Genomic DNA, 72,089 nt, shown 5'->3' with positions numbered 1-72,089 from the left:
TTTCAGTGTCACAAGATCCTTCAGAAACCATTGTAATAGGCTAATATGCTTGGCAATCAAGAAAAATATCTTAATATTTTCAAAGAAGAAAACAGCTACTCAATATTATTGTGAAATTTAAAATTCCCTTTAAAGATTCTCTGATAAACAGGAAACACAAAAGAACAGCATTTATCTGAAACAGAATTTCATTAGCATTAATAATTTCTTTAAAGTAATTTTGTTTAATTTACGGCATTTTAGTTGAATACAAGTATTAGTTCATTTCACAAAAATACTAGTAAATACTAGACTTTAAGTTTAAGACAGCAGTTTAAGTCCAACTTTGTTACCTTCACTTCCAAAGTAGCACCAAAAGCCATGCGAAACTCTCCGTTGTAGTCTTTGTTAAAGACTCTCTGAAAGGTCTGCTTGAACAGAGAGGTGTTGAACGAATCGCCCATAACAATGTGGCCCCTAAAAATAGGAAACACTTTTAGCTATATAGTACATTTTAATACAATGCTGTGTCATTAAATCAAAAATACAATCTGCTGATACCAAGGAAATCAAACGACATGCAAGATATATCAATCAATTCTCACCCCGTGAGGTTAGATAGACATTTCATCTCTAGAAGTCCCGTCTGATCCAGCGCACAGGCATAAATATCAACACTGTGTCCGTTTACTGCAGCACGGTTTGCAAGGGCTTCGTAATACTAAATAGAGATCGAGAGGAATTTTTATTTAGCAAAATCATAAACATATCATCAGATCCTTGAAATAGAACTATAATCACCTTAGTGGCCTTCTTCAGATGCCGTGCGTTGTCTTTCTGGATGTCATGCCAGGAGCGGATGGGGGTCTTCAGCTCATCTCCCACCACCATGCCAGGTCCCTGTGTTGGGGGACCACCAGTGAACAGCATCACACGGGCTCCTGTGTTTGGGAAAGTCCCCTAGTAGAAGAAAAGCAGATAGAGAGTGAATCAAATGCAAACTTGTATTCAATATTTTCAAAAATGAATAAGTGGAATCATTGTCGATTTAAAGAACTATACAGAAAATGTCCTGTATATTATCGACTTTTTAGCATCTTTCAAAAGGAATTAATGCATGGTAATGTTTAATCAGACATGCTAGACTTATTATCAAACAACGGAGTTGAGTGCAGCAAGTAGTCTGACTCTTATCTCCAGGGTTATGTAAGAATGAGCGAGTTTAGAACTTGTACAACTGTTCCGATATGATGTGACAGCTGAAGTGGACTTTGAATCTCACAGTCAGTGTTGCTGACACGTCGCCAACTCAAACTCGCAACTAGAGCAAAGTTATAACGAAAGCAAAAAATAAAAATAAAAATCTCTGCTGGAAATCTCTCCCGCAGTGTATGGAATGTAGGCTGACAGAAGATATGCAATAGAGGAATCTGTTGCGCTTCTTAAAGGGATAGTTCACCCAAGAATTGTAATTCGGTCATCATTTACTTACTTATTTACTTATTTTAAACCTTTAAGAGTTTCTTTCTTCTATTAAAACCCAAAAGAAGATATTTTGAAGAAAGCTAAAAACCTGTAACCATTGACTTCCACAGTATTTGTTTATCCTACTATGTATGTTAATAGTTACCAGCTTACTTCAAATATCTTCCTTTGTGTTTAACAGAAAAAAGAAACTGATATTAAAAACATTTGAGAGTGAGTAAATGGCGAGTACATTTTCATTTTGGGGTGAACTATCCCTTTAAGCTTTACCCATATATGTCTGCCTTTTTCGCATTCTCTCTCTTTCTTTGATTATATACAGATAAATAAATAATATAAATAAACAAGCGGCTTTTCATACCTCTAATAGTCCGACAGCAATGGAAAGTGCGATGCCTGTGGAACGCAGAGGTCTCTTCCCTTGAGGAACAGGCCAGGGGTCTCTCTGGAGCTCCCCGAGAAGATCGGTCAGGTTCATATCCACCATTTGCACAGGCTGGAGAAATCTAAAACAGGTGGAAAAAATAAAAAATAAATAAATAAAAACATGAGCACAAATTTCCTTGACTCATTTTGCTGGTTAATTATGTTTATATACTGTCTAACTAGTACACAACTCTATAACTGATTTCGACTGTAGTTTAGTAATAATGTGCACCTTTTTGTAAAGCTGCTTTGGAATGATAACTATTGTAAAAAAGGGCTATACAAATAAACTTGAACTTGAAGAGTCTGTACACTTAACAAGATGAAAAACATCTCATACCAGATGCTCAGGCAGACACTACAGATCTTTCCGCACTAAAACGTTTTTCCTCAGGCCATACCCAACCTACATAGTTAGCAAATCTACCTGTTTTCATATGGTCATAAATATACCGGACCTTTACTGTTTATGGTTTTTGTAACCAATAAAGCCACTTAATTGTAAATACTTCTATATTAATATTGTTTTATTTCTTATTTGTACATTATAATAAGTTTTTATATACGTTATAAAACCTCAAAGATGCACATAAACCATCTAGACCAGGGACTATCAATCGGGCCTCAGCGATGCTGCAGGTGGATTAAAATCAACTTAATTATTGTACTATAATTATTTGATTTCATTATTAAATATGTTTTATATAAAATGATTGGTGTAATGGCTTTTCCCGTATTCTGTTATTGATTACTTCAGATTCACTGTAAAATATAGACTTTCAACCTCTGCACGTCAACTAGGACAACATGCTCAGCCGTATAAAGCAAACTAACGCAAATGTAAAGGTAACAATCATTAGAGTTATAACCAGTTCTCGCATGCCTGTCAAAAATACCTGAAGAATTCAGAAGCTTTAAATCTGTGTGTTTTAAAAAATAAACACAATATATATAATTATGTATTATTATTATTATTATTATCTTATTTTACAGCAATTTATAAAAAGAATATAAGCAAAATAAATGTTTTGCAAATAAATAAAAGGTTTAAAATAAGCATTTTCTCAAGACAATCAGTTTAAGAAGACAAGGGCCTTCAAATAATTTTCGTGAGAAGGAGGTAGCCCCCGAAGTGAATAAGGTTGAGAACCCCTGATCTAGATGTGTATATATTGCTTTATAATTTAAATATTTTACTTTATTTTCCACTTTAAATGTCCTTTTGAGGTACTTTTTTTTTTAGCTACCGAAAAAACACAAAAAAATCCTTGTGTGTTTGCGCACACTTGGTGAATATAGCTCTTTCTGATACCTGCAGGAAGCGGCAGCATCATGAGGAGCCAGTGGTTTGCCTTGCTGTCCAGAGGTGGCTGGTTTCATCAGTCCCAGCATCTCCTGCAAACAGATCACGCATCTGATGAATGTCACTGGAGACTCGGATTCTATGCATTCACTTATTGCTTTTCGTGTGGGTAATGAACAGTAATTTAAACTCAGCTGACCTGTATTTGTTTGGGTGCAAGCTCTTTTGTGCCACGGAACACGTAGCTCTTGGCGATGCCTTCGCAGCTGAGCTCGTGGACCTGAATCATGCGGCCGAATGTGATGAGACCCACCAGGGCATTGGGCGGAAGGAGACTCAGAGACATCTGCAGCGATTCCTTCAGAGCCTGGAGATCTTCCTCCTCCAGACATGTGTCCACCAAATACAGGAAGATCAGAGGGGTTGGAGGTCCACGCTGAAGAGAAACACATCAGGTTACTTAAAAGAAAAGATTAAGAAACACTTTACAACAGGGATCACCAAACTTGGTCCTGGAGTGCCGGTATCCTGCAGATTTTAGCTCCAACCCTAATCAAACATACCTGAACAGCTAATCAAGGTCTTATATGCGGAATTGAAAAACTCAGGCAGGTGCGTTGAAGCAAGTTGGAGCTAAACCCTGCTGGGATTGGTGACCCCTGCTTTACAATAAAGCTCCATTAGTTAATGTGTTTAACCCTACTGTCGTGTTCACGTCTTACCCCTTACTTTAGTGTTCCCGGTCAAAAAATTGACCGGCCTGTTTTAACTGCTCTTATTTTAACACAAAAAACATTATTCTCCACCAATTTTAATTCAACATCCGTAAGCTGTGATCTGTCTTTAGCTGTGAAGTGTCTTAAAGTAGTGTTTAACATGAATTTACAGAATTAGACTGCTTTGAAAATTCAAATAGGCACTGAAAATGTATTACAAAATGAACAATAGATGACAGAAATCGAAATACTTTGTGTCATTACCAATGGACAGCTTGTTAAAATAAACATCACAGGGTCTGACCAAAGAAATTAAAATTTTAATCTAATTAAATGATTTATCAACCAGCAAAGCACAAACAGAATGCTATCCTTTCCTGTGTACTGAGTGCTCGACCTTTCATTCAGTCCTTCAATTGCACTAAATTAGTGTACCAATGTAGGCTATAGTGAATGAGGGTAGAGACGGTAATTAAGGACACAGCACTAGCACTAGTTATACTTTGGCTCCAATAATCCAATAAATTAATTTATGCTAAGCTAAGCTAAAAGTGCTCGGTCTGATGGGTGAATATTGTCTGGATACCAAGTCATTTCCTATGGTGGTCACATTTGCACCACAAGTATAACAAGCACCACAAGTGTAACAAGGTTTATTTAAGCACACATAAGTCAATGAAGGAGATCGTCACTTGAATATGTTCAGGTGCATAGTGTGGAGGATATCATAAGGGCTTGAGGCAATCAGATTCAAAGCACAATGTTTATGAGTGTTTTAAGTTGTAAATCGGGCAGATTTGACCTGAACACAACAGCAAGGTTAATAACATTAAGTGTGAATAATCTTGTAAAGCATTTATTCATCATGGTTCAATATTTACTAATGCATCATTAAAATCCAAAGTTGTGCTTGTTAACATTGATTAATGCAAATTTAACATGAGTCAACATGAACTAACACTAATTAATGTTTTTTAACTTAAATGACGTTAACTGAAGCTCAATGAATACTGTAATACATTCACTTTCCTTTGGCATAGTCCCTTTATTCAACAGGGGTGGCCACAGTGGAATGAACCGCCAACTTAACCAGCCTTCTTGCTGTGAGTAAATATTGCTACCCACTGAACCACTATGTCCCTGCTATAATACATGTATTACTAGTTGTTTGTTCATGTCAATATATACATAAACTAACATTTACTAATGAACCATTATTTTAAAGTGTTTAAATTGTTTAAAACTTTGGGGTCAAAATACATGCTGTTCTTTTGAACTTTCCAATAAAATACAACTAAATATATAAAATACTTGGGAATGAGTCATTATCAAAACACACTGATAGTACAGCCACAGAAAATGTCAACGTGGCTTTTGTACATAGCTATCTGTGAGCTAAAGGAGTTCAAGTTTGTACAGTACTGTATGTCTATGTACTGTACAGAGTACACAGACAGGGTGAGTGTAAAATTACCTGCACTATGTACTCAATGGTGGAGAACTGAGGCATGAGTTCTGCAGGCTGGTTCACTTCTGAAATGCCTGCGTATGATGGAGGAAACTGAGAAGAAACAGATTATTACTTTCTTATAATATTTATCATTTACTTATAATTAGGCATGGGATGATAACCGTAAACGTTTCATGGTTTACCACAGTTTGGAAAAATCAAGGTTTTAAAACCGCTAAAATCTTCTGCTATACCATTCCTAAGGTAAATGCAAGTTTTTTTTATGTGTTGCTAAGAAATTTGTGTTTTTGATCTTAATGAAGACAGCAGAAGTCAATGATTTATTTTGATTGATGAGCCTGGCATGTTTACTGTTCCAAAATAGTATAAATGTTTTTTTAAATAAATTATATTGTGTTCAATGGGGACAAGTAGTTGTTAATCGCAATACTGTAAAGCCGTGGTATTTTTACCCAAGGTTATCATACCGTCAGAAACTTATACCGACCCATGCCTACATATAAAAAGTAGTAAACCACAAACTAAAATGAGCGTATTAAGTAAAGCACACTCACAGAGTTCCTTTGGAAGCAGAAGTTGCAGGCCCAAATTTTAGCTCTGAAGTCCACTTGACTACAAAAAGGATATTAAAGTGTTAAAGATGCAAATCGTGTCCGTCACCAAGTCTTTATTTAGCACAAGGAAGACAATAGTCAAAAGTACCAGCAGTTAAAAGTTCACTAAACTGATACGATCACCTTACACAATGACAATGTGGGTAAATATTTCTTTACAGGCTAAAAAAAAACTCTAGAACAATCTAATTAGTATATCTGTGGACCCCATATACACTGGAACTATTATACACCAAAATACAACCGATCCAGGCAAAATCTGGTTCATTCAAAACAGAATGCTGGAATCAATTCAATTCATCTTTATTTCTATAACACTTCAACAATGCAGATTGTGTCAAAACAACTTAGCATAGAAGTTCTAGTAAACAGAAACTGTGTCAGCCCAGCTTTCAGAGTTGAATTTTAGTTTAGTTCATTTCAGTGTGGTTTAATTTTCACCTCTGAAAGTCTGAAGATCCAAAGATGTCATAATCTAATGTCATCATGCTATTATTTACCTATACTGACTACTATCTGAACGAACAAACAGAACGCAAAGCTGCTTCAAAAATTGTTTCTGCACTTACCAAAGTGGGTTGAGCACAGCTTTGCAGTTGGCCCGGGTGCACAGCACTGGCTCATACTGGACCGGTGGCAGGTCAGGTCTCTCTTTCAAAGGGGTGTAAAGGCATGAAACAGGAACCACTAGCCGTGTGGCCTCCAGTCGGCTGGAAGGCCAGAGGTTCCAACTGCAGCGTATCCCGTCTCGATCTTCATTCTGTTGGATGAACTCTTGGTAGGTCGCCATGACAGCGCGAACAACTGCGAGACGACCAGAAAGAGCGAAATGAGTAAACAGTGAACAGCAAAGTCTTTTTAACCCTAAACCACACCTAATGGGTTGTCTCTCCAAAACTGGACAGGTAGGATAGCAGAGTTTGAAATCAAAGCCAAATACTTGTGTGACAAGTACAATTTCGCCCATGTGAGCAATGTAAACGGAAATGCATTTTTTTCTTTGTGATATTTGTTCTGACAGAAGGAGATTTGTTTCACGCAGATGTCTTCTGTGAACAAAGACACTTGACAAGAGTGGATGCCAAGCCCGAAAACGTCAATTAGCACTTGCTGATGAGAGATATGCGTAAACAAGAAGCAAAATCACATGCTATTTTTGAGCTACTATGTTGGGACACAGACACACCTGTCCTAATATACCCAAGTCACACGGTTTGCTGACTAACACAAATCACTTCAAAGAATTAAAAGAGACTTTAACCTCTGATAACCCTGAGGGATCCCTGGAAATGTCTGTCCTAAACACTGAATGATAGTATTGACTGATTAGTTACACAATGACAGATTTTCCAGACGGACATGGACTCAATTTGGGTACAGTTAGTTTTATAGTCGCACATTCGTTCTTTTTTGGACCCGTGACAAGCTACTTTGAATATTAGGGCTGAAATTGTATGCAAGTACGACTTCATAACATAATTAGCACTGTTTAATTGACTGTGAACAATGCAGTACTTTGATATTCATGTGCTGCTAATACAAATATCCTATTTAGCATTTTCAAAGAATACTTTTCTGAAATTATATTTGGTAGGTGAAAGTCCAAATGTGCGAATATTAAACCAAATTCACCTCGGTATTGACTCACTGATACAAATGACATGTTGTGCATATTAAAGTCACAAAATAACCCAAAATATATTTGAATAAATATTAATAGAGTGACTTTATACATAAAAACTGATCAGGAAGTTCAGTTAATTGAAGTAAAGTTGGTTTTATTTTCGCACATTCTGACCTCCTTAATAATATACTTTCAGAAATGTGTTATTTGCGAATTCTAAATAGTGAAATCATATTAGCAGACGATGACAATCAAAGTACAACATTGTTCAGAAACAAATAGTGCTAATGTGGATTTGAAGTCATATTTGCATGCTAATTCCGAACATTAAAAAGTACCATGGTAAACATTAACGTTATAGGGAGAATGTCAAAAGTTGTCACTGAACGAAAGTGCTAATATAAAACTTCACCTCAGTGTTCGGTTATTAACATCGAAATGATCATTTTAAATGCGGTATGTGGATACTCAAACACTAGTATTATCATAAATTTCACTATATTTTTGCCAACATAAAAAACATCCGTGACGTCACGCATATTTCTATATTTTAGTATTCAAGCTCGCGCTAGATGCCTTCACATCCTTAGTACACCACATACAAATGGAAACAGAATGTAAAGACTAATATAAATAAATATAAAGAATATCTTAAACGTGTGTATCAAAATATATATCTAAACACCGAGTAACCCGTTAACACACACTAGCATCCTTGACTTCCGCTGACCTAATCCTGGGTTTTCGATTTCAGGCTAACCTAGCGGAGCCCCAGTTACTTCCCTAGACAAAGCGATAGACGTACCTTTTTAATCGATGAGGCTTTTGATCCGAACTGTAATAAATGATATATAATAATCACACCACCATGGAAAAGTGAAAATGACTTCGTCGAGCAGGATTCGCCCCCGGCCGGTTCCTGAAGCTCACAAGTGTGACGTGTTACTACAACACTCGGAGCGCCGCGATTGGACGCCTACGTCTGGCGTCACGAGAACGTTCCTCCGCAGGGTTGAATTTCTGTGCGTGCATGCGTAGGTTTCCAATCTTGCAGCGTTTGATGCAAATGTGTTCTGCGTAAACACCTGTAAGCTCGAATTTTTCACATACTTTCAGGCAAAGAGCAAAACAATGTTTTGAATAGCAACAGTTGTTTGTTAAATAGCAACGTATTTTATTACTGATTATTATATTATATTATATTATATTATATTATATTATATTATATTATATTATATTATATTATTCATTCCTTCATTTTCTTTTCGGCTTAGTCCCTTTATTAATGGGTCGCCACAGTGGCACGAACCGACAACTTATCCAGCATATGTTTTACGCAGTGAATGCCCTTCCTGCCGCAACCCATCATATTATATTATATTATATTATATTATATTATATTATATTATATTATATTATATTATATTATATTATATTATATTATATTATATTATATTAAATTATCAGGCTGGAGTTTGCATGTTCTCCCTGCCTTAGGAGAGGGTTTCCTCTGGGTGCTCCGGTTTCCCCCACAGTCCAAAGACATGCGGTACAGGTGAATTGGGCGGGCTAAATTGTCCGTAGTGTATGAGTGTGTGTGTGAATGTGTGTGTGGATGTTTCCCAGAGATGGGTTGCGGCTGAAAGGGTAAAAACTTGCTGGATAAGTTGGCGGTTCATTCTGCTGTGACAACCCCGGATTAATAAATGGACTAAGCCGAGAAGAAAATGAATGAATGAATGAATATTATCAGGCCTAATTATATTATAACAAATAATATTATAATGTATTAATGTAAATAATAAAAACATACCTGTACAGTTGACTAACAAGTTAAAATGACTTTTGTTTATAAATACTGTATATAAATACTGCAAACCAATTTTTTAAACAATTTATGACTTTAAATGTTAAGTTTTACAGATCATTGTAGCCTATACACTTTGTACAGCTGCATTTTGTTTTGTATTTTGTAATTTATGGTTTCATCCAGGATCAAAAATGAGTAATTATCCTACTCTAAAATCTAGAAAAAGAAGAAGAAAAAAATGATTTAGCCCACATCAAAATATAGCTAATGAGAGCTGTAGACTTGTTACCAATTCATAACTCCTTAATTTTAGCACACACCCACATGGTTCTTTAAAAGACTATGGTAATTTGTAGTAAATAGTGCTTTTGAACTTATATTAGTATTTTTTTCGTTTGTAGAAGGCTAGTATCAGGCTTCTAAACTTCTAAAAAATGACTATGGTAATTTGTAGTAAATTACCATAGTGTTTTTGAACCATAGAAAAGTTTATTATACTGCATATATTAGTATTTAAGCAGTTGTTATTTGTGGAATGTAAGTATCTTATGCTTCTAAATATCTAAAAATTACTATGATAAATAAATAGTCTACTATTAGAATCATAGAAACGTGTATCTGCATATATAAGCATTTAAGCCTCTTTTTTCATTTGTAGAATGCTATCATAATAGTAAATAGCTAGTATAGTGTTTTTGAACAACAGAAAAGTTTAATATACTGCATATATTAGTATTTTTTTTCTTTTGTAGGAGGCTAGTATCATATATAAACTTCTAAAAAACGACTATGGTAATTTGTAGTCAATATATTGCTTTTAAACCATAGAAAAGTTTATTATACTGTATATATAATAGAAAGTTTATTATACCATATATATATATATATATATATATATATATATATATACACACACACACACACACACACACACACTAGATATATAGCTAGTATCATATGTTTTTAAAATGACAACGGTAATTTGTAGTAAATAGCCTACTATAGTGTTTTAAACCATATAAATGTTTATTAAATATATTAGTATTTAAGCAGTTTAATAGGCTAGTGTTATATGCTTCTATGAATGACTATGGCAATTTGTAGTAAGTAGCTACTATAGTGTTTTTGAACAATAGAAAAGTTTATTATACTGTATATATTAGCATTTAAGAATTTTTTCCCCATTAGTAGAACACTAGTATCATATGCTTCTGAAAAATGACAATGGCAATTGGTAGTAAAAAGCTATAGTGTTTTTGAACCATATAAATGTTTATTAAACTGCATATATCAGTATTTAAGAAAATTTTTTTTCATTTGCAGAAGGCGAATATCACATGCTTCTAATATGATAATTTGTAGGAAATAGCTATAGTGTTCTAACCAATAGAAGAGTTTATTATACTGCATATATCAATATTTAGGAGGATCTTTTTTCATTTGTAGAATGCTATCATGCTTCTTAACTTCTAAAAATTGACTAATTTGTAGTAAATATAGTGCTTTTAAACCATAGAAAAGTTTATTATACTGCATATATCAGTAATGTTTTTTTCTTTAGAAATAGTAAATGATAGTAAATCATTAGTAGAGAGCTTATATCTATGCTTCTAATAAACTTGTATTGTAATTGGTAGTAAATAGATTATTATAGTGTTTTTGAACCAAAAACGTTTATTATACTGCCTATATTAGTTAGCGTTTTTTTTTATTTGTAGAATGTTAGTATCTTATGGTTCTAAACATCAAAAAATGACTATGATAATTCTATGGACTCTATGGACGTCTGTTTGAATAGGGTTGGAGCTAAACTATGCAGGGCACTGGCACTCCAGGATCAAGTTTGCCCACACCTGGGCTAGTATCACATACTTCTAAACTTCTATAAATGACTATGGTAATTTGTAGTAAATAGCCTATTATAGTGTTTTTGAACCATAGAAAAGTTCATTACACTGCATATATTAGTATTTAAGCCTCTTTTTTCATTTGTAGAAGGCTAGTATCATATACTACTAAACTTCTAATAATGACTATAGTAATTTGTAGTAAATAGCGTTGTGTTTTTGAAATAGAATAGTTTATTAAACTGCATATAAAGAGACTAAGCCGAAAAGAAAATGAATGAATGAATGAATGAATGAATGAATGAATGAATATTAGCCTACCTAGTATTTAGACATTTTTTTCTGGTGTAGAAGACTGTGTTAACGAGTCAATAGATGGCGCTAGATACAAACTTAAATGGAACTTGAACAACAGCATCACCTCTCGGCCACTCGCGCACACAAACATGCACGACACACACAAACGGAGATAGAGAGAGAGAGAGAGAGAGAGAGAGAGAGAGAGAGAGAGAGAGAGAGAGAGAGAGAGAGAGAGAGAGAGAATGAATTTACCCATTCGCTGCAGTCACGCTCATTTCTCCGGAGCTCGGGCTGAGGATGCTGCCGTCTCTCCTCCATATCCACGAGGATGCAGGAGCGCGCAGAGGCGGACGGGGGCGAGCGCACCGGGCCGCCTAAACCCACCCACATCTCACCGGCGATCATACACCGTCACTTTTCCAAACTTACAAGAACTATGCACGGGAGCCGGTGCTGAACAAATTGGGCGGACTCGCTCTATATGCCGGCCTTCCTTCTGCTCATCAGCTGTTGCTGCTTTGGGAAAAGTCGAGGCGACTCCCACTGTAAGGGCATCGGATACGAGCATCTCTACACGATGCGTCCTCAGTCTCCCTGACTCCTCCTGACACTGCCTGCCTGCCTCATTAATATTTGATCTGGTACCACAGCAGCAGAAGCAGCAGCAGCAGCTCGCCTCTTCTAATGGAGAATTCTCCACAAGCACAGCCTGGATCCAAGGCGCCGGAAAGTCCAGCAGAAGACATCGCCAACCTCACGGACGAAGAGCTCCTCCAATGGAGCAAAGAGGAGCTGGTGCAGCGGCTCCGGAGGTGTGAAGCCGATAAAATGAGCGTCATTCTGGATCACAGTAATCTGATTCGGGAGGTGAACCGCAGCCTGCAGCTGCATCTGAACGAGATCCGGGGGCTGAAGGTGAGCAGATGAGATCATGGGCGTCTGGAGCACACCTGCGCTCTCCGAGGAGGCGCCACAAGCTCTTGGGTGCACATTATTCATCCTGTAGGAATAACGCCTACTACTGTTGTCTTATGTGCCTGTTTTTTTATTTAAAGCTTCCAAACTTGGCAAGAAGCACACACATTAGTGGCATTGTTTTGATACCAGAACCACATTTTCGTTTTTTTTTATTTATTTTTTTTATATATTGCAGTGTTAAGACACCTGTTGTGTATGAATGTGACCTTTTTCTAATTTTAATATTGAATGTTGCAGAATATTTTTACTCTAAATGATCTAGGAAGACATTATCACAAATGTATTTTTAAACCAGCTGATATTTTTGTCTGTAAAATGCAAATTTGGATTTTTCACATATTTATTTACCTTAAAGGGATAGTTCACCCAAATATTACAATCTACTTACTATTTACTCATCTTTGAGTGGTTTCAAACCATGCATCCATACCAAACCATCATGAGTTTCTTTATTCTGTTGAACACAAAAGAATATATTTTGAAGAAAGCTGAAAACCGTTAACCAATGACTTCCATAGTAGCAAAAACAAATACTATAGAAGTCAAGGGTTACAGGTTTTCAAAATTTTTCTTTTGTGTTCAGAGGTAGAAACATTTGAGTGAACAAGTGAACAATAAATAAATAATGTCAGAATTGACATTTTTGGGAGAACTATCCCTTTAAGAACATGTTTTTAGAAAAAAGATAAGATATTTTAAGTTTTATAATAATAGTCCATACATCTTTCACAATACATCAGTCATACAATATAAGTTGTCATTTGCTACAAATATTTCAATGCTCTGAATGTTTAATCACATAGCAAAATTTCTCTGGCCCAGATTTGGCCCACACAATCAGAATTACAGTGCATGACTGGACCAATTCTGGCTATCAGACAAGGGCCAAACATGGACCATATCTGGGTCAAGTCTTAGCCAAATTAATGAACTGGGCCAAATACACAACTAGTTTAAACTACTTAATTAAAATGAGCTGAAACAACACAATTTTTGAGATTTCATTTGGGACAACTTAATTTTTTTTATGTTCAATCCACATAATTTTATTAGAAGTGTCAAGTTAACTTAATCGATTTGTGTTAGGACAACACGAATGAATTGTGTGGAACCCTGCATTTTTTACAGTGTATGTTGGTGTGTCACGACTGCAATGAAATTCATAAACCCAGGAAGCATTGCGCTTTGGGCACGTTTTGAATGTTTTTTTTTTTGGAAGTGAACTGATTGGTAGATTTTTTCTTTACCCAAATCATTTAAATGTATTTAAAATGTGGGTCGAAAAAGACTAAACCTATGTGACCCACATTCATTCATTCATTCATTCATTCATTCATTCATTCATTCATTCATTCATTCTTTAGTTCGTTCCTTCCTTCCTTCCTTCCTTCCTTCCTTCCTTCCTTCATTCATTCATTCGTTCATTTGTTCATTCATTCATTCATTTTCTTTTCGGCTCAGTGCCTTTATTAATCTGGGGTCGCCACAGCATAATAAACCGCCAACTTATCCAGCATATGTTTTACGCAGCGGATGCCCTTCCAGCTGCAACCCATCACTGGAAAACATCCATACACACTCATTCAAACACATACACTAGACAATCTAGCTAACCCAATTCACCTAAACCACATGCTTTTGGACTTAGGGAAACCGGAGCACCCAGAGGAAACCCACGCCAGCACGGGGAGAACATGCAAACTCCACGTGGCCCACATATACATTTTTAAAATCTGGACCAAATACTACATGTGACATCTGGCCCATGTCTTGTGTGTGGCCTTAAAGACGGCGCCACCTCTGCCAAACCCGGGTTATGTTTGGCCCACATGCTGTATGCCAGTGCAGGATGAATGTCTGCTGTGCCAGCTTTATGCCAAAAGTGGGCCAGAATGCTTTGCTACCTGGGTGGTTTATCAACTTCAATCATCAGTGTTGATGCATCATGCCAAGTTTGATATCATTGAAGCCAAATGTCATTGGTTCGCACATGTGTCTGATGAACTATTGCTTTAATTGAACTCTTTATGTCAGGTAGATGTTTGCCAAGCTCGTCACCTAAGAAAATCACAGCTTTAGGGTATGTTTACATGCCAATAATTAACCAAAGGTGGAAATGATTTTTTATTTGCATTAATGCTTATAATTTAGCTTAGGTTAAATATTAAAATACTGTCAAAATGATCTGTGAGATCTATTAAAATCACATTAATCTCCATCATGGCAGACCAGTAGTTGGCGATTTCACAATGTTTCAAGAGTTCACACTTAGCTGATAATCGATAAAGCGTATTTGGCATGCTGTCCCAGGAGAGAGCCCTGAGCTCGTAATATCCTCGAGCCCGGGGCTCCCTCCCGTTAGAAGGGCGAGAGGGGAGTTCGAGGTCAGGTAGGTCTCGAAAACTCCCCTGCTTGTCACCGTGAGAAGTGTGAACTGAGGTTGTATTGGGTGATAATTTGCTTTAGTCGATTTGGCTATGGTTCATGTTTTGGACGGTGGGAGGAAACCGGGGAACCCGGGGGAAACCCACGCGAACACGGGGAGATCATGCAAACTCCGCACAGAAACACCGACCGGCCCGAAAGGTTGGACCGGTGGTGTTCTTGCTGTGAGGCAACAGTGCTAGCCACTGGGCCACCGTGTCGCCCAATCAGGAAAGGAGGAGGATGAAGGGGTGGAAAGGGGGGAGGTTCAAGACGAAGATAACTAGAGTGATAAACTCAGGTTATTTATAATGCTTCCGTAATCATCTAATGGGGCTGATTACGGAGCTAATAAGGAGCCAGCCGTGTTGATTATAAGCACGTGATCCTCTCGAAATTAGTTTATGAATAAACCACACAAAGAAGAATTTTGTGCCTGCACACTTTTAGTTTCGTAGCACCCCATTGTTGTTTTGATTGTCAAATACTCAAACATGCCTTTAGGATATAAAGTGATACAAATGTGCACCATTTTCCTAAAACAAAAGTTGCATCCCAAATGACATCCTTTTGCATGATAATATGAAGATGTATTACTTACTGATGTTGAAGCACTTCCAGGTCATCAGAGATGTAATGACAGGACAGAATATGTGCTGTTAAATGAGCTCTAGTACAGCCTATGCAAAAAACCAAGGCAGTATGTTCAGCCAGTGGCGAGGCAGTGGCGCAGTAGGTAGTGCTGTTGCCTCACAGCAAGAAGGTCGCTGGTTTGAACCTCGGTTCAGTTAGTGTTTCTGTGTGGAGTTTGCATGTTCTCCCTGCCTTCGCGTGGGTTTCCTCCGGGTGCTCCGATTTCAGTCCAAAGACATGTGGTACAGGTGAATTGGGTAAGCTAAATTGTCCGTGGTGTATGAGTGTGTGTAAATGTGTGTGTGGATGTTTCCCAGTGATGGGTTGCAGCTGGAAGGGCATCCGCTGCGTAAAAACTTGCTGGATAAGTTGGCGGTTGATTCCACTGTGGCGACCCCGGATTAATAAAGGGACTAAGCCGACAAGAAAATGAATGAATGAATGTTCAGCCAGTCTTCTTTACAATCTTTCACGTAAGAATGTATTTGACTATTAGTTTTACCTGTAAAAGTGTGTGTGGAGTTTTTTATGGTCATTTGCAGTACTGTATTTAGATGCACGGTAACTGTTTATTTCCCAGAATTCACTGGAAAATCTCCAGTAACATACTGTAAACCATGTACTGTACACAGCATGGATATGTTAAAAATACATTATATTTAAACTGTAAAAACAACAATATATACAGTTACACAATGTATGTAGCTTGTACAGTAAGAAACTGTCGAGAAATGCAATATAATACTGTGAAAACAGAAATGGTTTACAGTGTACACTATGCACTTATAAACTGTGTAGTGAATGTGATTAGTGTCATTCCAAATGGAACACTAATGTTTTTTCCCAGTCGATGTTTAACAGTTGTGGTACCTGTCATGAGTACAACCACGTTCACATTCATCAGGAGGTGGCAGAAGAATTTTGAGTTTAGAATTTTGCTTTCGCAATCCAAAACAAATGGTGCAATAAATCCAACCATATCATCGATAGCTCCTGCCCTCCCGCTATGTCAGTTGAAAAAGGTCATTTCCATTGTGATTGCACTGCTACTAACACTATTTAAACTACAAAATGGCATAGAATAGTGCATAAGTATGCAATTTGGGATGTACCCTGTGTTTTTGTACATGATATATATCCAATGACGCAGTGGTGCAGTAGGTAGTGCTGTTGCCTCACTGCAAGAAGGTCGCTGGTTCGAGCCTCTGGGTCAGTTGGCGTTTCTGTGTGGAGTTTGCATGTTCTCCTTGCATTCGCGTGGGTTTGCTCTGGTTTCCCCCACCGGCTAAAGACATGCGGTACAGGTGAATTGGTTAGGCTAAATTGTCCATAGTGTATATGTGTGAATGAGAGTGTATGGATGTTTGCCATAGATGGGTTGCAGCTGGAAGGGCATCTGCTGCATAAAAAAAAAATATATATATACTGGATAAGTTGGCGGGTTATTCCGCTGTGTCGACCCCAGATTAATAAAGGGACTAAGCCGGAAAAAAATGAATGAATGAATGAATGAATGATATACATCCAAATGAAACTGTCCTGAAATGAGGGAAACAGTAGGGTGGTGAATGAATCCATCTTTGGGAATGGGAATGGATTGGATTATTGGAAGATGGGCGTTACCAACAAAATGAAAGAAGATTAATGAATGGTTGAAAGCAGGGCAGAGTCAAGACATCCCATGTGACCAGAAATAAAGACAAGTCATTTCAAGGGAGGAGGAAAGGTTATGGTATTTGATTAAAGATTATGAGGGCACGGTGGTGCAGTGGGTAGTACTGTCGCCTCACAGCAAAAAGGTTGCTGGTTTGAGCTCTGATTGGATCAGTTGGCATTTCTTTGTGGAGTTTGCATGTTCTCCCCGTGTTCACGTGGGTTTCCTCTGTGTGCTAGTAGAACTAAAGACATGTGCTATAGATGAATTGGGTAAGCAAAATTTTCTGTAGTGTATGTGTGTGTGTCCTGGTCCTTAAGGTTGGGGGTTGAGCATTGGGCTAACGACCCAACTCATAAAAATGAGATGTTACGAAACACCATGGTGCAGCTAAATATCAACTTTGATATAAACAGCCCTGGGCGTAAGTAAGTAATATACACAGTATATAACATACAAAGAGTAAATTTTGATTTCATGCTGACTTTAAACAAGGCCCTCTATTTAGTATAATTAGTGTAGCTTTAAAATGGCCGATTGGCCAACTACACCTTACAATTATTAAAAATTGATAATACTATTTGTTTTCCTTTTGGTGAAGGAGGTGAACCAGAAGCTGCAGGATGATAATCGGGAACTAAGAGACCTGTGCTGTTTCCTGGATGATGACCGGCAGAAGGGCAAGCGAGTGTCTCGTGAGTGGCAGCGTCTGGGTCGTTTCAGCGCCAGCGTCATGCGTAAAGAGGTGGCCCTGTACCTTCAGAAGCTAACAGAACTAGAACGCAAGCAGGAGGACGTCATCCGGGAGAACCTGGAGCTTCGGGAACTTTGTCTGCTGATAGATGAAGATAAAGGAGGAGGCGGAGTGGAAGGAGTTCAAAGTGGGACGGGAACCATTGGATGTCGCAATTCCATCGACAGCCAAAGTGGGCTCCTGGTACCTGGTTTGATGCGGGACGTGGGAGATGGGAGTAGCACCTCTAGTGCAGGAAGTGCAGACAGCAGCTCGGAGCACCCACACCATAAGCAGCCACAGCCACCATCTAGCACAGGAACTGGGAATAAAAGTCCAGATATCCAGAAGTCTCGTTCTTTGAAAAGAGGGGAAGGTGATCATGGGGAAATCTCCAGCCCTGACCCTCCTGTCCGGCACAGAAGCACAAGCCTGGAGTATCCCTTCGTTCTGCCCCAGCCCTGCCGACCTCGCTGTGGCTCCATATCTGTGCCTGATCATCGGCTGATAAGAGGGCTGAGTCCAGAAAAGTATGGTCGATCCCTAGGCCATCGGAGTCCTGAGACTCATCCAAAGCACCATCTGGCTCCAGGACAGCCCATGAGTCCTGAGCTGTACATCCAGAGGCACAGGGGCAGCTTAGGAAGTGGGCCTGGGAGTCCAGAGCCAAGACACTTGCTGCTAGGATCAGCAGAGCTCCACCATGAGAAAAGCAAGCTTGGAGGAAGTAGTCCTGAGATGTTGAGGCACCAGTACAGCATGAGTCCTGAGCACGGGAAGTTTGGCAGCCCTGGAAGAGAGACGTCACCACGAAGACTTGCTGGAGATGAGCTGTCCCCACACCATCGGAGCCTTTACAATGGTGTCAATGGTGGGTCCGACTTGCTAAATTATACATACATGAAAAACACTGATGGTGTGCTTGTATGCCAGAGAAATGATCATCCTTTACTGTTGTCGATCGCATTTTGACCTAGAGAGGTTGGGGTATGGTATTTACATCAATAATCAAATTTACTTTCATTATACCTACTATTTAAATAGGTAATATATTGAACTATATTGAAGTCTGTGACTGTTGTTGTGGACTTGAATTGAATTGACTTCCAATTCAGTTCCCTATGGTAAATAGAAATTTCAAATGGCAGAAAATGGTCATAACTACTTCCTCTACAAACAGCTGTGTTTATATCTATAAATAAAATAATATAGTTACCAAATACCAGTTTGCAACATCAAGCAGCATAATGAGCTGTTCTTATGGCAAAAAAAATCAATGGAAGTGAATGAGACTGGAAGTCTTGAGCCAAAAAGATGCCAATGGCTGCGCCTGTTCATGTGTGAAGAATAAGGTCAATGAGAAACAAAGAATATTAAGAGGTCTGATCACAACGTTCTCATTTTTATGCCATCATTTTCTGAGTGAGGTAGTCTCGGCTCGATTGAAACGAACCCTGGAGCGGTTCGATTGCAGTGAGAAAGTGATCCGATCCGAGCGCAGTTATATCACAGTGTGTTATGGATATGTAATAGGCATACGGCTATATGAAGAGAGAATTATGAGTAGGGCGGGAAGTTTCGTGAGTCTTCGGATGCCCGCAAACGAGTGAGGATCTCCCGTTAATCTCGCATCTCCCTCCCGGTCCTCAAATAGGCATCGTCGCGCACCCTTCTCACCCCTCCCCACCGCATCTCTCCTCAGACACGTCGCGCGTGCACCTTGTCAATCACCACCAAACCACCACCTCTCCTGACAGCTGAGCAGGATGCTGCAAAATAAACCCTGACACTAATGTGAGGAGAGTTTACTCACACGTGACTTGTTTTAGCTCCGATTAGAAACTTTGCAGTGTGAAAGCGAACCGCTCCAAGAGCAAAGAGTAACAATGTAACATTTGTAATCTCAGTTTCGGAACAACTGAATCGATTCACTGGTGTGAAAGCACCCTAAAAGTCAAGTTATTATTTGTTGTTCCTAAAACTTGGATAGGCAACAAGACTTTTGTCAGGTAGTGTGAATGTGACCTACCACATCAGTTGCGTCACTTCACTGCTATTCGTGATTTCTCCCACATCCTGATAGGATAGCAAAGTGTTCATTGATTGTACACTGAATGAGCAATATTGGCACAAGTACTAGGTTGAGGTACTTTTCACCCACAGTTTTTGTACTCTGTTTTTTTCACACCACCAGTAGGCGTTTTTGCTGCTTTATTGAACCAAAACTGATAGCTTATAAGATGTGCTGACTGTGTAAAATCTCACATTCTTAAATAAACACAGAGAGATGCGCGTCACTCCGTTTATGAGAAATGGAGAAAATCAAAGGCGCTAGGCAGGGATGTGCATATCCCACAGCTGCAGATAACGATTTCTACTGGAGAACATGCTGAGTAGCCTATAGTTCACACCGTCCATAAAACACTCACCTCAAGGTGAAAGATGTGACTCACTTTGCATTCATTAGCTTCAAGAAATGCCCCCTTAAGATGAAATAAGCACCGTGAAAGATCAGATTGATCTCCTGATTTAATAGCATGGAACTTGCTAGAACTCCTGAATCTTAACAGTGTTGAATTAATTTTTACGGATTTGTTACGTGCATGGTGGCACCTCTCCGGTGGCAAACCAACAATCTCTCGACTTGACAAGGTCAAAATGAAATCAATAATAACCGTTGAAAGATATTAGCTTTACAAATTGCGAAGCCCCTCAAGAATGCCTTCCAGCTAAGCACTAACAATAAAAGGTAATTGCTAACAGGATGACTGCTGTTGAGGGGATGCTGTGCTTTCAGCATTGTCCTGCATGTCTGTAAGGAAGCTGTAGACATTTGTCACTGTCAGAGCCTGTTCTGCTGTTGGTCCCAAGAGGAAAACTGCATGTCCACTGACCCTATAGACACTCCCAGATCATTCGCATCCTCCCCAATGCTGCTCTGAAATGCTGTGTGGTGTTGATGAACTAACAAGGTGTGTAGAGTATTGGGTTTACCCAAATAATGAAGAATGTCTGTGTCAGCTATACTAAATAGGGCAAATTAGCACAGAAATACAATCCCATAAAATCACTGAAGAGTGGAAGTTTTTTGTAATTAACGAACAGATCCAGAGCAGCTCATTTTCAAAGCGCAAATTAGATTGCAAACTAACAGAACCAGTGATGATACTGCATATTATATTCTAGAAACACCAGGTGAAAAATAACTTAAGACATTCTTTCTGGGCATTAATTAATGCCACAAGAACCAGTAAATATACAATCGTGAACCACAAATGCTCTCCTCGCATAAGATTGGAGTCTGAACAATAAGATTGGAGTCTAAACAATAAGATTCGAGTCTGAACAAATGACTATGATATAAGGTTCACTTAAAAATTCACCTTGACCACTATTTTTCTACATTAAAGTTTCTACAATACGCTAAAAGAGGGTTGAAAGTTGTTATCAATACTAGCTTTGAAGGGGTCATGTGGTTAGCACATCAGGACCTGATGGAGACCATGTAGGTCGAAACATTGTTACAATAAGTTTTGAGAGCTAAATTGGCAGTGCCGATTGCCTTTTTACTTTTTCCAATGTGTTTGTTTTGATCGAGCACCTGCCTTTAAGAATCTCAGATGTGAACGCATTTCTGTTTTTCATGGATGTATCATTTTTTAAGAATTATTAATATTTATATGAATATATATTCATATAATAATTAGTCATTTTTGATGGTTGGTTGTCGCCACCTATTGGTTAAATAATGTAATTGCTGCCTACAACTATCATTTTTGAGCGTCAAGTTAAAAGCACAAGATGGTGATTGTAGTCTTTACCATAAACATCAGTGCTTATATCTAAACTATAAACTGTTATCCCAGTACTTCTGTCTTATTTGACTGTAACTTCATAACTAACTTAAAAGACTAAAGACTGAATTTCATAGGATTAATAAACGCAAACAAATCACCATCATTTATAATTTACGTTTCGTGGGAAACCCACCACATCCCAAATAACCTACTACAACTCTTCCATCATCATTATATTTTATAGGAAAGCCTAAATGCTTTCATACATGTAATTTGAACAATGTGAGAGTCGACCTCTCTGCGATCGTTACAAATTTAAGATTAATTTACAAGTAAAAAAAAATGTTTTAGTCTAATCTGCAGGTCACGTGTGTTCCGAACCATGGGTTGTGATCTTTACGAATCACAGATCAACAGTGTTTCGTTACACCCCTAATAAAAGTGTCTTATGTCTGTGCGCATGCACAGTAGGGCTGCACGATTCTGGCTAAAATGAGAATTACAATTTTTTTAAATTAAAATCGAGATCACGATCTTCTCACGATCCTGTAGATGTAAAATAAAGGTTAAAATGAGCAGGCTATTATGATTGCTATTCTCAAACATATGGTAATAACAATAATAATATTAGGCATATGTGTAGCACTTTTAGTTTCACTTTCACTGCCAAGTGCGCTCATGTCATGGCTGCCGTCACTTTGAGTTCAGTTTGAAACAAACTGAACGTTATTTACAACGTTATTGCCTGTTATTCACAGCCTATACCGGTTCTGTTTACTAAAGTAGACATCTTTGGCGGGTATGCTCACGTTCCATTGGTAGTAAATAAAAAGTAAGTTAGCTTATGTGATTTCATGGCTGTGAATAAATCTTTAGATTAAGACAGAAATGACATTTTTGGGTAAATTATACCTTATACATACAGTATGTGACACTTTCTACACAGTTTGAAGGTGTGTATGTTGTTGAGCAACATATATAAAATAATGTAAAGACTTGTGCAACCACCTTAACGCTTCTCTCCAGACCTTGAAAAATTAATTAGCTGAATCGTAGAATAGCAGAATTAACATTGCGTGTAGAGTCGAATCGAAATCACAATCTTTTTTTGATTAACCGTGCAGCCCTTTTGTACATGAACAAAACCCTTTTCTGTCATTTTAGTGGGGATGATTGGAAACAATACAACACGATAGTGTGGACAAAAGAGCATTTTTAGACAAAAATTCTGTTTTTAAATTTATCCAGATGTAGACAAAGTGGCTAAATTTGTTGTTTTGCGAGATTGACTTAAATATAAGCTGTTTTTAGACTAAAAAGAAGGTTTGAAACCTGTTTTATTAATGACCACTAATGCGCCATTTTGATTTCTCAGATCTTGCTATTTCGTAAAATTTTTTTGTTTGTTTTCTTCTATACAATAAAAGTTAAAGTTGTTTAACATCTTCTTTTGAGTTTCACTAGAGAAAAATTAATACAGGTTTGGACAACATAGGCTCATTCTGAAAACATAGCCCTATCAACGTTTCTGGAGACTGCGATTTATGTAGCCAGAAGTACGTATGGCTGCATTTCATTTTTTAAACGAACGCTATGGGGTGGTATGATGCCATTCCGTTTCGCGCTTACCAGCTGACCTTTTACCTCAGTATAGACAGCTTTCCCGCTGTAACCAATTTGTCCCGTTGAGGAGTTGACCACAACGATGGGGTTCGAGTCCGGTTAAGAACGATTTCAGAAAGCAGATAAGACAAAAACTACAATTAACAAAATAACAGGGCTTTTGTTTCAGGTTTGCTTTTGAAGTGGGTGGGCGGGTCGATCAATAAAACTGGTTGGGTTTAGGGAAGGAGCAGGGTGGATCAGTCGATTGGTCAGTCAGTCAGTCGGTCAACAGCGGCCTCTGGTGGGCTTACGCGGCAGGTGCAAATAGCACTTGCGGGAGATATTTGAGATCTCAAAAATCATACACAGCGACCTCTCATAGATTCGCGAAAAAAAGCTGCAAAAAAATCGTTCCCCCTGGGAAGTATTTCGCAGTCTCCAGAAATATATATATAGAGGTACGTTTTCAGAATGAGCCTGGGTTGGGTTTGGAATGACAAGCAGTAACATAATTAGCCAAACTGATCGACTATCTCATTAAAGTCAATCTGTTTACTTTAGCATCTGTGTTTATTGCCAGGATAACAAGAACATTGTTCTGGCGCCTGTATTTGTTGAAGAGCCCTGTCAGTGAGCGCTTTTATAGAGAATCCATCAGCGCTGTCAGCATTAACTCGGTGGGCAGACAGCTAGCGTCCTTAATTTATTTATTTAGTTCACTCAACGGTGGTGGCTGTACTGAATTTTGGAGTTATATCACAGTTATATCACAGTTTAACCATGATTATATCACAGTTTGTGACATAAGAGCTGTGGATGTCTATTTGCAGGCCGGCATGATGGAGACGGTTACAGCATTTGCACGTATTGACAAAACCGCATTGTGCTGCTATTAGGAAATCCGTTCAGAAGTAGCATGTTGAAGTCTACAAATCACAAACGCAGTATTTGTTGTAGGAATTAAAGTTGCGCATACATGTGGGGATGTTGGAGCTCTGGATAATCCTGTAAGAGGTTTTCAGAGAATTATTATTATTTTTTTCTGCTTTCTTAGCGTGTGGCTCTTATTCAAAAAGCCCAATCACACGATTATAAACATCACGGTGGCTTTAGTCAGCGAAGTTCGGATAAAGGAGCGTCTAAATAACAGCGTGACAATACAATCCCTCAGCGTTTTTCACAGAAATCCTGCACCACAACAAGCACCTTTTAACCTCCTCAAAACTAATCTTAAAGCCATCATTCTGCATGCTTTTTTTCCCTTCAGACTAAGATGCAGAATTAGAGTTTGCATGGGAATTGTACAGTAGCGCTGTCAGTTAATGCTTGAAATTTGGCTTGGATTTCACATGAGGGCGGTTCTCATTCAGGCAGAACAGTATGCTGAAAACATCTGTCGATATGCAGCTTTATGCAAAGAAATCGCCAATGCTCATGTTACTGAACGTTAAAAGGAAGCCATTGTTGGACAGGCAGAGAAAAATGGGTGCTCTATTCTCAGTCACTTGGCTCAGGTTTATATTTTTGTGTTTTTTGCTGACCCCGCACTGAGAGCAGATGGAGGAACCGAAATGTTGTGTTTTTGTAGCAGTGCAAGGTTAAAGGACCAGTTCACCCCAAAATGAAACTTCTGTCATCATTTACTCACCAACATGTCATACCAAACCCGTATGTCTTGTTTTAATCTATCAGAGATAAAAGAAGACATTTTTAATATTACACTGGTCTAAATGAATGGGGATCTGAGCTTTCAACCTTACAATGGGCCATGAAGAAACTTAAAAGCATAGCTAAATATTCCAAATCTTCTAATGTTTCCAACATAGGTTCATTCTAAAAGCGTAGCCCTATATACATTTCTGGAGATTGCCAATTATGTAGCCAGAAGTACGTATTGCTGCATTTTGTCTTTAAAACGAATGCTACGGAGTGGTATGACACTGTTTCTTTTCGCGCTCACCAGCTTACCGCTTACCTGCATGTGGACAGCTTTTCAGCTGTTACCACTTTGTCTGTTAGCTCGACACGTACGTCAGCGGACTTGAGAAGCAGAGATGTGTTGACCGCGACAACGGGAACAGTGCCAGAAAGTGGGTAAGACAAAGCAGTATCAAAATTTACTTAAACAAGTAAATGAATGTGGTATGTATATATATTAAAATTAAAATTATTAAATATAAGTAAATAAAAAATTACAAAGCACGTATGTGAATGTGGTAAAATTTAAAAACGTGGTTAAAATCAGGCAAGGGCTTTTCTTTTTCTGGATTGCTTCTCAAAACTCTGCGTTTCGTTTATGGAAGTGCGTGGGTGGGTCAATCACTGTTTTTTAAAATACTATTGATTGGGTTTAAGGAAGGGGGAGGTGGGGGGATTGGTCGGTTGGTCAGCCAGTCAGTCAGTCGATAGCGCCATCCGGTGGACTTAAGCGAGGAGAACAGGCGCAATTGGTACTCGCAGAAGAAATTTAAGATCTGAAAAAGCGTAACATCAGCCTCTGGTGGATTTGTGAAAATAAAAACGTAAAAAAAAGTATCTCCTGGGACATATTGTGCTTTCTCCAGAAATGTATACAGGGGTCGTAATCAAAATGAGCCTGAACTAGAATTTAGTCAGTAAATGTGTTTCCATCATAGTTAATGAAGAATTTCTCTTATTGGATTTTTTTCCTACTTAGTTTTGTAGATACGTTTTTATGGAAACTTAAAAAAAAAAAAAAGATTATATACATCTTAAGCATTTTTAATCCAGTATTCCAAAATACTCATGCAAAAATGGTGGATGAAAACATAGTTAACCTTCTTTGTGTTGTGCACTATAACTTTGGCCTGAAACTGCGAACATTTGAAAATTACTGGCAACTTTCCAAAAAGGGATCATGTGTGAACAGGCCCTTTTTCGAAAATACCAGTACAGTTGTTCTGACAATTTTCCGGAAAGATATGTTGTAACATTAACTGTAATTTTCCGGAACATACAGTTTAAGGAAAATTGCTAGAAAGAATGTGTTCACGATAAGAACGTGCTGACGTGAGTCTCCTCCAGCCAATCAGAACACTCAGATGCATTCACATCCGCAATGTTTATGAAAATTAAAGCCTTTGAATATTTTATCAGACACATTTAGCTGCTAGATGTTAGTCAGATAACTTTTCTATCTTTCTTCTTAATGCCAACTGTGGAAATAATTATCGATAAAATGCTTATGATAAACCTCTGTTTGTTGACCTTCAAGCTCTGCTTCAGTTGCTTAATGTGTGTGCACGTGAAGCAGCCGGTGAGCACCACCACACACACACACACACACACCCACACACACACACACACACACATTATGTACCATCAACCATCAACAAAAGCCAGACCTTTTCTGTGTTTACAAATACAATGATAGCCATTTTGAGCTCCTTTCTGGTTAATGATGTCAGAATTTACAGGTATTTTGGAATGGATGTGTGAATGGTCTTTTCCAGAAAAAAATCCGGAATGTTCTTGCCTGTGTGAATAGCACTTTTTTTAATTTACCGGTAAAGTCGTTCTGGTAATTTTCCGTAAATTTACCGTTATGAAAGGGGCTAATGGCTGAAGATGGCTGAAAAGGGTTTCATTTTGATAACATTGGCCTGTATTTCTTTTCATACATTGTTGTGTACACATATGCTTTGTTGAATCAGTGCGGTCATTAACCAATGACTGAGTTTGTGAAATTAGTAAACTAATCCAGTGAAAAGATCTTGAATTTGTTCTAGAACTGGAAGCCACTTCTCCTTTCATAAACTGAGTGGCATAATCACATTTCTTGGCTAAGCTTCACTGCTCTAAAACTCTTTCCAAACTCTTGTGCATGTGAGATTTATTTCTCAGCTACTTTAAACCATGGCAATTCTAAGACTTTACTAATACCACAGATAAGATTGAGGCTTTTAAAGAGGAGACAAAGCGGCCATTACACAACTCCAGGAAAAAAAGGCCATTTCATGATGATACAGAAGTCAGACCTCTTCAGACTCAAACTCTTGAATCCTCAGGGAAGGTTTAGGCAGACCTGTATCTCAATTGCTCTATGTGTGTGTGTGTGTGTGTGTGTGTGTGTGTGTGTTGCTCCTCTGTGACCTTGGGAAAAACCCCCCTCTGACTCCGGCTCTATATTTAGCTCTGAATCTGACAGCCTGCTCACTGTTTACCTCACACATACAGTAGACAGAGACCTTTCCCCCACTTCCACTATCTAACACACTGTCTTACAGGTGACAGGCTGAATCGTAACTTAATTTAATTTAATTACATTTTTTTTTTATTTAATATTTTTTTATTTACTTATTGTTTGTTTAACTATTATTTATTTTATTTTAACGCTATTATTCTGACAAAATTATTGTATACCAAAGGCTGTACCTTAGTTTTAGTTAGTAAATCCCTTTGTTGTGAAAATTAAATAAAATTTGTGTTATTTTACTTATTTAAGTTATCTTATTTATATTCCAGTAATGTTTCGACTTTACTGTCCAGTTTTTTTATCAGGTTACTCACTTTACCTCAATAAACTCCCCACTGGAAGGGATTCAGGGCAAGTACGATGGATACAACTCGAGCCACTGCTGAACTTTTATTGCGTACACATACACAATGTTCATCCACAAAGTAAACAGCCGTACTGATGTTACACTTGTCTGTCAATCTTCGACGTCCTTCCTTGTCTAATGACAGTTGTTAGTTGCTAGTAACTAGTAGCTGGCAGCGAGCTAGGTTATAAACCGGCAAGCGTACCGGCCCCGAACAATAACTGAGAGAGAATGAAAATGAAACTTGTGTCTTAATTTATACACAGACACAACCGATCGGCTAGAAACGGTAATACACATCTCCATAATCTATCAGAACTATGATATTTATGAAAATACAACATAAAAATTGCCTGCATTTAAACTTACAATTCAAACATACATACCTATATTTGTTCTTCAAATACTCTGAAACATAATAACATCTATTCCTAAAAATAAACAGATTATAAACAATAGTGACACACACGGGAAAGTCCTACATTTACTCTTTAAGGAAATGTATAGTGATGGTTATATTTTAGTTTTTAAATTCTGTTTTATTCATATGCCAGAATAGTTGGTGGTTCATTGACCCCTGATAAATCAGGAAATAAGTCAAAAGAAAGTGAGTGAGGTTTACAAGCTTTAACAACTGATATAATACAACACTTAAATAATGATTTATTTTATATTATTTAATTTTAATTTAATTTAATTATTTTTTATTTTATCATTTTTTTGTTTAATTATTATTTATTTTATTTTAACGTTTTTATTCTGACAAAATTATCGTAGACCAAAAACGCTACTTTACTTTTAGTTTGTAAATCCCTTTGTAGTGAAAATTATATAAAAAGCTGTGAGCTTTTTTTTTATTAATTTCATTCAAACAAAATTATTGTATACAAAAGGCCATACTTGAGTTTTTTTAACACCCACAAAGAGTAATTGTGGGTTCATTCCACTGTGTCTACCCCTGATAAATCAGGGAATAAGCCTAATATATATATATATATATATATATATATATATATATATATATATATATATATATATATATATATATATATATATATATATATATATTTATTTATTATTATTTTTTTTTTAAATAAAGTTTACACCCTAATGACAACTTGGTTATATTTTATTTTGTTCATAATATTTTAGCACAATTAAATTGATTAAAATGGACAGTTGTGAACATATACAGTATACAGTGCAGGTTAAATTGACAAGTTGTAAAATATGAAATGAAATGTTATCAAATTTTACACTGTTTTTGTTAGATCTATGCTCTATTGCAATGTTTTTATTAGATCAAATCATATATGAGTTATGTACAGATGAATGTTACAGTCCAAGATTATTCACTCATTCATTTTCCGTCTGCTGAGTCTCTGATTTACCAGAGGTTATGTACAGTTGAATGTTACAGTTATAAGTGACCAAAATAATTCATTCATTCATTCATTCAGTCTCTGATTTACCAGAGGTCTCCACAGTCACAACCCAGTACTGGAAAACACCCAAATACTCTCACATTCACACACACACTTATACATAGCTGCCAAATTAGTTCATTCAATTCACTTATAGCGCATGACTGTGGGGGAGCACCCGGAGGAAACCCACGCAAACACAGAGAGAACATGCAAACACCACACAGAAATGCCAATTGACCCAATCGAGGCTCGAACCAGCGACCTTCTTGCTGTGAGGCTGGAGCCACTGAGCCACCATGCCGCCTGACCTAAATTAGTCAATATTAATTAATTTAGTTTAATAATTGGATTGAAATACCAAACTGTCCCCTCTAACTGCTGCCCAAACTTGCCATACAGAATAACAGGCTTACATTTACACAGTGGCATGGCTTACGCAGATGAAATGAACAAAAGCAGAAGCTGCCAAGTGAGAAGATGTCCTTTAATTCTTGCCCTGTGCACCATATGTGATTATTTTTATTTCCCTGGGAAAGAATATTACAGTGAGCTCTTAGTCACGGGCCCCTAATGGATTTTCACGGTGGGCTCAGCTCTCAGCTCAGACGCTTGAGTCATGGCTTTGTGTGAGGATTGTGAGTTTCACTAAAAACGCTGCGTTGCATCCCAATATTTGCTTCTGCACCACATGTGACTGCAATAAGAATGGTCACCTAACAGGTTTCACTACATTTACAGCAGTGTCGGGTGAGTTATGTAAAAAATCGTAACTGATTACTGATCACTGAAATTGCCTAGTGTGGTACGATACTTGTCGCCATGTAAAACTAGGCTTTTACATGAAACACACATTTACTGGTAGGAATGACCTCCGGCCCTACTCATAATTCTCTCTTCATATAGCCGTATATTTGCCTATGACATATCCATGATACACTGTGATCTATCCGGGCTTGGATCGTATCGCTTTCTCCTAAAATCGATCCGCTCCCGAGTTCGTTTCAATCAAGCCGAGACCAACTCATTCAGGTGATCTTGGACCGATTGATTTGTCACAGATCCGAACGCAATTGCTGGATTCACATATACCAAACGAACCGCGCTACATGGGCAAGCGACACAGGTTCTGAAACAAAAGTCCAGGGGCCTCATGTACGAAGACTTGCGTGGAAATCTTACTAAAACATTGCATACGCACAAAGCTGTAAATGTGCGTACGCAGAAAAAAATTCTGATGTATGAAACACTGCGTACGCCGAATCTCACGCATATTCTTTTGTACATCTGAATGAACGTGAAACTGAGCGCAACATGCACGAGCACAAAACCCCTCCCTGCCTCCTCCCCCGTATGAATATGCTAATGACTATGCTAATGGCAAAACCCAACGAAAAAGCAACGGCAAAAGCAAGCAAAAAGAGAAACTTTGAACAGAATGTGAATTGGAGGTGCTGCTTTCGGAGGTAGACCGGAGAAAAGCGGTGTTATTTGCAAGTTTGGTCTCCGGAATTAACAACAAAAGAAAAAAATAGAGTGGGAGAGTTTAGCTGATGCGGTTAACACAGTTGGGTCTGAACATCGCACTGAGTGCATTTAAAAGAGAAATAGTGTGATTTATATCTGTAAAATGTTGCGATACCCTAAGCAGTCTCAGTGGCGCACCTCATAAGAAGCATCATATCATGTACAGACATGTTCGAGCGTACACTCGGCTCGAATCCACCGTCTGATGAATTCTTTCTTCTTTATTTCCCGCTACATATCAGATTTTGCCCACTATTTATCAAGAGAAAGACAAGTAGGAATCATCAATAAGTTTGTGCATCATATTTTATTTGCACATTTATTGAATGCAAATGTTTCTGATTGAAATCTTACATACCTACTACATGAACCCGTCTCATACAGCTGCCATTGCAAGGATCAGACACTTTGTAGAGAAGAATTTAACACAACTGCCTCTAGGAGTCGCCAATGGAAATAAAACAGACACGCACAAAAAATGTGCGTACGCCTGCCAGAAAGCTGCCGTGAACCTGTGCACATTCCCACAATCAGTTCATTGTTAGTAAATCCAAACGTGAGCGATTCTGAGCGTGAAACCTGGCGTACGCAAAGTTTTTGTGCGTACGCAGCATTGATACATGAGGCCCCAGGTGTGTAAGCACCCTTAGTCTTTTGTGGCATAGATTCAACAAGGTACTGGAGAAATTGGTCCATTGGTACTAATGTGCCCAAAGTGTGCCAAGCAAATAAACCATTACACCACCACCAGCCTGAAGCATTGATACAAGGCAGGATGGATCCTTGCTCTCATGTTGATGCCAAATTCTGACCCTACCATCTGAGGGCCTACTCACACTATGCTATCCGAACCGTGCCCTGGCCTATTTCCCGGATCGTTTGAGAAGTGTGAGTGCGCTGAATCCGGCTCAGGCATGGTTCACTTGGCCGGCCCTGGCCCGGTTGGAAGAGGTGGGCCTGAGCGCAGTTCACTTGGGCTGTGTCTGAGTGCAAAACGCACCAAAGCCCGAAAGTGCGAGACGTGACTTTAAGTGACTTTAATGTCATTGCATATCAAACAACAGAAACAATCTAACTAGAGCAATCGCTGCGCTGCTGAGTGAGAGCGCTTCTCACTGAACAGCGCAGCATCGATGACGTAAGCGTGCCCAGGCCTGATTGTGGTGTGAGTGCGGGCCGTCGGGGGAGATGGGAGGGGGGACAAGCGTGCTTTGGCCCGGTTCGAGGCAATTGTACCTAGTGTGAGTACACCCTGAATGTTGCAGCAGAAATCAAGACTCATCAGACCAGGTAACATTTCTACAATCTTCGATTGTTCAATTTTGGTGAGCCTGTGCGAATTGTAGCCTCAGTTTCCTGTTCTTACCTGACAGGAGTGGCACTCGATTTGGTTTTCTGCTGCTGTAGCCCATCTGCCTCAAGTTTGAACGTATTGTGCGTTTAGAGATGCTCTTCTGCACACCTCGGTTGTTTGAGCTACTGTTGCCTTTCTATCAGCTGAAACCAGTCTGGCCATTCTCCTCTGACATCAACAAGGCATTTGCACCCACGAAACTGCCGCTCACTGGATGTTTTCTCTTTTTCAGACCATTCTCTGTAAACCCTAGAGATGGTTGTGTGTGAAAATGCAAGTAGATCAGCAGTTTCTGAAATAATCTGACCAGCCCGTCTGGCACCAACAACCATGCCACATTCAAAGTCACTTAAATCCCCTTTCTTCCCCATTCTGATGCTCGGTTTGAACTGCAGCAGATCGTCTTGACCATTATTACACGCCTAAATGCATTGAGTTGCTGCCATGTTATCGGCTGATTAGAAATTTGCACCAAGTAGTTGGACAGGTGTACCTAATAAAGTGGCCGGTTAGTGTATTTTAAATGAAGAATCTGCAACTATGATCATTAGCAGTACAGATGTGTGAAAATGATAAACCAAGACAACATCTGTGTTTTTATAGGCAGTCATTTACGAACCTACTTAGATTTACACCCCTGAATGATGAAATGACACTACATACACGCAAGCAGATGTCCTTGTGTGACAGCAGTGATCATGAAATTAGTGTGGAAATTTACATCACAGTGAAGTTTACGATGCCTGTGTCTATTTATAACCGCATTTATATAATTACTATTCCCCAAAAATCCAAAGCCGAGCAAGTGGATGCTCTTATACCAGTAAGAGAATGTTGTGTCTCCTCCCCCTGTTAGAGCTTAAGCGTTTCCATGATCTCTGAAAATATAGGACATTCTCCTGTAATCCCTGTTTTATGATGATGGAAATGTATAAGTCTGTCTCTGTGTGTGTGCATGTGTGTGTTATAAAGACAGGAGAAAGAGATAGTCACGGAAGTTTTGAACTTGTGGAAATAGAAAATAGCTCATCTTGACCTCTTAAAAACCTCTCTGTATCTAATAGAGCTCAGTCACCCCATATTGCAGAAATATCATGAGCTTTCAGGGCAATGTGAACACTATAATCTAGCAGTCTGAAAGCACACACAATACATTTTCAATATTCAAGCTCAAGAGCTAAACGCACACTCAGTGCATTATCGAAATGCAAAGCCTTGTATAATGTTTATTAATGCTAATGGCAGAATACAAAAAGAGATTTGCCATGTTGCACATTCAATAACCCAAATGAAAGACGTGTCTTTTAACATGATCAGAACTTTGCTGAAAAACATGTTGTTTTAGAAATCGTTTAAGACAAAATATTTTCAATGTTAATTTAAGTCAAGGTAAAATATATATTGGTAATATCTCAAGATGAGCACTTCATATACTGACATTTCTACCTATCTATCTACCTACCAACTATCTAGCTTTACATCCATACATCTAATCATCCCTGGTCTGTCTATTTATCCATCCATCCATCCATCCATCCACCCATCACCCAACTATCTAGCTATACATCCATCCATCTATCCCCTGTCTATCTATCTATCTATCTATCTATCTATCTGTCTGTCTGTCTGTCTGTCTGTCTGTCTGTCTGTCTGTCTGTCTGTCCGTCCGTCCGTCCGTCCGTCCGTCCGTCCGTCCGTCCGTCCGTCCGTCCGTCCGTCCGTCCGTCCGTCCGTCCATCACCCAACTATCTAGCTATACATCCATCCATCTAACTATCCCGTCTGTCTATTTATCCGTCTGTCTATCCATCTGTCTGTCCATCCGTCCGTCCGTCTGTCCATCCATCTATCTACCTACCAACTATCTAGCTTTACATCCATACATCTAATCATCCCTGGTCTGTCTATTTATCCATCCATCCATCCATCCATCCATCCATCCATCCATCCACCCATCACCCAACTATCTAGCTATACATCCATCCATCTATCCCCTGTCTGTCTATTTATCCATCTATCCATCTATCTACCTATCTACCTATCTATCTATCTATCTATCTATCTATCTATCTATCTATCTATCTATCTATCTATCTATCTATCTATCTATCTATCTATCTGTCTGTCTGTCTGTCTGTCTGTCTGTCTGTCTGTCTGTCTGTCCGTCCGTCCGTCCGTCCGTCCGTCCGTCCGTCCGTCCATCACCCAACTATCTAGCTATACATCCATCCATCTAACTATCCCGTCTGTCTATTTATCCGTCTGTCTATCCATCTGTCTGTCCATCCGTCCGTCCGTCTGTCCATCCATCTATCTATCTTACAGCTATCTAGCTTTACATCCATCTAACATCTGTACATCCCTGGTGTGTCTATTTATCTGTCCGTCCATCCATCCATCCATCTATCTATCTAGTTATCCATCCATTCATAATACAGAACAACAGCTAATATTTGTGCATTTCTCTGCTAATATTAAATATCTTATCAATTTTCATCATAAAGCTCTCATACTTTTACCTTTGTTGGTCATAATATTATCAGGAAGTGCACCAAATTACTTTTAATCATTACATATTCATATTAGGCGATGCAGTGGCGCAGTAGGTAGTGCTGTCGCAATAGTAGTGCAATATCGCCTCAATATTGTGAAGTAAAACTGAGTGAAATGGATTATTGAAAAAGAAAATGCACAGAGGGAGGGGTTAAGCTGAAATCTGCATCACAAGAGAGAAGTTAAGGTACACTTTTAATCATTTAATTAAAATCTACGGGGTCAAACTAATCTTAAAGGCCTCCTAATTTGCTTTGAAAACTTTAAATGTCCTTAAGTGTTTAAAATGGGCTGTTTGAGCATGAAAAAGATCTGCAAATATATGAGCACAAAGTCACTCCAGCGGCACACTGGCTCAGAGGTTAGCACTGTCGCCCCACAGCAAGAAGGGTGCTGTTTTAAGACCCGGCTGAATCAGTTGGCATTTCTATGTGGAGTTTGCATGTTTTTTCTGCTGTGGCAACCCCTTAGAAATAAGGGACTAAGCTGAAGGAAAATTGTTGAATGAACGAAAGTCACCTTAATAGTATATGAATGTGGGCCACTTTAGGCAGTTATGCGGCACTGGTGGTATTCCTTTGGCCCAGACAAAATGAATGTGAGCCTGAAGTGGCCCACCTGTACAATGGCGGGGGGTGGGGGGCAGGATTCCAATTCATAGATGGGCCATTTAAGGCAAAGATTTGGCACTTATGACAAAATGTAATCTGAATGTGAGCCTAACGTGGATCATGTGGACAATGGTAAATTTGGCCCAAATGACAAAGGACAAATGTGGCAAAAAGTTGGCAAAAAAGTGACATTGTCATTTAAGGGTAATCCGGGTCTAAACCTAAAGTGGCTCACTCGCGTAGATGCAAATGTGGCCCAGTTATTTAAGACATATATTGCCCACTTTTGGCAAATATTCAGCACAGTAAACTCTGGCTAACGCAGCCGTTAGCCTATAGTGGCCGAAAGAAGATATGGAAAATGTGACCCAGTTATCTTAAAACATATGTGGGCCACTTTTGGCGAATATTCAGCACAGTAAGCTATGGCTAATGTGGATTTGACCCTATAGTGGCCCAGATAAGATATGGCAAATGGGGCCCAGTTATCCTAAAACAAATGTGGGCCACTTTTGGCAAATATTTGGCACAGTTAGCTCTGGCTAATGTGGCTGTGAGCCTATAGTGGCCCAGAGAAGATATGGTAAATGTGGCCCAGTTATCTGTGGGCCACACAGACTAAAGTCACCATCATGGAGAAAAGTGTTTGCTTTTAGTAAGGCTCAAAGCCCTCAACCCCTTAATATGAAATTTCTTTTGGGCTGCTGCAACTTTTAAGAACTTTGCTAGAAAAGTTTGTTCATTACAGCTAACAAAATGAAGTGAGGCACAACCCGTGATGAATAATATAATTCACTGATGTTTACCAATGTTTCATCCATTATTAGAAGTAATAGGCCAGGGGCCTGTTTCAGAAAGGAGGTTAACTGAAAACTCAGAGTATTTTAACCCTGAAATGAGAGAAACTCTGGGTTTTCCGTTTCAAAATGGCAGGTTTGTTAAACTGGAGAAAGCAGGGTAAGTCAAGCCTGTTTCTGAAAGAGAGTTAACTTTAACTCAGAGTCAGTTACTGTGGTAACTTACTCTGTGAATCTAACCTGGTCAGAAGCAGGTTTTATTCTCTAAACTCTGAGTTTCTGTCTGTCTCCTCCCCTTTTTTAAAGATGAAGCGGTATTTCTCGCCTTAGTCTTACGTTTCCACCCACGTATTTTAATGCTCATTTTGGATATGTGCATAAAAACGATTGATAGAAATGTCATGATGCACATAACTTTTTAAAATATGCATAAAAACATGCATAACTGAGTAGGATAAAATTTTATTCGATAGAAAATGTGTGCATAAACTACGATGGAAACACTTTTACTGAACAAATTGCAGTATGTACATTAAAAAAAAGATTATGATCATATGATAATGAAAATGTGTGTAAATGGACAAACCAGCAGGCTGAGCACACTGTAACATGTCTTAAATATTGTTTTAGTCATTCTAAAATGCCTTAACTGTTTCAGTATTAGTGTATATTATTAATTACCTCAGAGTGTCTGGAGCGTGTCAAGAGTCTCCGCGTCTCATGGCTTCAGACGCCCCCACGTGTTCATTGTGTTTCAGCATTGTCTTCTGACATCGAGGCGCAAGTACATTAATTAGGCTAAATAAAGAATTAATTGACGCAGCTTCTTCTACCACAGTAAATTCTGTTTTTACTGTTGATATTTGGTGCCAGTTTAATCAGGAAGTGACGATTTTTTTTCTCTTTGACTCGTTGGATGGAATTTTATTCGCATCTTTTATGCAATATTCCAGTTTTGCACATAAATTTATGTAATATATTTGGATGGAAACATAGCTATTGCCTACATTTTAGTCACACACAGAAGAACTGTACTAGATGGCTTATCCTTTTTTAATAAATAATTAAATTTACCTTCGACATGCACTGTAACTAGATTAATGGGATTATTATTCTTTCTAAAAATATTTTTAGTACTGCTTACCTTCTAAATGTTATATTAACCTCTATCACTTGATCAATAAAAAAGGCAGACACACAAGTGCACTGTTAAATCATTTAAAACTAATAAATGTATAAAAAAGTTTAGAAAAAAAAATATAAACGTCAGAAATTACATTACTTATTTTATTATACTTAAATATTTAAATACTTAAAAAGTGAAATTAGGCATTAACTTGAGCAGCTGTTTTCCCACGCTAACTGTCTCTTCTTCACTGATGGTTGCTTCTTTTCAAATATATACACTCATATTTGCTATAACTTTGCATGAGAACATCAAGTTCAGCTGGAATAAGAAATGGTGATCTCTTTTATAAGATATTGCCATAGTCACTCGTAATGTCTGCGCTCCATTTATAATGCCTTTTTAAAGTCACGGTGCGTGCGCTTAACTCTGAGTTGGTCTACTCGAAGTTGATTGACCCAACTCAGATCAGCTGTTCTGAAACCGAAAACTCTGAGTTTTTAATCTCTCGGTAAATCAACTCAGAGTTCAAGTTTAAACTCTGAGTTGTTTGAACCTCCTTACTGAAACAGGCCCCAGATCTGGGCCAGAATAAAAGCAAACTGTGGCCCAGAATAGGGTCAGTTCTGGTTCATTTGGTTGAATTCTGGCTAATACGTGGTATTGCTTTGGCTTATTTGTGGCCCAGATCTGACAAACAGGAGCGGGCTGCCCTAGCGCCATCTTTCCATTCAGTGTGTGGTTCAGATGTAAGTGTCTGGTGTGGGCCATATTTGAGCCACATGAATTTTGCTAGCTGGGACCCCAAGTGGAAGGTTTTCTCAATATCAGTAAACTCTGTTTCTGAAGTCCCTAAAAGACCTCAATTGAGATTTCTTTTGAGAAAATACACGTTAATATGCAGAAATATTGTTAAATTTGTGACAGGAGTGTGTTGTCTTTATGTCCAAATGACATTGTTTCACAGATCTAATATTCTAATACAAATGATTCCTTCACATAATTTATTTTCCCAGCTGAAAAAAAGGGAAGAAAAAAAAGGAAAGAAACGCAGCCCACAAATCACGTGACTCCAAAGATCAGAATCAGATGGTGAAGTCCCTAAAGATTCCCAGCTCTAATCTCAAGATGCATATAGAGCATACAAAGCATGAATTTTAATTTGAAGCTGACTTTAATGTGCGCAGAGCCTCTTTGTAAGATGCACCGTTATTCCTGTGTAACGAAATCTCCATCCTCAATTGCGTGATACAGGAAATCCTTGCTTTTTTGATTCGTTTTATTGCCAAATATTGATTGGATGCTTATCCACGCTCATCCTTTGAGCATTTGTGGAGCAGATTTCTAAAGCTCTTTGTCGTTCTTATCATCTGCTGTTTGATCAGAGCACTGGGCCTGTCCCCCCCCCCCCCTCTTTCTCTCTCTCTCTCTCTCTCTCTCTCTCGGACATTGGTTTTTAGTTCATCCATGGTTGTTCCCGCACAGTTTCACCCTTTGTTCTTGTGAATGTTTGCAGATAAACTAGGCAGGACGTCAGCTGAAGCCTCCTAAAGTGTTTCTTAGAAGTCTACAGACTGGCATGAATCTTTAATGGCCGACTGCGTATGCATGCCTGAAGCAAATATGATAACGAGATGAAAAAAAGAGAAGAAGCGCTGAATGAAACATGGACCGCTATTGGTGCCGGCTTAATGGAGGCCAAGCTCAGAAAGAATGGATGTGCCGTCAGTCTATCTGAATGAATATCGAATGACTTTGAACAGTCCGAGTGCTGGATAGCTGGCTAACATCCGATTAGCCTGCCAATGAGAGGGTGGGTTCATTGAAGTTGCATGTCAGGTTGAACTCACCATAGAGCACAGTGGGAGAACGAATCTTCATTTTACATTGCTATTCAGTTCTAAAATGTATATAAAGAGTTAATTATTGTGATTTCCAGATTGCAACAGAGAAATACTGGGAAATGTCTCTAGACTGATGGCATTTCATGTCACATTCAGCCCTGTAATCTTAAAATATCAGCAAAATCACCTGTTTTGTCATCACTTTAGACATTACGCTAGAGAATCATTCACATACTAGCTTTAAAGTGACATTGTTGAATGAAGATAAGATAATGTCATGGCCATGTGCTCCTCTTGTCTTTCCTCCTTGCTTTCAGTTACCCCGCCCTCTTATTTAGACCTTGTTTTCCTGATTGTCTTCACCTGTCTCTCATGTGCTTTGTTCTATATAATGTGCTGTGTGTTCTCATTTCTTTGCTGGTTCGTTCCATGTGAGCTTGTCTTGTAGCCTTGCCTTGCCTTGCCTTGCCTTGCCTTGCCTTGCCTTGCCTTGCCTTGCCTTGCCTTGCATCTGTACTAAGCTTTTGGTCTTGCCTGTTCTAGTTCGCTTGTCTATTTATTGTTTGTTTGTAGCTATTACTTTCTTTCGTTGTTTGTAGTGTTTACTTAATTTTGTGTTCTAATCTTTATTTTACTTTTATCCTTAGAGCCATTGTTTTTTTTCTGTCAGTTCCATTCTTTTTAGTAGATAATTATTAGCAGTTGTTTGATTTGTTTAATTACTCTCTTTGAGATTTTAGAAGTCTAGATTTCAGTTATGTTTTATCAGATTGCTAAAGTCTGTCTTCTAGTAATTTGTTTTAGTTTATTTTATTGTATATTATTACTGTCTGTTTGTTGTCCTGACCTTCCTGGTCTGACAGTCTGGAGTTTACGTGGCCTGCTCCAAGATCTAGATCTGGTTTTGACCACTGTTGCTCCTACTCCTGGGTGGCTGTTCATTTTAGTACCATCTTGTCACTACCACTGGCTTCCTTGTGTTGTTGCCCCTACCGTTTGGACCTTATCACCCCCCTGTGTGTCTATTTGTGCCTTCTTCTGTCAATAAACCCCTTTGTATTGTTTATTGCTGCAACTGGGTCTGTTTTCTTGCATTCAATCGTGACAGTTAATATCTTTTCAGTTCCTTTTTTAACCAACACTCACTGCATTTTAGCAGAAAGAAGCTACAACAGATTATTGAGCTCAAGCTTTTTTTTTTTTTTTACAAATGCAATATTTTTTTCACAAAATTAAATCGCAAATCAAAATAGCAATATCTGTCAAAAAAAAAAAAAAAAAAAAGCAATTAGATATTTTCCCCAAATTGCACAGCACCTAGTGTGGGGGAAATTTATTTGTTTTTATTACTTTAGTCTTTTAGAAAATTTATTTTACATAGCATTTCAATTCTAAAATGTGTATATATAAAGCAATTTTCTCTGCATAAAAAGTCATATATATATATATATATATATATATATATATATATATAATACAACAGGTCTGTCTGCTTCTTGTATCTAAATGGCTGATACCTGTTTGATATTCTGCAATATCCAAAAAAGGGGGAAATTTGACAAGCTATAATAAATGATCTGTTGGTTATTTTGAGCGGAAACGTCACAAACATATTCTGGGAACACCATAGGATTAATTTAGCATCTTATGAAAAGGGGCATGATAGGTCCACTTTAAATCTTTTTTCCTCATAATACCCTCACATACCCCTTGCACCTAGATATTGCTGCTGGCGAATATTATCAGACTGTTTGTTGTTACTTTTTCATATTACAGTCTCCACAGCGGGAGCTTTCTCAGCCCAGAGGCCTGTCACTATGTGTGTGCGTGTGTGTGTTCGCTTGATGGGGTGGCATATGGGAAAAGCAGACAGATTCACAGTTGGATTAGTCTGGGCAGACATGCAGGAGAGAATGTTGTCGCCAGGCTCTATAAAGCAGGTAAACAGGAGGGTTTGCCTGCGGTCTCCAGTGTGCCAGTAAACCTTCAAAAGAGAAAATAACTGCTCAGGCACTGTGAGGGCAGCAAATAATTTCAGCAGCCTCTTATTTCCTACAGACCACCCTCAGTCTCAATCTTCCCTGTAATGTGCACAAACCACATCACAGTTTACCAACACCACTGCTGACCAGAGACGTATATTGATGCTTTACATTCAAGGTCTGCTGCGGTTGAGGATTGTTTTAATGGAGGGTTCACACAACAATGCAATTTTAAGGCTATAAGGTGTTATAAATCATCATTAGCACAACAGCAGTCGGCTACTAGTATATTTTGGGAAAATATATATTTAAATAGTTTTCCTTATATTTAGTATTCAACAAAACATAATTCAAGAGTTCACACTTAGCTGATGATTGATAAGAAAGCTAATTTGGCGTGCTGTCCCGGGAGAGAGCCCTGAGCTTATAAGATCCTCGAGCCCTGGGCTCCCGTTGCAAGGCGAGAGTGGAGTTTGAGCTCAGGTATATCTCTATGACTCCCCCTCTTGCTTGTTGTAGCTAAGTGTTAGATATGGATGCTGAAAGGTGTACTCAGAGTTTGGCTAAAGTATTTGGATTATTTGTTTAGAGTGCTTGTTTTTGAACTGTGGGAGGAAACCGGAGGACCTGGGGAAAACCCATGCGACCACGGGGAGAACGAGCAAACTCCGCACAGAAATGCCGTCTGGTTTGGAAAGGAATTAAACCAGGGGCATTCTTGCTGTGAGGCAACAGCGCTAATCACTGGCCACCGTGACGCCCGTTTGAAAGGAGGGAAAGTAGGGTTGGGTGGGGTGGTTTCTTCAAGACGAAGAAATTGAGATGAGAAAAGTCTGGTTATTTATAGTAGGTTAAGGATCGTCTGATAGGATAATCAGCCGTTAGCTAAAGTTGGAACAGCTGTGAACAATCATAAGCTGTGAACAATCATAATCATAAGTGATCCTCTCGAAATTTGTTTATAAATAAACTTCACAAAAACAACAACAAAGAATTCGATAAGTGAAGTTTCACAAACTAATTTCGAGAGGAGCACGTGATAGGATTGACTACAGCTGATCCCTATCACTAATCACTAACTAGCCAATCGGATCATTTCAAATTTAATATAAATATCCAGCCTAAACTTCATTCCTCATCTTCGTTTTCGAAAAAAACCCCATCCATCCCTTCTCCTCAATTCTAAGTTCGGGCGACACGGTGGCTCAGTGGCTAGCACTGTTGCCCCACAGCAAGGAGGTCGTTGGTTCAAATACTAGCTGAGCCAATCATCACTCTCAGTGCGGAGTTTGCATGCTCTCCTCGTGCTCGCGTGGGTTTTCCCCGGGTACTCCGGTTTCCTCCCACACAAAAAACATGCAAAAAAAAAAAAGTCACAAGCACCTACTATGTAAAATTAGCGGTCTATTCGTGGGAAATTATCAAGAACTACCTGATCTCGTGTCCTTCCTAATGTTTATGTACCAGGCGGGAGCCCTGGGCTCATCTATCTCCGAGCTTAGGGTTCTCTCCCGGGACAGCATGCCAAACCTGTTAAAATAGTCAAGCATTATCTAAGTGTGAACTCTTGAAAATTATATAATTATTTTTATATATGTGAAGTCAAAAAGCCTTAATCTGAAAATGCTAATTCAAATGTTTATTTATTTAATCAATAATGGAATTAAATAATAATAATAAAAAATAATAATAATAGTAATAAAATAATATTAATAATAATAATAATAATAATAATAATAATAATAATAATAATAATAATAAACCATATCATCTACTTTTTCATTGGCTTTGATTCTGGAAGTATTTCCCCATTCATTTTACAAAGGTCGTTGATTACAAAGGTAAAGGCCTAATCCCAATTCTACCCCTTAGCCCTTCCCCTTAACAGTACTATTTCACATGCAGGGGTATTGATATCCCAATTCTCTTTAGCATGAAGGCATAGGGCTAAGGGGAAGGGCTATATACCTTACACTTGAAACTGAGATTTTTCAGGAGCACACTCGAACACCAAAAAATAACACAACTGAAATAACTACAGCAGTCGCGATCGTCTGATCTCATATGAAGCAAGTGATCGCGATGACACGATGACATGTGCAGGTGTTGTAGTGCTCTCCCATTTCTTAGGGGTAAATTTTGAAGCCCTTCCCCTTCATACTCTGTTTCAAGGGGACAAGTGGAAGGGGTACAAACATAGTCTTGGGATTGGGCCAAAATCAGTATATTTTCAATGTATCAAAAAAGGTCATAAATAACTGCTAACAGCATTGCATCTAAAACAAGCAAACAAACAAACAAACAAAAAAAACACTTTTAAGCTTTTAAGAACTTCTAAATGGACTTCATACAGTTACAAAATGACTTGCTGACATTTTAAGTATAATTCCATGAGGAAATTTGGGCCTTGTACATCCAGACGTGACTGTTGTGCAATAGAACTTACGAAACTTTTTTTTTTTAAAATCTTCGCAGCTTTGATATCAGCAGGATGTTGCAGCAACAACTGCAGGAACGTGAAGCTCTGGGACAGGTGAGTGTCTTCGGCTCTGTTCCAAACCCTAGTAAGCAGCCTTTGTAGCCAGCATTTTTAGGTATCACTGATGCCAAGGCCATTCCAGAACAGTAGGCTGCTAAATTATGCTGCCTTAAAAGAAATCTTATTTAAGTCTAAGGCTGCATCGCATACATATCCTTTACTGATGCAACAAGCTCAGTCAGATTTCCACTAATCGCTGAAGTATTGATAGTACATAGAAAGATTTCAGAGTATTAAAAAAAATGAAGACAGAGATATTAAAAATGCTCAGAGCTACGTATGACTGCATTTCGTCTTTGAATCGAACGCTACAGGAAGGTATGATGCCGTCGACAGCTTCTGTTTCTTTTCGCGCTACCAGTTGACTGCTTACCTTCATATAGATGGCTTTACCACTGTTACCAGTTTGCCCAGTGGCTCGCCACAAACGTCGGTGGACTTAAGATGCAAATCGGAGTTGACCTCAATGACAGGGTTCTAGTCCGGTAAAGAACAGTTCCAGAAAGTGGGAAAGCAAAAAAATAAAACAATCAAGTAAATAACAGGGTAAGAATGTGGTAAAATCTGAAAATGGGGTGAAAATCAGGCAAGGACTTTTCTTGTTTTGGAGTGCTTTTTTGAACCGTCGGTTGGATTTAGGAAAGGCGGTGAGTGGGTCAATCTGTGCTTTTGAAAACACTATTGGTTGGGTTTAGGGAAAGAAGAGGGTGGGTCAGTCGATCACTCAGTTGACAGAACCCTCTAGTGGATTTGCATGAGAACAGTAGGCGTGAATGGCAGTCGTGAGAGAAATTTGAGATCTGAAAAAGCGTAAACAGTGGGCCGCAAAAAAAAAAAAAAAAAAAAACGTAGCTCCTGAGACATATTTGGTGCTCTCCAGAAATGTATATAGGGGTACGTTTCAGAATAAGCCTCGGTTGCATGTATGACAAGTACAACATCGTACTACAAAGTGTGCAATGAGTAGGCCCACACTGAATCTGCACACGCAGAAATTCACAGATTTTAAGCCCATCATTGAGTCTATTTACTTGTGTAAGTTTTAAAATTAACCTCCTAGGGCTTGAGTGTCCACATCCGTGGACAACACATTTTAGCTCTTAAGTGGCTACTTAAAATACTTTGTTTTATATTTTGTTACAGACATAGTCTCATCCTGCAATTGTTTTGCAGCATATGAAATGTCCCAAACCCTATTTCTAACTGTCCAAAATGGGAAAAAAAAATAGTTTTCACTCTTTGATTGTCAAAGCAAGTTCAAAAAACATTAAAACATTCAGGGAAAAAGTGTTTTATGCAAATTCGGACCACGAGTCCACACATATGGACATCATTTCTCTTTAAAAGTACATCTTATCAAAAGATGATGCTTAGATTTTTATTCTAATTAGATTTCAATAAGCCCAAATAGCAAAGAGAAATAAAAAATGCATGTGAAAAAAACCTTGGGCCTTAAGAGGTTAAGTCTTAAATTTGTTCAGTTTTAAATTGATTTCAGTAATATTATTGACTAAAATGACAATGTTCATATGATTTATTTACAATGCAGTTAGTAAAGTAATATTTTCTGTCTTTTGGTAGATATATTTTATGAAAGACTTGCTTTGTTTACCAAATAAATGTATCTAATTGGACCTACATTGTAAACATTCAATAAAAGTTTACATTTTTTTTGACAAAATTCTGCGCGGAAATAGCTAAAAATGTCCGCAGATTCTGTCTGGCCATAGCGATGAGCAAACTGACTACACCAGAACAGTTGCCCATATAGAGATAGATTAGTGAGGCAAACAAATTAGATCATGAAATAATAGACACTGTTATGTTGTTTTGTGGTATATATTTGCTGTTGTGAAAAGAACAGCACAAAATAATAATTTATTTCATTATTCATTTATTTCAATAATTTAATTAATTCAGCTTCCATTTTTTGTGAAACTTAAAAAACGTTGCTCTGAGTATGTTTTGTTGCACATTTCAGTTGACAAATCCACTAGAGGACGCTGTTTACATTTTTGTGAATCTCAAATACGTTACTTGGGGTACATTTTGCTGAATGTGTCGGATATACTTCCTACTCGTAAACCCTAAACCCAACCCATAGTGTTTTCAAAAGCAAATGCAGCAGAAAAGTACACTGCAGCCACATAGTTTTACCTTGATTTTACATTACATTTATTGCCTATATCACATCTCTTTTGGGAAACGGTGCTTCACCAAACTCAACCCAAAGCCCTAAGTTTCAAAATAGATCATCATAAACACAGCTGATGTTGTATTGTAGTATATATATATATATATATATATATATATATATATATATATATATATATATATATATATATATATATATATATATATATTGGTGCTGTGAAAATAATAATTAATTGTCAATAATATGTCCCTGCAAATGTCATCAGTTTTGGCGGTTTCACAAAAATGTAGACTGATGCACATATTTCCAATGAGCCCGTGTTGCCTTTTGAGTTTTCATTTCAGGTTTAAAGCTCACATAGAATGGAGTTGCCAATGCAGACACATATACAGTATAGTGAGCTTACAGCTTACTGTAGTTCAAAACAGAACCCACTGTCACCACCCTCCATGCATGTACTGTATGCATCCATATGTGTATGAATACATTGGCAGAGGTGACCCTGTCCATGTGTGATCTCGTAAAGCTGCCCAGCAGGGGCATAAAATGGCTTTGTTAATATTTAAAAGCCTAAAGGTGGACGTTTATCCTTAGAGATTACTCACCATGTCCAGATTTGAATGCTGATTGTTTCCCTTCCCTCCAATTCCTTGTTGTTTGTGGTAATTAAAGGCACCATCATCCATATAGAAATGATGATGTGTGTAATCCTCTTGTGATCAAAGCAATAGTTGTCATTTTGTGCAGAATGCTGTCATCATTTACTCCCCTTCATCTTCAGGCCCCTGTATTATGTTCTTCCCTCTGTAAAACAATAAAATCGAAGATACACATACTGTCAAGCTCCCAAATCTCCTCCTTTTCTGAATTTCTCAAGTCATAGGCTTGCATTCAAAGTCAAAGTCAGAAGTGCATGGCTGAGGTGAACGTATATTACTTAAAAAGACTTGAAATATAGAGCACAAGTCATATGGGCTACATTTATGGTGCCCTTTTGTGTATTTTGGAGCTTGACGGTACAAATCACCCTATATGTTATACTTTAACTAATTACTAAAGCATTCCTGAAGATCTCTCTTTTTTATGTTTTGCTTCACAGAAAGAAAATAATACAGGGTTGGAACAAAACAGAGGTTAGTGAATGATGACACATTTACAGACTACTGAAATCAGTCGACCAGGGGTGCGTTTCCCAAACAACAACGCAACTTGCGACTAAACTACCGTAGTATAATGCATCATTTTGGGAAAATAACAACGTAGTAAAAAGTGTTTCACAAAACCACACACTGTAAAACCCAACAGTTGACTTTATCAAATGAAATGAGTGTAGGTAAAATTCACTGTAAGTTAGTTCTACTCATTTGAAAAGAGTTTTGAACTCTGTGTTAAAGGTAACGAGTTAATCAAATACCTCATTACTTCAACTGAAATGCAGTAAGTTCACAGTACTCATATAGATTAGTTTTTTTTAACTCAAATGGTTTGTAGCAATCGGTTTCCTCAAATGGTTTGAGTTGCCTTAACTTACTGGGTTTTACAGTACTCTGTTGGCTTGAGTTCTGTTTATTTATTGGGTTTTACTGTGCTCTAATTGCTTCGTTTACTCAAATTAAGTTCTCAGTACTCATTAGGATTAGTTTTTGAACCTTAATGGTTTGTTGCAATTGGTTTCCTCAAATGGTTTGAGTTACCTTAACTTTTGGGGTTTTACATTGTAGTTTCTTTGTTGCAAGTCCATCATTTGAACCACGTCAGTTACACTGTAAAAAGTGATTAATTACTTAAAGAAAGTAAACCAATCGCCTTCAAAGCAACAAGTCGACTTTACAAAAATAGTGTAAGTAAACTCACTGTACCTTGGAACTTTTAGTTGACTTAATTTTTATAATTATGCTAATTGTACTCACTTTTTTTTTTTATTAAACCAACAAATCCCTTTTCACAGTGTCAGACTAGCATGTCTGTTTTCAAATAATTACTGTAACTATTACAATATTACATAATTGGTGCTTCATTAAGTCTATAAAATCTACAATTATAGCCGGTATTGAATTTAGAAGACAGTGTAGTCTGGAAAAGCAGATCTGTTTTACTGTATGTTGTTTTGCTAGATATAGAACTTAGCAGATCAAAGTTACAACGGTGCATTACCGCTATTTATTTTGTTTTTACAAGCTTTGGAGACGTAACTTAAATTGCGCTTTTGCCATGAGTCACGGCTGCGTTCAAAAAAGCATTAATGTTTTCAAAGTGCACTACGCAATTGTCAATATGAAGATTGATAATCCTGAACAGTAAAAATACTTTTTTTTTTTAAAATTATTATTCCAAGTTTAAATGTTGGAGTGTCTGAAACGAAAAAGGCATAGGGTAAAAGCTAATCTAACTAATAATCTATGAACTAATTTATTGACATGAGGGGCTTGTAAATGGACCAAAATCTGTATATAGTTTAATATTGTTGAGAAAAATGAGTGAATAATAGTATTAAATGTGCACTTGTAGTGTCTTTAAACTGTATTGGAAACACAATAAAAATGTTATGTTACAAAGATGTCAAATGTAAACTCAATTTTTAATCTCTAGTTAGCCTCATAACTGTACTAGTTTTATGCTCATGTACTTCTGCAGGGGTGAAAATAAATAAATTTTGGGTTATTTTCCATTTTTATATAAATCCTACACTGTTCTCACGGTAATATAGAAATATCGGTGACCACATACAGCTGGGGAGATATAGCTCACAAACAGCTGACAGTTTTCATTTCCAATATCAAATTCTGCGGCAGCACGGTGGCTCAGTGGTTAGCACTCTCTGGGTCAGTTTTCATTTCTGTGTAGAGTTTACATGTTCTTATAAAAACTGTTTTTATTCTAACCAAAATAAAACAAATAAGACTTTATATCATACTTTATATTAAGAAAAATATTACAGGAAATACTGTGAAACATTCCTTGCTCTTTTAAACGTACAGTTGAAGTCAGAATTATTAGCCTCCCCGTATTATTAGCCCCCCTGTTTATTTTTTCCCCAATTTCTGTTTAATGGAGGTAAGATTGTTTCAGCACATTTCTAAGCATATTAATAGTTTTAAAAACTTATTTCTAATAACTAATAACTATTTTGTCTTTGTCATGATGACAGTAAATAATATTTTACTTGATATTTTTCAAGACACTTTTATACAGCTTAAAGTGACATTTAAAGGCTTAACTAGGTTAATAAGGTGAACTAGGCAGGTTAGGGTAATTAGGCAAGTTATTGTATGATGATGATTTGTTCTGTAGTCTATCGAAAAAAAAAGTTAGCTTAAAGGAGCTAATAATTTTGTCCCAAAAATGTTTTTTAAAAAATTAATAACTACTTTTATTCTAGCCGAAATAAAACAAATAAGACTTTCTCCAGAAGAATAAATATTATCAGACATACTGTAAAAATGTCATTGCTCTGTTAAACATCATTTGGGAAATATTTAAAAAAGAAAATCAAAATCAAAAGGGGGCAAATAATTCTGACTTCAACTGTAATTTGGGAAATATTTGAAAAGGAAAAAAAATTCACAGGAGGGCTAATCATTTTGACTTCAACTGTATACAATACACTTATGGTTCAGAAAGCACTGTATTGTTTACTATAGTATTACTATAAGTATTTAACCCAGCATAATATCTTTATATTGTCACTATTTGCACTGCTTTAATATTCTCATCGCTTTTCTCTTAACATTGCCTCCACAGTTTTGACGGCTCCTCGTGACCAAACCCTTCCACACAGAGACTCGCAGGGCAGATACTTCATCCCCTCTCCGTACACGTGATGGCCGACCCGTCTATCCCGATATCAGCGGTCGTAACACCAGTTGGCATCGTGGACCCTCCGCTGCAGTCATTTTAAAGAGGACTAGAACGAGACGCAGGATGTTTTCCTCCCAGTACAAACCACAGAAACAGACCCACCCACATTCAGCAAATATCTCCTGTGGTTTACAGATGTTTAACAGTACTGCATTCGGGTAATCAAACACTCCAGCCATCGCTCTCTCCCGCTATATCCGTATCATTCTGAGTAGCAATAGGACACATGAAACGCGATGCTGCGGCTTCTCTGAAGGTGCTTCCCTGCCCTTGATATTTATTTATGCAGTTTCTTTTTTCGACCAAAGCTCTTTGAAATATCTTAATTGTCCATCTTTCGCATCTCTGGAAGGAGCGTCGCTATCACCTTTGCTAGTTTTTGCATATCCTGGATGTTTTTTTACGTGACATGTATGGTTCATCAACGGAAAGCAAAACGGATTTAATACATGTTGTCGGTGACTGAATAACCTCGTCAGTGTTTTGCACTGATTCCTTGTGTGTATGTATGTGTGTGTGTGTGTGAGTGTTTATTGGCTTTATAATTCCTTCCCTCTGAGCTTCTGTACACTGTTAACACTTCTCTACAGTAGAATCTACAGTAACTTACTGGCAGCCGTTCGCCGGTAACTTACTGTAAATCAGTCACAGCAAGAATACTGTATTTACATTTACTGCGCCATTTATCTTGCCCTACATGTCTTTACAGTATTATATCTGTACTGTAAAATATACAGTAATTTTCACAATGCAACTTTAAACTACAGTAACATACCGCATAATTCTCCTACAGTAAAAACCAGTTCATAATTACTGTAAAAATTGTTTAAAAAATCGTTAACAGTGTATATATAAGCTATAATGAGGTGTTTCTTCATGTCGTTTTATATACAGAAGTACAGCATAGTACATATAGTAAATTAATGGATTAGTTTTATATGCATATAATGACTATTATTTTTGACTTACAGCTATTATTATTATTATAACGATAATTATATGAATATATATATATATATATCTATGTGCAAAATATTAAAGGATTTTCATTATGTACGAATGGGATTTCTTTGTTTCACTACTGAACTCTTTAGTCAGCAGTCTGCAGGTACATCCAGATCCCTGGTTGCTTATTCGGTTTGCGTTTATGCAAATTAGGCAGCCTCAGCCATTTCAGGGTGATAGTAAATGAGCGAAATCCTCTGATCTGAAATATGCACTCATCTCGGTCAAAAATATCCCTTTATTAAGAGTTTTATTTTGTGATTCACGTGTGTTTTACGGTTGTTAATTGCACTATGGGACCTTGATCTCTAATGTGACTAGTGTCGTTTAGCAATGTGACTTTATAGCCAAGTTAAGGCCGACTCACACTGTGCAATTTTTTATAATCCTGAACGAATGTAGCATGTCAGACTGCACGAACATGGCTCCCATGTCAGTGATCTCAGCTGCCATGAAGCCAGACTGAACGACAATGAAGACGAGCCAAACACGAAAAAAAACACCCCCGGACTTTGACATCATCCACTCGTGACACTGTCACTATGCCGCGTTTTGAAACGAGCCAGCCCGTGGCATAGGCAGTATAGGCAAGTGCTAAGGGCGCTGTACATCCAGGTGGGCACCAGAAATGAGCGCGGTTCAGTTGGTTTTGTTTTCGAAATTCCTGACACATTCAGTGATAGACGGCAATATCTCAAAAACCTCTAAAGTGTGCTTCCTACAAAAAGACAAAGCTGGTTATGTTTCACAGCTGTCTTTATTTCTTTTTTTTTCACTCGACTTTACGACCACTCAGGCACGTGCACACATAGGGCTCAACCGGTGCAGTGCACATGTCCTTTTTAGTCTTGGATAGAAAGTGCCCTTCCAAAATAATCAAAAGTGCCCCCACGACGTGACAACACCACTCTTGAGTACGCGTGCTCACCCCCCTCCCTGCTTTATAGTATGCGCGCGACAACACAGCTGATCAGAACTCGCGACAACAACAACCCCCCCCCAACTGTTTTTTTTGCTCCGTCCTGCGGGTTTTATTTTAAACACAACTAATTTTCTCTTAAATGAGCGCAAACAGTTACTAAAGTAGTCAAATGCTTTATTATAGATCTGTGCATTCTACATTAACACCTCTGTTATTAAACAAAACACAATGAGAGATTCATTTACAGCTTTTTAATAAATAACTAAAGTAACTTTAATCAATATGCAAATACAATTAAAAGTTAAATAGATGTTATAGCTTTATTTAATTTCTCTATAGGCCATTGATTTTAATAGGCTAAACCTTTTATTTTATTGTCAGTATTTTCTAATGTTTGCTATGTATTCTATCATTTGAAGCTATTTGTTGTCCCATATTTTTTACATCCCAACGTTGACAGATTGCTAATCAATAAATAGCTATAGTGCTATCTGTCAGCTAATGTTATGGAAGGGCATAGATGTTATGAAAAATAGTAATAGTAATGTAACAACCTCCATCATTCCTTCCTCAAACAAATGTGTGAATATTAGATCTATTCAGCAATAACGTTAATTGCATTGGCACTTTTATCTGACGTTTTCTCAGCTTGTAGTAGTCGATCAAAAAGATATTTAGTTTCTTATGACTATACACTAGCAGTGGAATTTACTGCGATGTGACGGGCGCCACCTGAAATCCTGCCTAGGGTGCCAAACTGGTTAATGCCGGCCTGCTAAAATGATTCCTCAGCTGTTTTTACAGTTTTTTTTTTTTTAATTTTGCACATGGCGAGTCTCAGTAATAAAACCAGTATTTAAATTTTCACCGCGGTCATTTGAATGGTAGCATAGATTGCGTCATCAAATTCTGAGCTCCTATTGGTTCTTGGATTGACGCTCATCGCAGCTGTTGTCTCACTGCAGGAAAGTGTCTGAAATCTTCTGACACTGCGGTGGAAAAATCGGATCGCAACAGGCACTAAGCGGCTGTCTGTGAACATGTCAAACCAATGATCAAAGATCAACGATTTTAGCCTAGGATTTCAGGAATCTTTTAGGATTTCCCAAATTTGTCTCAGATGACAAAATTGTGGCTAAAATCTCACAGTGTGAGCAGGGCTTTAGTAGTTGATAAGTATACACTGCACAAAATGCTTTTCTTACTTTGATTTTTTGTCTTGCTTCTAGTCCAAATATCTAAAAATTCTTATATTATATTATATAATTACTATTATAACTACAAAATAGTTTGCCAATAGCGTAAGAAAAATAATCTTATTTCAAAAGGAAAAACAAGATTATTTTGATTACCCCATTGGCAGATTATTTAGCTTGTTTTAAGAAAAAACTTATTTAATATTGGCATATTATTTCTGAAAACAAGACATTATCTTTTGCTCACCTAGAAAATGCTTCTTGATATATGAATGATATATAGATATTTGGAATAGAAACAAGACAAAAAAATCTAAGTAAGAAAAGCATTTTGTGCAGTGTAGAAATGTAAAATAACTAAATATTGTAAATAAAATGCTGAGTTTCACACAATTGTGTTGGGACAACATGAAGAGAATTATCTTATTAGTTTTTTACAAATTTAAGTGAATTAAACGTAAGGAAATTAAGTTGTCCCCTAAAAACCCACAAGAACTGTGTTGTTTCAGCAAAGTTTTAATGACATCAAACAGCAAATGTCATTTTGACTTAATTTGACCATAATTTTACCAATCCAGGAAATATATCAATATTCAAACTATTAAAAATGTCAATAAAAGTCCCTTTTTCAAACTTTTAAACTTCACAAATTGTTTAAAAAAGATCAAGGTTCCATTATCAACATAGGCTCATTCTGAAAACGCAGCATACATTTCTCGAGATTGGTCAAGAATGGGTCAATAGGTGCCTTTGAAAACACTATTGGTTGGGTTTAGGCAGGGGTGTCAAAATTGTTCTTGGAGGGCCGGTGTCCTGCATAGTTCAGCTCCAACTTCCTTCAACACACCACCCTGGAAGTTTCTAGTATACCTAGAAAGAGCTTGATCAGCTGGTTCAAGTGTGTTTAATTGGGGTTGAAATTAAAATATGCAGGACACTGGCTCTCCAGCACCAAGTTTAGACACCCCTGGGTTTAGGGAAGGAGGAGGGTGGGTCAGTCGATCGGTTAGTCAGTTGACAGCGGCCTCTGGTGGATTTCCGTGAGAACAGCATGTGTGAATGGCACTTGCAAGAGAAATTTAAGATCTCAAAATGCACAGTGGCCAAAAACTGCAAAAAAACATAGCTCCTGGGATGTATTTGGCGCTCTCCAAAAATGTATATATCGGTAAATGTTCAGCCCATAATGAAATATAAACACTTTATAAGGAACTTATTTGTATGGTTATTTTTAAAGTTTATTTTATGGGGTATTTCTATTTTTTACAGTGATTAAGCATCCCTTTATATGAAGTGAAGCTCATCAGCAAGTGCTCACAAACCTTTACATGTTTTTTTTTTGTGTGTGCCTAAAACAAATTTATATATTCTCAACTATGATTAAACCATGAAATCAGCTGGTTTTGCGATCCCGCTTCTTGGCCGACCTCAATCCGTTTCATCATTCCTCAAGCTGGGAGGCTGCGCTCGGATTGTACTTTCTGAGCATTCGCTGTAATGAAATCAATTGATCCTCTTATCGACGCCAGAAGCACAGTTTAGATAAGAACTGCAAAGGGCTTTAAGATCCCTGTTAAAAAGGCCTTTTATCATAGAGCAACACAGACCTTTATGTTCTTTGCAGATATATGCTTTTAGTTTCTTTGAGTTTGCAATTCACGGTGCCTTGCACCCAAATTACAGCTAAAATCAAATCCCTTGTGTCTAAGATAAACTTTAGAATTAGAGATTCTAAAGAATTATTATTCTTTTTAAATTATTATGTGGTGAAGCGGTGGCGCAGTAGGTAGTGCTGTCGCCTCACAGCAAGAAGGTCACTGGTTCGAGCCTTTACTTGGTCAGTTGGCGTTTCTGTGTGGAGTTTGCATGTTCTCCCTGCGATTGCGTGGGTTTCCTCCGGGTGCTCTGGTTTCCCTCACAGTGTAAAGACATGCGGTACAGGTGAATTTAGTAGGCTAAATTATCCATAGAGTAAGAGTGCAAATGAGTGTGTGTGGATGTTTTCCAGAGATGGATTTCAGGTGGAAGGGCATCCGCTGCATAAAACATGTGCTGGATAAGTTGGGGGTTCATTGCGCTGTGGCGACCCCAGATTAATAAAGGGACTAAGCCGAAAAAAGAAAATGAATGAAATTATTATGTTGTGTATAAGGGCGACGCGCTGGCCTCACAACAAGAAGGTCGCTGGTTCGAGCCCCGGCTGGGTTAGTTGGCAGCCCTACAGTAGTCCACTAATAAAGTCCACTTAAAGAAGTGAATGAAAAAGAGTGAGTGAATTGGTGCAGTGGAAGGGATGTCGTTTTTTCTTGTGCCTAGATTTTCAGACCCTATGATAGATATTTAACACTTAGTGATCTTTCTATTAGTAACAAAGCATTTGGATTTTTGTCACGTATAAAAACATTTAATAAAAACATAATTTAACATTGATGTAAAAGTTATTTAGAAAGTTACACTGATAACATTCTGCTGTGGATGCCATCTTGTGATCAACGACATCATATAGAGGTCAAACACTGACATTTATTTATCAGGTATGACGTCATAGTGGTAATGTCCACACAATGTCAAGCTGTAACATCATTAAATGCTGACATTTGGTTGATTTTAGGTTATGTTAGAAAGTGACCAAAATCCAGCGTCATATTGATGCCAAATACTGACACTTATTGGTCAGGTATGGCAACCAAAATCCAACATCTGATATACGTCATAGTGGTAACGTCCATACAACGTCAAGCTGTGACATCATTGGGCGTTGATATTTAGTTGATTTTAGGTTGGACGTTGGACATTGAGGTCGGCCTGATGTTGAGATCTGACGTTAACCCGATTTTCATTTCCGAACAAAATGCAATGTTCACATGATGTTAGGGTACATCCTCAATCTGACGCCTTGTGTCTGCTGGCTGTTTAAGGCCATTTCGGTCATCATTCAGTAAACATCCGTCATCTTCTCATCAGTGACATGCATTTAAACAGTCTCTGGGTGAGTGTTTTAATGCTTCCAAACATTTTGCTGCATTTACATATCGCCCATGGCTCAGACAGGAATCCCAGGACTGATTTTTCTAATCGCCTTAGACAAGAAAAAATAAAGTAGTGACTGCAGGTTAAAGAAAAGTATTGGAGTAAAAGAATAGATACTGCACTGAAAATGTGCTCAAGTTAAAGTCCACGTTAATAAAACTACTTAGTAAATTACAATTTCTGAGAAAAACTACCCAATTACAATTTGAGTATTTGTAATTTGTTACTTTACACCACTGCTCCTCTTTTCCTAAGTAAACCCAACCAATAGTATTTTCAATATTACCGCTTGACCCATATGTACTTCTGGCTACATAATTCGTAATCTCCAGAAACGTACATAGGGCTACGTTTTCAGAGTGAGCCTGTGTTGCAACTTGTGTACTATTTAAAGGCAATTTTAGACATAGCCATTGAAAAGTTGCATACTGGGCTTAGTTTACACACGTCTGCATATATAACTAATAACACAATTTTATTTGTTGCTTTGTCATTTACATTAATAAAACAGACAATATAGTGTCAGTACTCTAAAAATTAACTTCTAATAATGTCAATAAAAGTCAGTTTTCCCCTTCATCATTCAAACAAACTAGAAGTTTGCTTACCTTCATAAAAGATTTTCTTAACGAATATTTTAAAGTAGAATTGTGAGTTTCTACTTGGTTTAAACTTCATGTGAGTACTTTCAGGACTGGGATTACTCAGATTTCAGTAAAACGGTTTATTATTTGTTCTTTCAATCTGAAGTGAACTAATCCTAGTATTTCAATGCTACAGTATTCCCCTGCCGCCATAGACAAGTATGTGAAATTTTGTGGAAGTGTCCTGTTTTTAGAGCATTTGATGCACATATCTATAAATCAATATCAGTCTCGGTTTCAGACTAAACTCCTCCAGTGTCGACTGCATGTCTGATGTGCAGTAAAGGAGAGAGAGAGAAAGGCAGTGCGGTGTGATTAAGACGCATCTTCGCCAGTGTAGGAGAGCTGACGGAGGGCTGGTCTCTCAGGTTCTCTGTGCTGCACCCAGTTCCGCTCTGCTGCATTGCAGTACAGTAAAGGAAAGATGTGAACGGTGGAGAAGAGGAGGCGAGCAGAGATGAGCACAGAAAAAAGGCGGAGCGGAGATGAAACAGAGCGTGGAACTCGTGAGGCTGTGAATCAAAGTGTAATAAGATAAAGTTATGATTAAAGGAAAGGAGGTGAAGTAGCAGCGTTATGGTAAAGGCGCAGCAAAGTGCAGTAAAGAAGCTAAACGGGATAATAAGATTATACAGGTGAAGTCAAAATTGTTAGCTCTCCTTTTTCTTTTTCCAATATTTCCCAAATTATGTTAAACAGAGAAAGGAATTTTTCACAGTAATTCCTATAATATTTTTTCTTCTTGAGAAAGTCTTATTTGTTTTATTTTGTCTTTTTTATTATTATTAATAATAATAATAATAAATACATTTTAAGGTCAAAATTATCAGCCCTCTTAAGCTATATTGCTTTGTAATTTTCAACAGAACAAACCATCTTTATACAATAATTAATACATAATTACCCTTGCCTAAACTTGCCTAATTAACCCAGTTAAGCCTTTAAATATCACTTTAAGCTGAATACTATTGTCTTGAAATATCTAGTCAAATATTATGTACTGTCATCATGGATAAAATAAATAAATTATTAGAAATTAGTTATTAAAACTATGTTTAGAAATGTGTTGAGAAAATCTTTACGTTAAACAGAAATTATAATAGATAGCTTATAATAATTCAGGCATTTTTGATATAAAAAATTTACCCATTGATATTAAAAAATAATATCCAGCCGGTTTTACCTAAATTAATTCTCAGGATATGCATTTTTGTTATCAAAAATTCAATTCTTGATATCAACAAATAAATTGTTGATATTAACAATCTGCATTCCTGATATCAGAAACTAAACTGTTGATATTAAGAATTATATTGTTACTATTAAAAATGACAATTCTTCATATAAATTACTTAATTTCACGAGTTGAAATGTTAATTCCTGATATCTAAAAATGTATTTCTGATATCAACAATTAGTGAAGTAATTTATGATATCTAAAATGAATAATTTCTCTAGTAACAATCACATTTATCATATCATAAATTAACATTGTCACTATAGTGACAAACCAATTGTTGATGTCAAAAATGAACATCTTTACTAATTGAAAAGTATTTCTTGATATCAACAATTTAATTCCTGTTGTGGGCTGTGGTGGGGGGAGTAAAAAGACCCACAACTCACTGAAAAAGGTCCAGAATTTGTCCCCTACATGAGCTAATTTGTCCTATTTTGACTGCTATTCCATAATAAATTGTGAAGATAGCTCATTGAAAAAGGCTTTAAGACCAAGTCCTTTGTAGGCTGTCAGTACTTAATTTGGGATGCTGAATTTGCTTGACTTTTCATGAATTAATTAATTAATCAAAGTGTAATGAATAATATTATAAAGTTATGATTAAAAGAAAGGAGGTGAAGTTAAAAAGCTTTGGTAAAGGCCGTTTAAATTTGTGGAAAAGAAGTGCCGCAAACAAGCTAAACAGGATATGATTATATACAGTTGAAGTCAAAATGATTAGCCCTCCTTCTTCTTTTTCCAATATTTCCCAAATGATGATTAACAGAGCAATGATTTTTTCACAGTATTTCCTATAATATTTTTTCTCCTGGAAAAAGTCTTATTTGTTTTATTTCGGCTGGAATAAAAGCAGTTTTTAATTTTAATAAAACCATTTTAGGGTCAATATTATTAGCCCCCTTAAGTGATTTTTTTTCTTTTTTGATTACAGAACAAACTATCTATATACAATGACTTGCCTAATTACCTTAACTTGCCTAATTAACCCAGTTAAGCCTTTAAATGCCACTTTAAGTTGAATACTAGTATCTTGAAAAAATATCTAGTTAAATGATATTTACTGTCATCATGGCAATGATAAAATAAATCAGTAATTAGAAATGAGTTATTGAAACTATGTTTAGAAATGTGTTAAAAAACTACATAAAAATAATTTGGGGGAAATATACTATTATTCTGTATATATAACTGTAGATAAATAACATACTGTATTAAATATACTGTATACTGTATATATATTAACAGTATGTATGATTGTGGAGATGAAAGTTCATGATCAGAGGTGCAAAAGTGGACATGAGGAGGAAAAAACAAAGAGAAAGGTGATGCAATAGAGGAGAGGAGTTATGACAAGAGATATATTAGAGTTATATTACATGAATGTGCAGTAGATGAAGTTTGATTAAAGGGTGAATGTAAGGATTTATGATTTGAGGGATGGAGATGCAGTATAATCATTTAAAGGAAGTAAAGAAGCTTATAATTAAAGAGAATGACTTATGTGTTCATTCATTCATTTTCCTTCGGCTTAGTCCCTTGTTTTTCAGGGATCACCACAGCAGAATGAACCAACAATTATTCCAGCATAGCCAGTTTTATGCAGCGGATGCCCTTCCAGCCACAACACAGTACTAGAAAACACCCATAGACTCTAATTCACACACACACTACGGTCAATTTAGTTTACCAAATTTAACTATAGCGCATGTCTTTGGACTGTGGGGGAAACCGGGAAACCCGGTGGAAACCCACGCCAACACGGGGAGAATATGCAAACTCCACACAGAAATGCCAACTGGCCCAGCCGGGATTCGAACCAGCGACCTTTTTGCTGTGACAGCACTGAGCCACCGTGCTGCCTCCATGCAAGTTAGTTTTGGTAATCTTCAATCAAGAGAAAAGGAAAAGGAGAAGCAGCAGAAGAGTTACAACAAAAATAATGCATAAAGATGAATAAAGAAAGAGAATGATGGAGACTGAGTATTTCCGAAGTGTGAAGGAAGCTGTCATTGCTCCAGGGAAGGGCAGCGTCTGGGTAAGGTCAGAGCAGGTCAGCTGCTGCTCAATCTGCATATATAGAGTCCAGTGCAGAATCTATAAATACTGAGATACGGCACATGATCTGCTTCTGATGAAGGTGGACTGACTGTTCAAGGTTTTATGACGGGATGGAGACGTCAGTCTTTGAGGTACATCAGACAGTGATCAGTTATTCTATCACAACACTCTCCGAAAAAAAGTACACAAGCTGTCACTGGGATCACAGCTTTCACTGTAAAAAGATCTGTTAATGAACAGTTTTCATATTTAGTGACTCTCAAGTGTTTTCCATTTATTTATTGCACTATGGGACGTTGATCTCTACTCTGTCGATTTTTGATGTCGAAAATTTAACCTTACAGTTTAACAAAGTGACTTTTATTGTAATCTTAGTATTCTGAAATAATATATTGTAAAAGAAATATTATATAGAGAAATAAGTCTTATATGAAGGTTATAAGAAGGTTTTTGCTCCATAATATTCCACACCAACCCAGACAATACATCACTTTAAGCTTTTAAAATGTTAATTAAAGTCAGTTTAAACATTTCAAGGCTAAAAGTTGTAACAAAAAAGATCAAATTCCCATGATGAATCACAGAATACAGAAAACGGCTAATTTACTGATATTTTTTACTGTACATCTTTGTTCCTAAAGGATTAGTAATGATGCCTTATTGGCAGGAGTGCTGCTAACAATTGCATTTATCCTGTAATAATACGTTAGCATTTATCTATATGTATATAGAGTATTGTATATCCTGTAAAATATACAGTAATTTTCACAATGCAACTTTAAAATACAGTAACATACTGTATAACTATACTCAGAAATAATGAAACGAGAGCTGTTACTGGGGTGGTAGATTTTCACACTTTACGTAATATTTAATAAACCAAAATATTTAATGTTATACTTAATACTAAAACATATTAAGTAAATGAATTGCGCATAATCATAAAAATAAGTTTAATCAACTTTATAGTTTCAAGTTATATTGAGTATACTTAATAAAGCAGATCTCTAGGGGCCGTCAAAGAGCATGGGCCTTTAGAATTTACTCCCGCTTAGCAGAATCCCGCTTATGGGTAAAGATTAGCACACAAAGAAAACTTTCAAATAGACATACCTTAAAAAAAGCACTAATGTGAACCATTAGAAAAGATGCATTGGTCAAATGAGAACGTTCATTCCTTTATTTTTGAGAATTGTTTTTCTTTTAAACTGAATGCAGGATTTGTTCAGTAATTTATTATAGTTTTATTAATTTGCACAGTTCATTCTCTTAATACTTTTAAGGCTTTGAGTTTACTTGCTTTTAAAAAGAAGTTGTTTATCCATAAATAAGAATTGTGCCATCATTTACTCACTCTTCACTTTTTAAACACTATATATATATATATATATATATATATATATATATATATATATATATATATATATATATATATATATATTTGTGCTTTCAAACATTAAATTAAAAGGTCAACACAAAGCTGTGAACCTTTTATTTTAACTTAAGATTTTCTCAATTCAATGCTATCTCACAGCATTTCGTTTTTTTTTTTTATTATTTAGTGGCTAATTCATACAATCTCATTTGTGCAGTTTAGTACGATTTGCTTATCCCCCAATCATGGTTGGGTTTAGAGGTGGGGTTTGGTGTCATGCCTCCATTTTTAAATCGTACATTTTCGTAAGACTGAACTCCTACGAAGTCATGAATTAACTTGACAAAACATAAAATAGCTATGTTTCCTCATCAGATCAGGTTGCTGAAAACTAAAATCAATTGATTAAAAAGTTCTCTTTTCTTAAAACAATACATTTCAAAGGTCAATCTATAATAACCGAGAGCTAGTTTTCACAAAATATGCACATAAAAAACTTTCTGAAAGCCTTTCAGAATCAATTATCTGTGGCATTTATAAATGTCAAAGAAATTGTCTCATGAATTTAGACTCGTTTCTGTTGTTTTCCTGGAGTGTCTCTCTGCAAATATATCAATTTACTTAATAAAATACATTGTTTGGCATATACAAGTACACCCCGCAAATTCATATTTTCTATAGGATGCTTTACAATATTATATTTGTGCATACACAATAGATTAGTCAGTACTGAAGCTAACAAAATAACTTATGATAACGGTGCAAAAAGTAGTAGCCCAAACTTACATGTAAGGGGGAAATATTAAATGAAAACTTTAAAGAGAAAAATTCAAGAAAACAAAAAACAAAAAATACATCATGTTTTGTTGAAATTATGTAGCTTCTTTTTGCAATACACTGAAAAAAAGTGTTGCATGCAGAACTGTTGCAAACAATTTATTTGTGTTGAATTTAAGCAAACAAATTAAATTTAATAATATTCAACTTAATTTGTTTGTTTAAATTCAGCCTAAATAAATTGTTTACAACCACTTATTAAGTAAATCCAAGAAATCATCTTTAAATAATTTTTTTCAGTGTATTTCGCATGAATTTATATGTATTATCTATCTACTTCTAAAGATGTTCGTCGACTAAAATGTTACTTTAATAAATAAATAAATCAATATATATATATATATATATATATATATATATATATATATATATATATATATATATATATATATATATATATATTTGTCTTAAAAGAGATGTTTTGGAGTCCAAGGTAACAAATTTCTGACAATTGACCATTAACATGTAGTAGATTAAGGAATTGACCTTATTCGTCAATGCGGAAGTGTGCTCGTTTTCGCGATTGTTTTACAACTTCCTATGCAGTCGCCTATGGGAGAAGTTACTAGGAACGCCAGAAAACGGTCAAACTACTAGCTCTACAATCAAGTATTTGCATGACTATACAGACAAAGCAGAATAATATAATAAGAAAATATCAGTTTGCAACATTAAGCAGCAAAACAAACTGTATTTAACGTCTTAAAAATGAATGGACGTGAATGAGACAAGAAGTCTTGAGCCAAAAAGATTCAAATGGCTGCGCCTGCTTGTACGCGAAGAATAAGGTGAATACAAAACATGTTTCATAGAAAGTATATAAACTAAAAGTCAACATTTACCTTCTTTTAATAAAGGGTCAAAATTCACCATACCCACAAAAGTAAAAGTAAACAAATAATCAATCAAACAGTCTAACTCTAGATGTGTTGCAGACTAAATGACTTAAGTGAATGTTCAAAGGGAACAAGGACCAAAGACCAAAGGCAGAAATCATGCACTTCAGGAGTTGTTCTATAAGCACTGCGTGAATGATAGTCTTTAGCCTGAATGGGGTCTAATTACTGACTGCTAGTTCTCAAAGTGCACTGAGATAACATCAGTCATTAGACCTTTCCTAATTTCCCCAGCTTGTCCATTTTCAACCGTATTAGCCTCTATATTATCTGCTCTGCGCAAGCAGTCGAGAATAGAACAGGGAACGGGTGCACTTGGCTTTTACTTTTGTGCGCTCATGCATGAAGACTGAAACATAATTATGCACATCAAGGTTGTTATAGTTTTATTTTTATACTATTTTTAAATTTGCTGTACATTTTAGTTTTAGGTTCTTTTATTAATGTTTTGCTAGTTTTGGCTTAGGTTTCATTTTGTGAACACTTTCTATTTAGTTTATTATATATCTAGTTGTTGTAATTGTATAACCCTAAATCAGAACAAGTTGGGACAGTATGGAAAACGCAAATCACTCTGGAGGCTCTGAGGCGTCTATGGACCATCTCACAGTGTAAATGTGTACTGTGGTCAGATGAATTAGTATTTCAGGTATTTTTTGGGTGAAATTGATGCCGTGTGCTCTGGACCAAAGAAGATAAGGATCAATCAGACTGTTAAGGTCTGTCATGGTATGTCATGGTACTTCTGTGATGGCTGCATTAATGCTGAAAAGTACATAGAGATTTTGGAACACAAAATGGTACGTTCACTAGCGATGACAACAACACAATGCAAAATCACCTTCCACATATATTACAAAGTCCTCGCAGGGGAGGAAGAGGATACAGGTACTTGACTGGCCTGCCTGCAATCCCGACCTGTCTCCAGTAAAGAATGTGTAGCACATTTCGAAACAAAAAATGCGACAATGAACACCCTGTACTGCGAAGACTTGTTGGCAGGAAGAATGGGACAAAATTACACTTAAACCCTTCATCACTTGCACTGCAAAAAATGCTTTTCTTGCTAAGATTTTTTGTCTTGTTTCTAGTCTAAATATCTAAAATTTCTTATATCAAGAAGCATTTTCTAGACAAGCAAAACATATTGTCTTGTTTTGAGAAATAAAATGCCAATGTTAAGTGAGTTTTTCCTTAAAACAAGCAAAATAATCTGCCAATGGGGTAATGAAATTAATCTTGTTTTTTCTTTTGACGTAAGATTATTTTGCTTACCCCATTGGCAGATTATTTTGCTTGTTTTAAGGAAAAACTCACCTAATTTTGGCATATTATTTCTGAAAACAAGACAATATGTTTTGCTTGTCTAGAAAATGCTTCTTGATTTAGGAATTTTAAGATATTTGGACTAGAAACAAGACAAAAAATCTAAGTAAGAAAAGCATTTTTTCCAGACATCTGTCAATATCCTGGATGGCTGAAATGGATTACTTCCAAGTTTTTCGATGTGGAAATACATGCTTGTTCAACCAGCACGTGTTATTACTCCAATGCCTTTATCCACTGGGAGCAGGGAAGCTCTTTGAGAGGTTTAAAAGTAGTTTGGAGGATGTTTTTGAAGTGTTAGTGCAATAGATGTTGACAGCTATAAAGGAGTAAAGCACAAAGCCTTGCAGGTCACTGCACAGTCATGCAGTACAGAGACTGCATTTGAATGCGACTCACTCACAAACTAAAGCATAACACTATCTGGGTGCATCGCTGACTGAATATTAATTGCAAGATGACACTTTGTATTATAAGTTATAATGTGGGATTTTTTTGACATCATTCGAAAACCTTACATTTGGAATTACTTAAACTGAATTTAATAAACTAAATTGGCCATAGTGTATGTGTGTGATTGACTGTGTATGGATGAAACCCCACTTCAGTGACTGTCTTCTCTCTGTAACTGGTGCTCATGAGACCCTAAAACCTGACAGCATGGAAAAAAGACTAAAGAAAATACCACATAATTAGAAGCTCTTCAACTCATCCCAGACAGAACAGACTGTTATAAATGAGAGAAATCTGTTCCTGGCCATTTACTGGGTGTCTTTCAGAAATACAGAGTTACTAAAAAAAGAAATAGCAGGTGCTGTGAACTAACTCTGAGCTGGACAGAGTAAATATATATATAAAATAAGCAGAAAAGCACTGTTCATGCTGCAAATTAGACTGGACTCCATTTGTCTGTTACGAGGATGATTCAGAATATGAGGCTCTTTATGCTAATGTGATGAATGAATCCGCAGGGATTTCTTTGGCCAGTAATCCATATAATCAAACTGAATTAGTCACCGCAGTCACTGCCAGAAGACTTTAGCTCTAATGAGACGCGAGAAACTTCTCACAGACTTTTATTGCAAGTACTTTTTAACCAGCCGAGGTGAAAAGTATTGAATTTAAACTATCATTTCCACTCACGGCGACATGGTGGCTAAGTGGTCGGTATTGTCGCCTGCAGCAAGAAAGTTGGAGGTTCGAGAACCAGCTGGGACAGTTGGCATTTCTGTGTTTGCACGTTCTCCCTGTGTTCGCATGGTTTAACTTAGGGTGCTGAAAGACATGCGAAACAGGTGAATTGAATAAACTAAATTGTCCGTAGTGTGTGTGAAAGAGTGTGTATGGGTGTTTCCCAGTACTGGGTTGTGGCTGTAAGGGCAATATATGCTGGGAAAGTTGGCGGTTCATTCCGCTGTGGCGACCTCGGAAATAGAGACTAAGCTGAAGGAAAATAAATGAATTTCCACTTATAATACGGGCACCTATCTGGGTTAGTAGCAATCCCATTTCCCCCAACATTCTTTGGTAGGCTATTTGTATAAAACGGGACATGTTTGGATTCCAACACTTTCCTGCAGCATAAGCATTAAATGTTTCTTGTACTTAGTATTTTGTTTTTGCTTTGTCATTTTAAACATAACAAACTACATTTATCTGCCTTTTTTGTGTACATTTACATTTACATTTAGTCATTTAGCAGACGCTTTTATCCAAAGCGGCTTAAAAATGAGGATAAGGAAGCAATTTACACAACTATAAGAGCAACAATGAATAAGTGCTGTAGGCAAATTTCAGGTATGCAAAGTGTAAGAAGAACCTGACTGTTTCCTGTTAGCAGTTTTGTTGGAGACCTAACGGTGCATTCAGACCAGGCGCAGATGAAGCTGTGGCGCTATACTTGAGCAAATCGCATCATTCAAATTAAGTGGCGCAAATTGAGCATTTGATGTGCCTAACATTCGATTCGCTCTTAACTTTAGCGGACATTCATACCATGTTAACCAGTCAGGAGCTTGCTCTAGTATGGGCATGATAATGACATAGCGCCTGTTGTTGGTGTCTCGAGGGGAAATCCTGCTGCTGACATCGGACAACAGCTCATCAAACTGAGCTTGACTCAGTGGAAGCACAGCTGAAAGCCTCCATCATCCTGGTATAGTTTCTGTAGTTGGGTACACCTTAGAAAGGATCCAGTAGACTCAGACACAGCGCCGAATGAATCTACGCTGTTTTTCAGCCTTCCTAAAACACATAAACCACAGCTACTCTCTCAATAAAATCCATGTTAGCCATTTAGCAACAAAACTAGAGTCACCAGATTTGCGCGAATGAAGCAGTGCAAGTTAAGCATTTTATGTTAAAGTTAAGTTTAAGTTAAGCCGTAAATATGACGTGGGGACTGATGTTGGTGTCCCTGCCGACATCGACAACAGTTAATCAAACTGGGCTCAGCTCATCTGTACCTGTTGTGAAGCGATTTTGATGCGCGAATGAATAGAGTAAACGTATAATGTTCACTCATCTATTTACACGTGATTAGCGGGATTTATTTGCACGAACCGTGTCTGGTGTAACCAGCATAATAAGCAGCACAAATATTTTGCTTCCTCCAGCTGTTGATATTTTAATCCACTCTGCAGATCTCTCGCACGCCCCCATACTGAATGTAACCCCAAACCATGATTTTTCCTTCACCAAACTTGACTGATTTCTCTGAGAAGCTGCGGGTTCCAATAGGTTTTCTGCTGTATTTGAGATCATTGGGATGCAGTTCAACAAATTCATTGGAAAAATCGACCTTCTGCCCCTTTTCCAAATGATCAACTAGAATTCAAGTTATTATTAGTGATGGGTCGTTCATGAACGATTCGTTCATTTTGAACGAATCTTCAATATGACTCTGGAACTACGAGTCCTCTCAGGGAGTGATTCGTTCATCCGCGCGTGCGCACATTTGTGCAGGTAGTATCAATAATTTCAAGTCTTCATCACATTGGCAGAAGCCAATCATATGCGTTTAGAGCCGCATCATGGGCCAATCATATGCGTTTAGAGCCGGAAAAAGAATTGAACCGTTCATCTCTCGAGTCCTCTATCGGGTCTGAGTCACTCGTTCATCACGGGCCAATCATATGCGTTTAGAGCCGGAAAAAGAATTGATACACTCACCTCTCGAGTCCTCTATCGGGTCTGAGTCACTCGTTCATCACGGGCCAATCATACGCGTTTAGAGCCGGAAAAAGAATTGAACCGTTCATCTCTCGAGTCCTCTATCGGGTCTGAGTCACTCGTTCATCACGGGCCAATCATATGCGTTTAGAGCCGGAAAAAGAATCGATACACTCACCTCTCGAGTCCTCTATCGGGTCTGAGTCACTCGTTCATCACGGGCCAATCATACGCGTTTAGAGCCGGAAAAAGAATTGATCCGTTCATCTCTCGAGTCCTCGGGTTTGAGTCATTCTGTCACATGATGAACGAACAATCATGGCTCCTATTGGCTTAGACTGTGCATTGATTAAGATTATATGTGTCTGTCAATGTAACGTGAATGAACCCCTGACATTTGAAGACATAAAGAGGTGAGCTGAGCAAAGAGACAACATTACCTTCATAGACAAAAGAGCAGGTAAACATTGAATTATTATTTTCTCCTTATTATAGTTTTCTATGTATGACTTATTTGTCGTGTGATCAACCTTTTGGGCTAGTTGTCAATGTGTTTGGAAGCAATTTGTAACATTTTAATAATATTTTGGCAAATTGAACCAAATGAACGAAATGACTCGAAAAAAGATTCGTTCATCTTGATGAACGAGACTCAAAGATCCGAGTCAGTAAAATGATCCAAACTTCCCATCACTAGTTATTATTTGTTGCTCTTACAACTGGGATCGACGACAAGACTTTTGTCAGGTGGTGTATTTTCTTTGTTAGTTTCATTTTTTATTATCTAACGTTGTAAATGGAACCCTAATGTAAAGTGTTACCATAAATGCTACCTGCTTTTATATCTACTGCACAGGATATTTTTTCCTGACTCTCCAGGCGCACAGTGTTCTGTCTCTCTCCCTCTATCATTACTGTCAGAGGCCTGAGATAGATATCATACAACAGATTAATGGACCTTATCTTTACACAAGTGCACTACATACATACCACTCACCAGCCAGTCTGTCGTACAAATCCATCTCCTCGTATTCCCCGCAGGCCTGCATGCACTCACTACAGCTTCCTGTTAAACAAACAGATCAGGGATCGGCGCTGTGTTACAAAATTTATCACGGGTAACCGTTCGCTCATCAAACATGCAGCTGCCCGGTCAGTCTGCGGAGTCACATGTGCATAATGCATGGAGACTCCGTGGCTGTCTGAGCGAATGATTTGGGGTGTGTTGAGGGTTGTGTTTTCTGAGTGCACAGCATTAGAGGAACATCACATCAGCTTAATCACTCACCGTGGCTGTGAAATGGAGCTGACCGACTCTGCCATTTTCTCATCGTGTTTAAAAATAGGATAGATAGATCTATCTATCTATCTATCTATCCATCCATCCATCCATCCATCCATCTATCTATCCATCCATCCATCTATCCGTCAATCTATGTATCCGTCTATCTATCTATCTATCTATCTATCTATCTATCTATCTATCTATCTATCTATCTATCTATCTATCTATCTATCTATCTGTAATATCTCAGCACTTTATCGCATCCTCCAACCCACCAGGGGGAGCATATGTTGCCCTATACTCCTCAACATTAGATGGCAGTAGTGACTCTTGTTCCTCTAAACTCTCCTGTAATCAGCGTAACCACCACCACCTGTTCTTTGCTCTATATAATACTGCTTTGTCTCCTGCTCTTTGTTCAGTCCTGAACTAAACCTCTTGCTGCCTCGTTCAGTTAAGTTGTTCGCAAGACTTTTTTTGTTTGCTATTTTGCTGTTTGATTGTTATGAGACCCTCGTGTCTATTTTATTTTGTATGTATTTTCAGGAAGCTATTTTTGTTGTACTTTTTCAACCCTGGCTGTAGAGAGATATTATCTCTCCTTTTTGTCAAATTTACCTCATTAAAGACTATATATATTTTTTTTGAAATTCATCAGTTGCGGACTAACTTTGTTCCTCCTCTTTCTTCCTCTGCTCTTGGGCCACCAGTTGCTGACTTAGCTCATCTAGTAAGAACTACTGCTAACCACACCGTAGACCCGGGTTCGATCCCCACTCAGATCATCACACTATCTATTCATTCGTCTATCTATGTATACGTCTATCAATCCATCCATCTATCTGTCTATCTATCTACACATTCAGAATATTCAAACCTCCTAAATTATTAGCCCCCTGATTATCTTTTTCCCCAATTTGTTTAATTTCTGTTTTTTCAACATTTTTCTAAATATAATAATTTTAATAACTCATTTCTAATAACTGATTTATTTGATCTTTGCCATGATGACAGTAAATATTTGACTAGATATTTTTCAAGACACTTTAATACAGTTTAAAGTGACATTTAAAGGCTTAACTAGGTTAATAAGGTGAACTAGGCAGGTTAGGGTAATGAGGCAAGTTATTGTATAATGATGTTTTGTTCTGTGGACTATGGGAAAAAATATCGATTAAAGGGGCTAATAATATTGACCTTAAAATAGTGTTTAAAAAAATTTAAAACTGCTTTTATTCTAGTCAAAATAAAACAAATAAGACTTTCTCCAGAAGAAAAAATATCAAAAGACATACTGTGAAAATTTCCTTGCTCAGTTAAACTTCGTTTGGGAAATATTTAAAAAAGAAAAAAAAATCAACTGGGAGCTATTACTTCTGATTGCAACTGTTATTTCAATTTTTTAAGTATTAATAAATAAATTTATAAGTTATTACAAAATCTTTTTTCAGTTTTTACACTGCATTTACACTTTATTAATTTAAAAGTTGCTTCTTTAATGACAGTGTATCTAATGAATAATTAATTACCTAAAATATGGTCATGGATTTATTTGATTCATAACAAGGTAAAAAATCATTAAATGTAAGCATGTTCACATGTACATCACCTTTATAGAATTTTTAATCAAACGATTTCGATTTTGTTCTACTATTATTGAAAAAAAGAGGTGGCACAGTGGCTCAGTGGTTAGCACTTTCATCGCAGCAAGAAGGTCACTGGTTCGAGTCCCGGCTGGACCAGTTGGCATTTCTGTGTGGAGTTTGTATGTTCTCCCTTTGCTGGCGTAGGTTTCCTCCGGGTGCTCCCCCACAATCCAAAAACATGCGCTATGTGAATTGGATGACTATATTGGCCATAGTGTATGATTGTGTGTGAATGTGAGAGTGAATGGGTGTTTCCCAGTACTGGGATGCAGCTGGAAGGGCATTCGCTGCATAAAACATAAGCCGGAATAGTTGGCGGTTCATTTTGCTGTGGTGAGCTCTGATAAATCAGAGACTAAGCCAAAGGAAAATGAATGTATGACATTCACCCATCCTAATAAATTGAGAATTCCCTCTTTTTTTTAGTAGAACTGCTGATTCAGGATGCGACAAGCTTCGTCTTTCATCATACTCAATACAAAACATAAGCTGGAATAGTTGGCGGTTCATTAAGCTGTGAAAGTCCTTGATAAATAAGGGACTAAGTCGAAGAAAAATATGAATGAATTACTAAAAAAAGTTTATTTAGTAACATTTAAAAAAGATGAATTTATATTTTTAAAGTGTGACTTTCGCCATGCATTCCAAGCATATTTTTTATGCTGAGGAAGAAATTTACAGTACATTCATATGTAAACCTAAAAACAGGAATGATTATTTGAATTTGATTATTTGAACACTGATTATTTCTCTGAAGCGAGAGTACTTTAGGTTTTATTTGAGCTGATAGTGATACAGATACACATTTCAAGTGTTTATTTATGTGCACAGCCCATTTTCCTGCTTAACCTCCACTATAGGTGTATTCCTGTAAACACGTTTCCTGTTTGCGGAGACGAGTCAATATTATTGCCTGTGCTAATCGACAGCAGGACACGGATTTGGTACACAGACATTAGGCTGGAAATAAAACTGGTCTTATAGCAGAGCACAATATTATTAGACCCTCAGGAAAACTAAACCATTGTGATGCGCTTTCTAGACAAACTACCGCCCACCTCTGACCCAAAAACTCTCACAGTGAAGGCAAGAATCAAAATGACCTTTCTCTCTGTGTCTCTCTGCCTTCTCATTGCCTCCCCCACCCCCCTTTCTTGTCACACGCATACACACATGTGTATTGTGGGCACTTTACATAGGTTTCTATAGTTTTATGCTGTACAAACTGCATTTTCTGTTACCCCACCCCAACCCTAACCCTAAACCCATCCCTCACAGAAAACTGTGTGCAGTTTTACTTTCTGAATAAAAAAAAAAAAAACTATTTTTGTATGGTATATAAACATTTTAAGAAATGAGGAAATCAGCAATGTCCTCATAATTCACCACCATCTTGTAATATCTGTGTTATAGCCATGTCATTATACACATTTGTGTCCTGATACGTCATGATATGATATATATACCCACAAGGACAAAATTTACTGGTATACTATACTTGTGGGGACATTTGGTCCCTGCAAAGTAATGAATACAAGGTGTACACACACCTACATACACACTCATAAAGCTATCATAATGGGGACTTAACATCATCATTAGGCGCAAAAAAATTTCCCCATAAAGTCTAAATTTACTAGTACTGCTATACTTGTGGGGACATTTGGTTCTCACAAAGTATTGAATACAAGACACACACACACACACACACACACACTCACACACAC

General features: G+C 37.4%; 2 protein-coding genes and 1 long non-coding RNA gene across 11 annotated transcripts in view; 1 reads left to right on the top strand and 2 right to left on the bottom strand.

The window, feature by feature from the left end:
- sec23b (SEC23 homolog B, coat complex II component) overlaps positions 1–8,557 on the bottom strand; it is a 16,885-nt gene extending 8,328 nt beyond the window's left edge. For 2 of the 3 annotated variants that reach the window (XR_015492505.1, XR_015492506.1), the window contains exons 1-10: positions 8,424–8,557; positions 6,564–6,798; positions 5,935–5,992; positions 5,384–5,470; positions 3,393–3,629; positions 3,203–3,285; positions 1,826–1,970; positions 781–939; positions 585–700; positions 333–456 (exon numbers count right to left, since the gene is read on the bottom strand). Coding sequence is in view for 1 of the 3 variants with exons in the window: in NM_199777.1 (NP_956071.1) it covers positions 333–456; positions 585–700; positions 781–939; positions 1,826–1,970; positions 3,203–3,285; positions 3,393–3,629; positions 5,384–5,470; positions 5,935–5,992; positions 6,564–6,784 (1,230 nt within the window). In the remaining 2 variants the exon portion in view is untranslated. 3 annotated transcript variants of the gene reach the window in all.
- A 3,290-nt stretch (positions 8,558–11,847) lies between these two features.
- Positions 11,848–50,787, top strand: ccdc85al (coiled-coil domain containing 85A, like). Of its 6 annotated transcripts, NM_001442045.1 has the most exons (5): positions 11,848–12,490; positions 17,866–18,868; positions 43,655–43,712; positions 46,973–47,006; positions 49,615–50,787. In NM_001442045.1, the coding sequence occupies exons 1-5, from the start codon at positions 12,260–12,262 to the stop codon at positions 49,618–49,620; spliced, it is 1,332 nt and encodes a 443-aa protein (NP_001428974.1). In that variant the 5' UTR covers positions 11,848–12,259; the 3' UTR covers positions 49,621–50,787. The 6 variants fall into 6 exon arrangements, 5 of the variants coding, with proteins under 5 accessions (NP_001428974.1, NP_001004570.2, NP_001428975.1 ...); NM_001004570.2 differs by lacking the exon at positions 46,973–47,006; NM_001442046.1 differs by lacking the exons at positions 43,655–43,712; positions 46,973–47,006; positions 49,615–50,787 and adding an exon at positions 38,870–40,269.
- Positions 29,049–40,461, bottom strand: LOC147843350 (uncharacterized). Of its 2 annotated transcripts, none has more exons than XR_015493216.1 (3): positions 37,941–40,461; positions 35,510–36,275; positions 29,049–29,499 (listed from the first exon to the last, which is right to left on the bottom strand). It is a non-coding gene; the product is annotated as an uncharacterized LOC147843350 (long non-coding RNA). The 2 variants fall into 2 exon arrangements; XR_015493215.1 differs by lacking the exon at positions 29,049–29,499 and adding an exon at positions 30,697–33,856 and having other exon boundaries at positions 34,305–36,275.
- Positions 50,788–72,089: the final 21,302 nt, after the last annotated feature.

Source organism: Danio rerio, chromosome 6 (assembly GCF_052040795.2).
Source record: "Danio rerio strain M-AB ecotype USA chromosome 6, GRCz13ab, whole genome shotgun sequence".
NCBI classification, from domain to species: Eukaryota; Metazoa; Chordata; class Actinopteri; order Cypriniformes; family Danionidae; genus Danio; species Danio rerio.
The sequence above is the reverse complement of the archived record's forward strand: the minus strand, read 5'-3'. Positions and strand labels throughout refer to the sequence as shown.

Bases quoted from the DNA above. Each gene is read 5' to 3' on its own strand.
- ccdc85al (XM_087255443.2), top strand. From the start codon at position 12,260: ATGGAGAATTCTCCACAAGCACAGCCTGGATCCAAGGCGCCGGAAAGT. The intron at 12,491-17,865 runs GTGAGCAGATGA...CTTTTGGTGAAG, and splicing joins ACGAGATCCGGGGGCTGAAG to GAGGTGAACCAGAAGCTGCA.